The following is a 59,758-nucleotide window of genomic DNA, read 5'->3' as shown; positions in this document are numbered from 1 at the left end:
AATAAAGATGGAGGAAATACAACAAAGGCAAGGCATGACAATGTGTTGTATCACATTAACAAAAAGACAATCATAATATAGAATATTAAAAAAACATTAAAAATACACAAAAATCAAAACAAATTACATCACGGCAGATACAGAGACCCACCTACCCATATGAAATACATGTTACCGAAATGAACAAGTAGGCCTAATCGTTATTTAAGTCACAGTATTGCCATGAAGTTAACTTGCATTAAGAGATTGGATGTGCTTAGAAATCTGTGTTTTAAAATGATTGACACTGTAAGAGTTTTTAACTCTTTCTGGCAAATTCTTCCAAAATTTAGGTCCAGTAGAAAATACAGATTCAATCTTATGAATATCTAGTCGATAGTTATTTTGATTCCTAGTATTGTACCCAAGAATACTTTTATGATCAGTAAAGATATTGTTAAAGGATGTGGGTAACATTCCATTGTTGTATTTAAACATAAATATACCTAGTTCCTTCTTATATAGATCAAAAACATTCAATAGATTTAGTTTTTCAAATAAAGGCTTCGTATGACATAAATATGGACAATTGGTAATTATTCTTAAAGCTGTCTTTTGCAATTATAATATTTTATTCACATAACCTTTGTTTGCTTTACCCCATAGCATAATCCCATAGTTAATGTGTGACAAAATAAGGGAATAGTACAGTAATAGTAAAGATTTCTCTGGTAGGAAATGCTTCACTTTATTTAACACACCAATATTTTTAGAACACTTCTTCTGAATGTTATTGATATGCCGTTTCCAAGTAAGATTTTGATCTAAAACTACACCAAGAAATGACGCCTCTGGTACCCGGGTTAATTTACAACCATCCAAATGAATACAACAAGTTGAGTTTATATTTTTGGTTTGGTGCGGTGTTCCCAGAAACATAAGATTTGTTTTATCTGTATTGAGCGACAATTTGTTACATTTAAACAAATTAGAGATTTCGGAAAGCTCATTATTCATTACATTTAACATGTTGTCGATATTACAATCCGAATCGAAGAAAGTTGTGTCATCTGCAAATAATATAAATGAGAGTAGTTTAGAAGTATTACATATATCATTTATATATAATAAGGAACAATAAGGGCCCTAGTATTGAACCTTGTGGAACTCCACACTTAACGCTCTCATATAATGAATTTAAATGATTGTAGGACACATACTACTTTCTATTTGATAAATAATTTTGGAACCAATTATATGATACACCACGGAATCGTAATTATATAGTTTGTCTAACAGAATGCGGTGATCGATCGTATCGAAAGCCATCGATAAATCCATAACAATGCCTAAAGTATACATGATATTGTTTATTGCTTTACAGTAGTTACATTATTTACCAAACCCAGTATAGCCATATGTGTAGCATGATTCTTTCTGAATCCATATTGATTGCTATATAAAATATTTTAAAAAAAACTAAAAAAACTGTAACATCAGTTATGCATCAAACGTTCTAAAATCTTGGAAAAACATGGAAGCACAGTTATTGTCTGCATCTAGCCTGTGGACCATCGGGTGATGCGATTCAATTAATACTGATTTGTGTCAGTGTTTATGTCGAACTATACTGTACAAACTGTATATTATTTATAATAATTATGTAGTCATAGTTGTGTATCTAGTTTAACTGGACTCTATTCCATTTTAACAGGTTTGCTTGTGATGAAAAGAGATGAACAGATGAAGAAACTAAACTGTGGTTCACACTGAAAGAGGTATATATGTTATCTTGCCCACATGACATTCCAGAGTGAAATGGTAAAAAAGAATGTTCAATCTTACTACATAAAATAAAATATAAAAGACACACAATTCATTCTCTTAGGACTCAATATTTTATATTAAAATTCATATATAACTTATAATATATTAAAAGAACAACAAGATAACCTGAAATTACAAACCCTCAATTGTTGCGCCATACTGTATCTACAGTATGTACTGAAGATATAATGGCAATTATATAAGAAAAAATCATTCAAAATTCAAAAAATGTTGTGATAGAACTAGCTTTCAAAAATGCTGAAAAGAAAACTTTGCTGTTGCAGGTGATGAAATTATTCCAGAGCCCTCCTCTTCCAGAGCAGAATTATTTTTCTGTCATCAGACTGAATTCCATCGCCATCTTCTGCACAGGTCATACAATTGCTTGTCATTTATTTATTCTGTTGATACTTCTATTTTTTCATTTGTTGTTGACATTCCTGCTCCCTGTATTTTTTACTTTGTGTACAGTATTTAAAATAATGTTGTCTACATATCAGCTGTTGAATATGTTTTAAATTAATTGGTAGTTAACTTACAATATATTCAAAAATTTACTCAATAGAGTGCTAAATAGCAATAAATAGCAAATTCACTTGTTGACTTGTTGCATGGGTACAGTACCGTAACAAAGCCAGGACTTTTTCATTAGACTCGCTAGCCCATCGGGTCCATGTTCCGATGTTGTATGTTTGTTTCTGTACATAAATGAACAGTATTTACTGAATCATCGAATGATTCTTTTTCTCAAAACAATAAAAAAATGTATTATACAAGTACTGTATAATAAACAAGTTATCAGATGCTAAAATCACAGACATTACAAACGTGCATGTTTTTATTTATAAAACAATGGGTTAATTTTTAAAATTTGTAAATATTTATTCTTTCTTTATACTGTAAGCACTTTCAGTATTATTTCATTGATTTGCAAAGTGGTACAGTTTAAACATAACAAAAATATATACAATATAAAGAAATGTTTAACAAAAATAAAAAGAATATGCGCATCACTACTGCAGGTGTTGTTATATTTTATACGTTAATCTTAGATGGGCACCACTAATGCAGTTATGGGCACCGCTGCTGCAGGTGTTGTTATATTTTATATATTAAATCCTTAGATGGGCACCGCTACAGCATTATGAGCACCACTACTGCATTATGGGCAACACTACTGCAGGTGTTGTTATATGTTATACATTAATCCTTAGATGGGCACTGCTACTGCATTATGGGCACCGCTACTGCAGGTTTTGTTATATTTTATATATTAAATCCTTAGATGGGCACCGTTACTGCATTATGGGCACCGCTATTGCAGGTGTTGTTATATTTTATATATTAATCCTTAGATGGGCACCACTACTGCAGGTGTTGTTATATTTTATATATTAATCCTTAGATGGGCACTGCTATTGCATTATGGGCATCGCTACTGCAGGTGTTGCTATATTTTATATATTAATCCTTAGATGGGCACTGCTATTGCATTATGGGCACCACTACTGCAGGTGTTGTTATATTTTATATATTAATCCTTAGATGGGTCCTGCTACTGCATTATGGGCACCGCTACTGCAGGTGTTGTTATATTTTATACAGTACATTAATCATTAGATGGGCACCGCTACTGCAGGTGTTGTTATATTTTATATATTAATCCTTAAATTTATTATTTATTTATTCTTTCTTTATACTCTAGGCACTTTCAGTATTATTTCATTGATTTTCAAAGTGGTACAGTTTAAACATAACAAAAATATATACAATATAAAGAAATGTTTAACAAAAAATAAAAAGAATATGGGCACCACTACTGCAGGTGTTGTTATATTTTATACGTTAATCTAAGATGGGCACCACTATTGCAGTTATGGGCACCGCTGCTGCAGGTGTTGTTTATTTTATACGTTAATCTAAGATAGGCACCACTATTGCAGTTATGGGCACCGCTACTGCAGGTGTTGTTATTTCCTTAGATGGGCACCGCTATTGCATTATGAGCACCACTGCTGCATTACACTGATTTTCAAAGTGGTACAGTTTAAACATAACACTGGAAATATATACAATATAAAGAATTGTTTAACAAAAAATAAAAAGAACAAAAGGCACAACTACTGCAGGTGTTGTTATAAACACCCTAAAATTAATAAGGATATGAACAATATGAAATAATTGAGACAGGGCCGGTACTAATGTGTGTTTGTAGAATAATAATTGGTTCGTAGCCAAAGCGTCCTAGGCCTCTCTAGGGGCCAGACCTACATCACGATATAAATTATAATAAAACTCTTACCTAGACTTACTAGGCCTAGCCTATGCCCTACAGTAGAGCGGCAATGCGAGGTAATTTATTAATATTAGGTATTAAGGAATACCTTAGGCTTTGGACTAGTACCCGCCTTCATCCAGTGGTAGCCTAGCATTGACATGGCATGGGCCTGGCGCGGCTACATAGGCCATTGTTTATTAGGGCTACTGCCGCTGGTGGTAGCTTTTTGTTTATATTCTTTTGTACTACTTACAAGGTACAGTAGGCCTACATACAAAAAAAATAGGCCTAGGCTAGGCCTATATAATTTCACTTTGTTACTTTACACAAGCAGAAAAAAAAGTTCGTGTGTAGGGTAGGACAGCAGAAGTGCGTGTTCACTGGACCTTGTCGACATATTAACATACAGAGCTAAGTGAAATGAATATTCAATTTCTATTGCTACTAAATTATTCATGAACCTGCAGTAGTGTCGGGCGCCATAACGCTTACCCAATTCAACAACCTGAAACAGCGCCCTCAATTATTCCTACTTTCGATTATTGTTTTTCTCTCGGACCTGCAAGCACAGAACTAGCCTAGTAGGCCTGGAGGAGCATAAATTGTTTGATCATAAAAAGTCATTCATTTTGACATGTTGTCCTAAACAACATGGATGAGGATGAGGCAGGGTGCAGGCTGTGGATCGGCAATCTGGATCCTCGTTTGACTGAGTAAGTATAATGTGTATGTTGGTCTTTTAATTCCTATCTGGCTAGGCCTAGCCCAGTCTAGATAGAGAGGACACCACCACTAGACCAGAACCTGTGCAAGGCATAAGAAAGAATACTGTAGCTAGGCTAGCCTAGGTATATGCTTACACTAGGCCAGCAATTATGAAATCAGACCGTGGTATTTCTTCCGAATGTAGGAGTGAGAGCTAACACTTCCAAATCAAACATCATCTTAGAGGCTCGGAGGGTAGGTCATTAATTGCTGGCTTTTGTTAGCTGGTGGTTGGGGTTATTAAATTTGGGACCTACTGTAGGCAAGTACATTCCAGTTTTATTTTGGAGAAATATATAAATTTGTTTAAAGGGTATTTGAAATGTTGAAATTGAAACAAATCTATATAAATATTTATTATTACATTAATCATTATTAAGTTAACCTCATACCTATGAGGCCTCATCAATTTTTTTTTTCATTTAATTTAATATATTCAGATTCAATTTGCTGAAAATTCTGAAACGTTACGGAGTTGTAAAGAAATTTGATTTCCTGTTCCACAAGACTGGTCCAAATCAAGGCAAACCACGAGGATACTGCTTCACAAGTTATAGCACAAAAGAGGTACCATAGATTTAATATATTATAATGTGTACAATAGATATTGATGGCGGTTTGGTGCTGTGGGAATGGTTGCCAACCTTGAGATCAGGGTTTCCATCCTTCGCTGTGAATTTTGCTTGTATCCTTCAGCAAGGCACTTTATCTGCATTGCTTTAGTCTACCCAACTGTATCAATGGATACTAGAAAATTGCATGGAGTAACCTGTGGTGGACCAGCATCCCACCCAGGGGGAGTATTACACTCTTATCCGCTTCACGTTACAGAAACTGGGAATAAGATCTACCCCTATGATCCCAAGAGGTTCTGCAAGGATTTACTTTTTTACTATTCAAACAGATCACAAGTTAAAATTTCTGAGATAGAATGCTTAGCATTTAACCACAGGTTTTCTCATTTAATTGTCTACATTTTAATGTAGCAAATCATTCATCAAATTGTTTACATTGTTTAAACATCTGTTTTTTTTCATTTTAGGAAGCTAGTAATGCCATTCTACTACTAGATGGGAAATCAGCCCTTGGGAAGCGTTTGGTTGTGAAGAGGGCGCACTCTCAACCAGCTGTAAGTTCACCATAGAAAGTTTTCTGTATTTTAATGAGAGGGTGGTCAATTCAGTATAACTGATCATTTGAAATTGTTGGTGATCTATAAGACCTTATAGCTAAAGCTTGGTTTCCATATGACAGCTTTTGGTGATGCTGATTGGTCGGTTGAATTGGGGAGCCTTCCTGATTGCGTAGGACTGCTACTCAGTCCAACAATTGCAGTGAAAACACTGTAGCGACTTAAAAAAAACCAGGTTTAAGTCTATAAAGGTTGGTGAGTGGAGAGCTGTTACTTAGTGCCTCGATTTAAAAGGCCTGTGGAATGTAGAGATGCATTGGGGCTCTTGGTGCTTAATAACCAAGCCTCAGAAATAATAGTAGATATTCAATGCATGCATTGCTCCATGAGTGGAAAACTTTTTTATGACAAAAACCTTAGAAAATAATAAATTGTCACAAATACTTTTATTCTTCTTTCTATTTAAAGAGAGAGGATCTGGTTGCTAAGCAGCAGCCCAGCTGCATTGCAGCAGAAAAACTTCCAGCTAGTTTTGGAGGTCATAGTTCAACAGCTACAAATGTGAAACAGATAAGGTAAATATGGTTATGTTACATTGTTGTTGGGAGTTCAAACGCTACGCTGTTGATTGGCTTGTGTCCTTAGGCAAGACACTTTATCCACATTGTCTCTGTGTGTATAAGTGGGTACCTGGTAGGCATTGTGTCAAATATGCACCTACTCATCAGCGGCAGTTGTGGAGTATGTTCCACAGGCATCAATTCTGATGACGGGGGGTAAAAATGTGCAGTGCATAGGTACATAGTGATATGCGCTATATAAGAATACATTTATAATTTTAGAATGTATTGAAAGTTTTTTTAGCACTTCAATATTATGGTTTATCAATTGATTTTGTGCATAAAACACCCTGAGAAAAACAAGCTTTCATTTGTGGGAAAACCTAAGGTAGTTTACCACTTGGCATCATAGCTGAATTAGCAGAAATAGTAATCAGAAATTCTTGTGTTTAAATCCTGATAGGAAACTTTCCTCAACAGAACAATTGACATTATTTTATAATCATTTTTATTTCAATATTTATATTTTATTCCAGTCTTCAAACCAAGATACGAGCTCTGGAAGCCAAGTTGATGATAATGGATGGTGCTAAAGATGATTTCAAAGTTGGAGCGATGCCGAAGTTGAACAAAGCGACTGATAATCATGATTTAAAAAAACATTCACAAACCTCGTTTAAATCTAAAAAACCTTATGATAAAAGGTAACACACGGTGTGCAATGAAACGTTTTTGTTCTTTGTTGTTTGGTATTTATATAGCACCTATTCTTTTAGGTTTTACAAAGCGCTTTGTTTTCCCTGGTCATTGGGTCTGCATGCTTAAGTGTTGCTGCTATATTGTTGCAGTAGCAGGCAACCCCACCAGGGTGGGGAGAAGCAATGCAGATATTGCCTTGCTCAAGAGCACAAGCTAAATGCACAGCAAGGGATTTAAAAAACCTGATGATAAAAGGTAAAACACAATGTGCAATGAAATGGATTATTTCATACAGGTCTCCCTCCAATTAAAAGAGCACTATTCTGTGGTCCCAAATTAACAAATTTGTTTTATCGTTATTATTCTAATGAGAGATCAAAGCTGCTAAAGACTTAACAATTCTATATCAATTAAAAATATATAGTGTATTGGTAAAATAATAATAGTAATGATGATGCACAAGTACAGGCTAATTAACTTCAATTATAGTTACACCAGCAAAATATCACACGATTTCTACGAATTTGGGGCCACTGATTATCTCTATTGCCATAAGAATAACTGAATTTGATTTAATTTATATATTTTGGGTCAAGGAATGCCAATAGCGAATACAGTGCTACATTACTCACTTGCATATAAGCAGTAATCTATTGACACTACGCATACATTTGTACATGCAAACCAGGGGCGGATCTAGAGATGTCCGAACGGGGCATGCCCCCGTGTTTTTTAGACGCCCGAAAATAACCTCCAAGAAGTTTTGGGTGATCGATTTTTTCTTTTTTTTAGATGCTCGAAAATAACCCCCAAGAAGTTTTGGGTGATCGATTTTTTCTTTTTCTTTTTTTTTTTCTTTCCAAAAGGGGCTCAAATCTATATATTGATACTCTTTTCTAACTAGAGCATGTTTTTTTTGTACACATTGTGAACATAAGTTTTATATTTTTATACCGTTAAAGGTTTGGTGAGAATTCTGATAATGCTTAGTTAATTTTAAAAGGAATTTGTGGCCAAAATTCCCCATAGAATATATGTGCCGTTATCTATAATCACATAATCCTAGATGAGGAATAGTTTTCTATTTTGGGCAAAGCAATTTCCTGTAAAAATCCACTTTCATTGATTAAGGTTGTATTTCAGTTTCAAAATCCATGATTTAATGACAGTTATCATTAAAAAGGTATAAAATTGTTTCTTTTCATGTATTGTACATTATTTGTAAAAGCTGTTATGTATATTATTATTATTTTACTGTATTTGAGCTTATTGGTGTATCTATTTATTTATTTCAACTTTATTTCACGAGGGTAGCTCTAACAGCTGCACTACAGTAGTACAGCTGACTTGAAGAGGCCCTCTAAACTAATATCTTCTTGATTGAAAACAACTCTAGGCCCTAAGCACCATAATGATATTTATTGTAGTATGAGGTGTATGTAGGGAGTTTAGTTGAAAAAATATTTTGTTTGAATCCAAGATTTGAACCAAGGAAGGCAAGCATCTTAACTGCCAAATCATAACTCCACTCAGAGCATAATTTAATATGTTATCCTGTAAGCAGTTGGCTGTTGGATGAAAAAGTTATTGGGAAAGTTGTAGCACTTTGAAATTCTCCAGAATTCTCCAAAGTTCACTTTTTCATTGACTGTTATTCTATCTGAACTTCTGTATCCTTTCCAAGGTTACTTTTAATTTGAGTGTCTTAATTGGTTTTAAATTGTCTGTCATTAGGTCTTTATCAGATTTCACTTTCGATCAAGGAATTGTTTGTAAACAAGCCCTTTTACTATGACAGCTGCATTACTTATACATACAAAGTTTTCAATTTTCTGAAGAGTTATCAGGGCTGGCTCATGCATCGATGATTGTGATTGGCTGCCATGTAGTACATTGCAGGCATTAATCAAGTCAAATGGACCAATCAGCAAGTTAAGGAATAATTGCATGCCCTACAAACAAAAGTACTGTAGTCACTATAGAGTATTTGGTTGTAATAAAGGTCTATTCTTACATAACTATTACCGGTAACTGTTTTAAAAATGTGTATCTTGGAATGTAACTTAAACTACAATAAAGTACGACCCTATATATATTCTTATGTATGTTTTTGTTTTGACTTTCATTATAACCGTGCCCTATAAATTCAACTATTAATTAAAAATAATATAGGCCTAAATAATTGTATTTTCTAAGATAACACAGAGTAGCCTATGTTTGAATGCACAAGATTTTCTTAGTTTTTTTTTTGTTTCAAACAAGCATGCAATGAAATTTGTGAATATACACAATACCACTGACAGGTGCTGGTGCATGATCCATCATAGTGGCACTTATCATAGTGGCACTCTTGTGAAAGTGTGTAGTCATTTTGGAGGCAAAAAGAATATGGGCTCTATATATATATATATATATATATATAATTTCCCTACAAAAATAATGGTATGGTCGGTTAATTTAAAGATGAGTTTTGTAGTTCTAGACAGCTGAGGTTTGAGGTCTTAGTTTCCTAGATCCGTGTTTGCTCTAGATACCCAAGAAAATGCTCATTCATTGTCCTAGAAAAAAATTAATTTGATAATTTGCATGTCACATTCATTTTGAGTTTAAAATCCATCTTGAAAAACATGGGGAGATTCTAACTTTTTTCCTATAACTTATTTATAGAAATATGTGTAGGTAAAATTTGCTACGCCTACTGTATTCAAAGACTTGCTTTATCAGTGTACATCACTCGCAGAAAAACATGCTATTCTGTAGCTGAAGTCGAAGTTCTAATTATTCAAGGTCGAATTAAAATAATTAAATTTGAACCCCTTAAAGAACAAAATCACTTAGAAAGGAGATAAACACATTTACTTCAGGGGTGGCGCCAGCAAGGGGGCCCCCGTCGGGGAGAAAAACCACAATTTGTCGGGGAGAAAAAAAAATTACATGTATTGCGTACATACAGTAGTTCAATTTTTTTTTTTGCATTCTTATTTTATATTGTATTACTTTATTGTATGGAAAATAAAAGTATATTTGATTTGATTTATTGGTTTGATTAGTAGACTCTAAAATCGATTGAATAAGCCTTTGAAACCCCTAAATTGTCAAAATTTTTCAGGGGCTTCGCTCTCTAGACCACTTCGAATTATTTTAAGCGACGCTAAACCACAGCCACTTTGCTCTCGTTGGGGGAAATCTTCTCCCTCGTCTGGGGCATCGGCCCGCCCGTCAGGACCCAGGACCCCACGTTGGGGTAATCCTAGCGCCACCCCTGATTTACTTGGCCTTTTCTCCTGCATGTTGGGTTTACTGGTGAATCAAGTTGAGCTTATTAAAAGATGACCTTATTTATATGTAATAACCTCTAACAAAACAGACAAAACCTAAGTTTGTTTTTAACGTGCATTTTTATTAAACCTAGAACACCTACTACAGTAAATATATTAGGAATTCATCTGGACCACTATTAAAGATAAACATTTAAGAATATATGCATTTGTTGTAATTGAATTATTTAAATGAATACTATGAAATTTGTCCTTAATGACATTAAATCAAGGATGCTTAGTAGAATAAAAATCTGAATATACAAATTTAGGTGTCTAGTGACAGCGGTGGCGCCAGAAATTTGCCGACAAGGGGTCCGACTTGTCCGACGGAGGGGTCCGGACCAAGACGATGACGAAGCCTCGGTCAAAGGCCCGGAATAAATAAAATACCAGTTAGGGTTTATGGGGAGAGTTTTTATGCTTAATTTGGTCCTAAATGTGCTTTTAGACCACAATATTTGGGATTGGCAATCAAAATAGCGTTATGTATTTGGATAGGCAAATTATTTTTTTAAATTTTTGGTCCGACGAAGCAGTCGTTCCTCGGACGACAAGGGGTCCAGGCCTGTCTGACGGGTGGGCAAATGTCCACCCCCCCCCCTGTCCCCCCCCCCCCCCCGCTGGCGCCACCACTGTCTGGTGAGCCCTATACCATTAAAAATATGTAAACAGTACTGCTAACACCAATCATTAAAAAAAAAAAACACATTAATACAACATTGCAAGTATTGAAATTGCTTGTAGTAGGCCTAGCTCAAGAGGTTTTAATCCTCTGTTCTTTGCAGGCATTCCAAACATTTGTAAGAATTATGCATGTAAAATATGAAAAAAAAACAACTTTTAATATATGAATGTTCAAAGAATTATGCAAATAACATAAATATTCAAATAGGTACACTAATAAGATATCTGAAAATAGATTGCACATCAACATTTTCATTTCAAGATGATTATATAAAAATATATAAAAGAAAATATAGAGAATTTATGGTAGACAATGTGTACATAAAATTGAATGAAATATACAGTTTATTAAGGTATTACAAAAGTATTTACTGTAAATGTAATTCTCAAAGTAGAATACCGGTACATACGATAGAGACATAAAATACAATATACTAATAAATAATATTACTAAAAGAATTATAATAAGATAAATTTTTGGCCTACTGTATGTACAGTATAATAAAATCTTTGCAATTGGAAAACTTACTGAAACTGGTAAAAAACACTTGATTAAATTTATAGGAATAAACAAATGTCATACAGTATGTGCTAGAATTCTTTGGTTAAGGAATTTGCTTCAAAATTAAAGTAAATTTGACAAACTCTAATACAATTAATCGCTTATTACAAGTATTGTAGTAATACCAACAGTTCAAAGGAACTGAAATACTCCTCTTTGCATTATGGTATAAACTACCCTATGCAAAAACCATCAAAAACAATATACATACTTTGATCCAGTATATTCTGGAATGTATAAAATTGATAACAATATAAAACTGAATACTGTACTAGAATTATTTGTGTCATTAGGTTTGCAAGAATTTTCATTTACAGTTCAGTATTTCTCCCTACCCAGGAGGTAATTCTACCTTATACAGTTTTCTGAATACTAGGTTGCTGATTGCCAGATCACTCTGAAGGTCAGTTTGTACAGACCCTATAATCCTGAATGCATGATAAAGTAATTTTTTTTTAAAAACATGCAATTTATTGCTAATTTGGTGACCTGTGGTTATTTTCAAATTACAGCACACAAAGTGAGTTACACCACAGTTCGAACAATAGATGAAATTCATATACTGTATAGCCAAGATATTTGTATAGCAATTAATTGTACATTCAGTAATCATGTAAATTCTGGTATATATTTTGTTGTCAGTGTTTTTTTCCAATGATACACATTCATGATGTGTTCTGAAATGTGATTCAGCTAAGTTTTGTCCAATTCCACATCATCTCTTCTATTGGTAACACAGAAACATTTTCTTTAAATTCAACTTTCATCTTGTGAATTTTGATATTCTGTTACCTTGTTTGTGCTAATTCTTGTCTAGGGGTGTTCTGATGTTACGTGTTTGACCTAATTCTGAAGTATCAACCTTGTCAAGAGTCATGCTGATCTCCATCCTCTTGTGGCTGGTAATCAGGAAGTGCTTCTTCAGGTTCCTTGTCTTTCTCACTAACATCTTCTGTTTGTTGTTCACATTCTGTCTGTTCAGCTACCTTCTGGTTTGTGTTACTATCATCAGTTGATGGATCTTGCATTCCTCTGCTATCTTTAGTACCAGGAACACTAATCTGTGCTTTGCCACCTTTGACAATTGCATCTTTTTGATCCTCTTTGGGGTCAACACCAATTGATTTTCCACTGTCACTGGTAGATATTCCCAGAGTTCCTTCATCATTAGTAGGAACACTATGAGTTGAGGCACCATTCTGATTTGCAAATTCCTTCCATCGACAGCCACAATCTACTTCCTTTTGATCTTCAGACACTACTGCACAATTTTCTTTCAAGTGGTTGCCTCTGGTGCCTTGTGCAGAGTTTGTGATTACTTCTTTCGGCATATCAACCTCCCCAGAGGTTGGCATTGCTGGTATAGCAACATGAATGCTACTGCCTGACCTATCACTACTTGACTCACTGTCTGACCTTCCAGTTATTGATCCATTATGTGTTGATGCTGGTCGGCTTGGGTGGTTGTTGTTCATGTTATTATGTGGCCTGACTGTTTTCTTGTTCTGCCGATAAAGTGTGGATGACATAGAATAATGAAGATGACTGCTTCTCGGTGCAGATGGTTTAGTACTGTGAAAGCCAACTCTCGTTCCTAAAAAACAGTTTCAACACAGTTATATGTGTGCTGAACAGAGAAGATGGGCAAGAAACAATTTTAGATGTACTACTTATTAGTTTTAATGGGTCGACAAATGAACTTACCGGTTATATTTAAATGATAGTTTTGCTCCAAGATGTTTACATAAGATTTCTTCCAGTGATCATCCTGGTTCAAATGATCAGCACATTCCTGTTCATCTTTATTCCTTACTGTGTTTTGCTTCTTTGATGCCACTGCATGCTTTGGCACTCCACCGTGACACATTACACAGTATGGTTCTTTGTGCTCGTCAGATTTTACTTCTTTCTCCATCTTCTTGGAACCATAGCTTGAAGTCGTAACTGCTCCTCCAAAATTATCTTGGTTAATGTGAGAGGTAGGCATCAGTGCGGTAGTAGGTCGACTGAGTGCTGTTACAGGATCATTCTTCTCCCACGCTGACTTCACATGCAATGAAAGAGATTTTGCGTCATCGTGTTGAAAAATACGTTCTGTGCTCTGTGGAAGACTGTTGCTTGCCAGGCTACTCTGAGGGGATTGGTAGTTAACGTCTTTACTAGCCCCTTGGGGAACCTGAAATGGCCGATGGAGGAAACATCGTAATGGTTCATCCCTGGAGACATACAAGCCTAACTTTGACATGGAGGTTGCATCTGCACAATAAGACCTGCAAATATAAAGAAAACAATATTTTAAAAATTTATTTCAATTGATTTCTATAAAGAAACAGGTAAATTAAGTGAGGACTATGGAGTAGATTTTCAATTATCTGTCATACTTTCCTGCTTCTTGTGGCCTTAGCATTAAATACCCGCTATCTGTAATTCTAAAGACAGTTGGATGGGCCGGGCATATTCTTATGCTTATTTGATTAAGTTCTTTTTGGTTCATTAATCACATATGATCCACATAATTTTTGTTTTACCAAGCAGTTGTCATGAGAATTTTCAGGAACTGACTCTGGGATTATAAGGCAGGCACGTTTGTCACTGTCACTCATTCACAGCACAAAATGAATACATTAATCAGCGCAGTATCAAAATCATAGTATCACAGAAACAATGCCATGGATTGATCAATCAATCAATCAATCAGTCGGTCAATCAATCAATCAATTGTTCCATTTATATGGCGCCATTCCAACAGTTGTTGCTTGTGGAACCCTAGTGACTTAATACTGTCAAGTGAAGGCGACTGTTTTATCAACATATCCCACTTCTATTAAAACATTTAACTACAGTAATTATAAATTATCTATATTTTAACCAAATCATTTTTAATTGATTTCAATTAATAATCTTTAAATAATCAGTCCTCACCTGTTATACCTGGCTCCAACAAGAAATTCATAGATAGTTTCACCATTATGGGTTATAGGTTGTAGGCTGCAAAGTAAAAAAATTAATTAAATTGTTGATTTAATAATCATAATGGGATCCAACAATAAACAATGCGGTCTTAATTTTACCCCTGGTGAATACATAAACCCCTCCACTCCTCTGTCTAAAGCTTCTCGACCTGACCCTTACAATCTTTCTGACCATTACAATCTATCCATGCTTAAACAATCACACTTCTCATCAACAAATATATACTTCAAAATCAAATCTCACTTACTCCTTTGGAACATCTGCGGTCTTGTACTTGTCTTCTTTTTCTGAAAAAAACCAAAAAAACATTCCACCTGATTATTCATATTACAATAAAAATAATGAATTGTTCATATTATGGACATTACAGTAGTTGCTTGGCAATTAATAATAATTAATAAATTAATGATGATGATGATGATAATAGTAGTACTACTAGAATAATTACATTAGCAGCAGCAGCATACATTATACAACTTACTCATTGCCATCTTTTGCTGTCGATGTAAGAATGTCTTATTCTCCAAGGGCGCCCTCACCTGAGGTGCAGACTGTGATCGATGGTGTACACGCAGCAAACTAAATGAAAACAAAAAAGTTTATTAAAATAAAATTAAAATAACAGTAGGTTGTAAAATAGCTTTAATACATCATGGTATCTGCTACCTTTAGCAGATTACTAAAGTATGATTAGAGTATGTTTAATAAGGCATAAATTACATTGAAGTTACCAAGGAACAACAGTGCAAGTATGATGTTTGTGACTAATAGTGTCCCCTCTTTTATGAATATTGGAGAAACTCCATACACAGTTTTGTGAGTAGACTTTGTGCTAGCTCCAATGGTTTCATCAAAACTATTGTTTCCTCACTCACACCTTCATCAGAGATGGTGTAAACTAATTTGTAATTTGTAAATATTTTTGGTTTTGAGGAATATACTGTATACATTTTTCGCTTGCCTTTATATGTGCTTTTATTTTTTATATGGGTATTTATATCTGAAATAAAGAAATGACTGAATGAATGAATGAATGTACCTCGCGCGTGTTGGTCGTCCAAGTGAGATATCTACCAATTCTGCTGACTCTCCATATCTATCGGTCGATGTCAAAAACTGATGTGTGCTGTTGGTTTTTACAAGCATTTTGTCTGGGTCACTGGGGGCGCTGTTACACCTGTTTTGCATTCTTTCAGTATACGATGAAAGCACACCTTTAACTTGTTCATCCTGTGAATTTAAACAGATATTATAACTTGGTATGGGTGGGAGTTATATAAAACGTTATAAATAATGTTGGAAAAAAATGTTCACTACTCTACGTTGACTAATAGCATAACAGTATTGAGTGCAGTTGAATAGCTTGGTGACTTCCAATCTCAAGGTCCTGGGTTTAATTCCTGTCATGGTAACATGATTTTTTTCACATCCAAAACAACTCCAATCCCTAAGCCTCGTAATGAGACTTAATTTATGTAGAGTATCTCATGTTTGTGTTTGTCTTGTGAAGGGATATGTGATTTCGAATAGGGACATAGTTCACTGCTTAACAATCCATGGCCTTTGGCCTAAAACCACAAATAATAATTAAAAAAAAACAAAAAAAACAGTGATAACAATTTATATCTCAAACTTCATCGAGGTTCTTCAATTTGTATGTTGATATAATTACAACAAAATTACAAAAAAATAATTGATCAGATAATTAAATTCAGGCTAAAGAATTAGATAAAAACAGCAATAATACTTGGCAAGCAAATTGATTAAATTTATTAATTTCTTAAGAACAAAATAATTATGAATATCCTTAATTCAATTAATTTTCACAATTGACACAGCAAATAAAAAATAAAAATCTTTTCTAAAAGGTATTATTGCACTGTACAAATTTATGTTGACGTAGTGTGGATATCGTAGGACATATTCTATTACGTTATCAACTGTATAAATCTATGCTTCCTGGAAGGCTAGATCTACCAGCCTAGCATGAAATTAGTGCATTTATTGATGATATGCATTAAGTCAATTTACAGCCAACAGAGCTGTGAAGAGAGTATGCAGATGAAGGAGCTACCATGGGACACTTGAGAAGGCTAGCAAGTGTGACGCTTCTAGCTCCTTAACCTTTAAGTCGCTTCACGTTGCACACTTACAGATAATATAAGACACACAGGTGTTTATATATAGTGCGAGTGTCTTATATATGATATGATTTGACAATATTTCAGTGTGAAGCCATTGACTTGGATCAGAAGACATCATGATTCCCCTGTGGTGATTAAGACCCCTATAAGCAAATTGTTAACTTGTGAACTTTACTCTAGGGGTATTTCAAGGATCTCATCGGAGAGGACAGTTATATTAGAAGGCAGCTAGGGGTTAACACATTGGTGTTTCAAGGATCTTCACCCAGGATGGGTGGGGGAGTGCGGGAAAAGCTTCCCTCTCATTGCCAGGTATTTTAAGGTTATGCATCAAGTATGGGGTTAGGTAAGGGTATTTCTCTCTCAGGTGGGGTTTAAAGAATCCGAAGAATGAGGGGTGACTGTTTGCTTTTAATCTTAATGACTTGTTGAGAAAAATAAAGAGGGGAGGGGAGGAAGAGAGGGGGAATGTACATCAGACTTAAAATAGTATCATTCAGTGATGTGAGAAGTTAAACTTTTACTATTCAGCCAAGTAGTAGGAGTACCTCTAAATCCACTACAAGCTTCTACACCCTTGACAAAGCTGTTAACAATGCTTCAAATGTTGGTAATGTAGGCTTAAGTTACCTTATTACTAGCCAGATATTTCTGCACCATCAGTGCCTGCTCTCCTGTGTGGTTCTTCATCTTGTTAGCCCAGCTCATCCATGCAGGGGCATTTAGCCTTCGCTGCTTTTCTTCTTCATAGTCATCTGCAACACATTTTCTCACGTTTTTTAGGTACTCCGCCGGCTTATCAAATGCCAGAACCGACAGGGGGTACTGCTTAGAAAGACCTGCAATGCAATATATAAAGTAATCAACATTAATATGTCTGGGTGGGATAGAGGGTTGAGATGCAATATTCAGAAATTTACTTTTTTTTTTTCAATTTACTAATTCATAACGAATATATATACAAAAAATCATAGGAAGTAAGATGTAAAACAACTGACTTAAATAGCTTTTATCTTTCATTACTTTGGTACTAGGCCTGAAAATTCATATTTCTGGAAATGTTTAATGAATGTTTTAAAAATTGAATAATATTTCATAAGAAGGAACTGCCAAAAAAAACAAAATAAAAAAAAACCAGTCCACCATTTTTACCCAACATTAGACAATGAACAAACATTGGTTCACTAAATAATTAAGTTTAGTGTACCGGTATTGGCGATGTATAGTTTGTAGTTCTTTAGACGACTGTCACAATACAAATGGCCTTGGAAGGAATACAGAAACAATACTGTATATGGATAGGCCAGTCAAATCAATTGATTTTTTACCTTTGATTTAGCAGATATTACTACTACTGCTGGTTAATACCTGTAGCACTAAGTCACTATTTAGACTAGTCTGTAGGCCTACATTAAAATTGGTTCCTTAAAAATACTTACAGTAGCCACCTGTATTGCAGAACTACACCTTTTTATTAGTGCTGTATATAGGCTTATGAATCCACGATTTTTACACGATTGTTACGCAGGGAATTAATTTAATTTACATTAATTTGGTAGTCAATAAATCATAATCAAATGAGACTGTCAGCTAAACAAACTTCAGTCTCATATTTATTAGGCTAATAGGCCTAGTATCGCATGACATTACCACCTCATGACAACAGTTTTAAACATTTTATTTGACGACAAATGATACTAGGCCTAGACACTTTTTTTTTTTTATATTAAAGAACCAGTAAAATTTTTCCCATGCTCAGTGTTCATATTTTCTTACGATTTCTTTTTATTTTGTTCTTATTTTTAAACACTTTTTAAACATAGAATTATTACTGTATAGCAGTATGTTATTGTACTGTATTTTAGAATGTATTATTACACTGTCTTGCCTACTGCAAATAAGGTACAGATAACCAGGGAGTTGTTATAACAACTCTCCCTGAGATAACTGTATTTGTTGGTTTTTCTGTTTTTTTGTTTTTTCAAAAAAAAATCTCATTGACATTTTACCTCAGCCTCAATTTGTTCTTATTTTGTGTATTAGGCATATATTCTGATTTATTGAGTGATCATTTAAGTTTCAATTAATATCTGCAAAGAATGTGCTATCGTTTTTATTAAACTAGGCCTAGAAGTAGCCTTAGGCAAGGCCGGTTACGGCTCAGCACATCAGGCCAGGGGATAAAAGCCGACGGGCACTTGCAACTCAGTCCCGCAACGCACGATCATCCCGGCCCACTATTTAGAAAATCACCAACCTTTGTATCCTCCATGGGGACGTTCTTCTATTGTATAACCCCTCTCTTTACAAGACAGACTCAAAAATCTCAAATTCCGGTTAGTCAATCGACCACTTTTAGGACGATTTGTCATACTTCTCAGAAAATACCATCTCTTTACAACAACAGCGTAAACACCACCTCTTTATTTTTGCTAAACAAAACTTCGAAGACGTTCTGTTTGCAAATCACCAAGACGTCTCAAGTTTAATAGCGCCACCATGTGGTCAAGCACCACTGATTTAAAACAGTAATTTTGTAGAACAATCCAAAGTTGAAAATCATATGAAAATACAATTGAAAAAGATATACTCTTAGAAAATTATTTAAAATAATATCTAGAACACCTTCTGTTAAATACTGTTGTTTCAAAGAGTGAATTAAATGGTTCCCGTGACTGCATAGGCCGGCTGGCCATTTAACTGCCTAGCAACTAGAACTCAATTCTTAGTTGCTTCTTAGACCGTTTGCCTTTATCATAACAGTGCTTTCATCGCCTTTCAGAGTATTTATCTTCTGTCTACAATACCAATCAAAGGCCTAGATTTCGTGAACAAAGCATTTTAGCGACCACATTAACTAGACAAAAAACGAAACGGTGCGTAACCACAACTCTTCACGTTGTCACCCCTCCGCAAACATAGACACATTAAAAAAGAACACAACAATGCTGCCGTACATATAGCTGTAGAATGTCTCCTATTTCCGTATTTTAAATGCGCATTCGAGAGGGGCATCAATCACTTCACGTCCATATTGGTGGTTGTCATTATGCTTTTCAGAGTGTGTGATTTTGTTTGTTTTGCTTTAATATATTGTAGTATTGTTTTATTAAGTTATATTAGCCTCGAATTTGTAGGCCTACTGTTAAAGTACAGGACAGTATGTTTAATGTTAAATTTAGCTTAATTTTAGGCTTATACCTAATTTAATTCCAACCATATACCAAGCCCGTAAAACTGGTCTTTCTTTCATTCTATGTACCATATTTACGATTTCTTCATTTGTGTATGCTTCAATGAGCGAAAATGGAAAGGTTAGGGAGCTTATATATTTTTTTTTAATGCGGCTCGAATTTTTTTAATCTGCTCGAATTTGTAGGCCTACTGTTGAAGTACAGGACAGTATGTTTAATGTTCACTTTAGCTTAATTTTAGGCTTATACCTAAGACCTCGTGGTTTGAATTTAATTCCAACCATATACCAAGCCCGTAAAACTGGTCTTTCTTTCATTCCATGTACCATATTTACGATTTCTTCATTTGTGTATGCTTCAATGAGCGAAAATGGAAAGGTTAGGGGGGCTTATATATATATTTTTTAATGCAGCTCGAATTAAGTTTAAATTGTTACGTTTTCATCAAAGTTGACATCAAAATCAACATTTGGACCCAGTGACTTCGGAATGAATGATAGGTTCACGCTGAATTGCGCATGTGCGTACAGCCGACACGATTGATAAATATTATTTGCGGTGAAAAATAATTGTTGTAGGCCTAGCATAATTATACTTCTTGTTTATCTTATTTAGGCCTAAATGGCTGAACCAACAAAGAACATTGCTAAACTGCTTGATGTCTATCGCAGCAAGAACTACGCCAAGCAATGAGTCGTCCGTGGACAAAAGCTAAAAATGCGTGTACAACGCGTACGCCGCATCGCGATATTATAATTTATAGGCCTACACAGAAAAAACAGGAGCAAGAAATATTTCGTGAAAATAAATTTATTCTTAACTGCTGTACAAACTGCATAAATCTCAACGGCTTTTCTTATCTTTTCAAGTTGACAAACACGAACGACAATTGGCCTGTTTGAAAACTAAGTGGCCAAAAACACAAAACAACTCATAATTATAGACCTAATCCCACATAGTACTTCTCGGGATCTTGGAACGAATTAACACGTACGTAATTTATTAATATGATTATGCTGAACAGTGGTTTTAAAAATGGTAAACAGGCCTTAGCCACAAGTATAAAAAACAGTGCAAACGAACGTATCCAAACTCGGTTTGTATTAAAACAAAAAATTAAAACTAAATTTGAAAACAACACCGGATAAAAAAATCAATGAATGATAAAACCAAACAAATTGATGAAGAATGAACAGAATGAACTCCTTATAAAGCATCTAATGACGTTAATCTGATATTTATGAATGAATTAATCGGTCTATACAATGTTTACAACGGGTACCTTACTGGCCCGCATACGGTCTAGTTAAAAATTTAAGTAAATACTGTAATAAGCAATAAACATGGCGTACTGTAATTAGAAGGAGCTGAGTTTGAATGTTATGAATAAATTTTGTTTAAAACGCAAGTGAATGATATTGGTATTTAGCCAAAAGAGTAGAGTTGAAATTCCGGTAGATATTATGACGAAAGGACGTTTTGCATAAATCAGGAAGAGCTATTGAGGAAATATACAATTTTACAGTACCCGTCGTCTATTGTTTTTACTTAGAAATTTGACAAATGAAGTCATCTGCCCGTGGGCGGGTCTCTATGTACTAATATTGTCTGTATACTTCAGATTCAACAGACAACTAAATAAGAAATTATTACGGGCAAGGCGTTTTGGGTATTTGATGAGTAAGCGTCAAATAGATTGAATTTGGTGATTAGACGTCCTATACGTCCGTAATTGTATTGTTAAAAAATTCTTTAACTTGATGGGCTGTGATACGTATTTGGTTTTTCATCATGACTAGGTCTTTTCCTTTCTACAAAATTTGAACCCTTCAGAAAAATCATACAAAATATTTTAACAAACATAACTGAATATAAAAAGAAAATGTTTCTTTTCATTAACGTAATGAAGATTGATAAACTTTTTAAACAAAGCATTAAAAAAGTTGCCCGTTTGCAGTTGCGCATTGCGGTATCAGTCAGTACAGTATGCGGAAACGGCACCATTCGTACATGGTTTGATAGCGCGTGCGCAGATGAAAGCTGTCAAATGCACTCTGTTTACTGATGAGTAAAACTAAACTCCCGTATTTCATCCATTTCTCTGAGTATCAACATAGGTACAGATTCACATAAAAAACAATGCGTCCTACAGTATATATCCAATATTAATGATCCATGTTCCATAAATCTGAGTTGTATCTCTGTATTCCATACCGTTTTTAAAGTGAACATAGTTTTTAATACAGATTTCCTTTCATTCATTTACTGTTTCAAGAAGACGAAATTCAAATCTAAATTGTTTCGATGTCGAATTATCGTCCACGCACTCCCAAAACATTTTCTTCGATCTTTGGAATGTAAGTATATATACGAATACAGTATACATGTATAATTGTTTCCTGAGCAGCAAGGGTTCGTAAATTCCTTGTAACTGTACAATCTAGATCCTGAGCCGCAAAGGTTCGTAAATTCCTTATCTTAACACACTATCTCCATCCTGAGCGTAAAAATACTTATTTTATACACAATATCTCCACACCCAGCAGCTGTCTTACGTCATCATTAAGCTCAACTAGTTCAAATTTGTTGTTTACGTCCACGTCATCAACACATGACGCCACCTGACTTTCACATAGGGATTTTTTAAGTTCTTCTCCACATACGCGCACGATGGGTATTGTGGGATGCATAACTTCGAATTTGTCACGGGACATGCCGACAGTTTTGCTGACATCCGAAAACAGGCACCAGTTTCGGGGTCTGTGGGTTTAAACATAATGAATGCTAAGTAATGATATTGAATCCCAATTACACAATACAAAAATAAATTATCGAAAACAGGATTGTTATTCCACCAGATTAGAGGGAAATCTTTCTATCCACATCTGAAATTACATAACGGTGTGTTCCCGGTACCAGTGGTTTATGACTCTCAGAATTCGGTCCCCTGAGCATAAATCCATAATGAAGTCAGCCCCAGGCAGGAAATTCCATCCAGGGCAAAATCACTAGTGAATTCAATAGGCATCTATTTATCATGATAACTTTAGCATGTTAGAGAAAACCGTTCACATAGAAACCATCATCATGATCTATTTATGCTAATGTGTGCAGTGTTGCATGAAAACTACCAGAAGCACAACCAATGAGCTTGGGACCTACCAGAAGCACAACCAATGAAGTTGGGAACTGTTTAATAAACTGAAGGCTGATTGGTTGAATTTGATCTCATGAATTAATTTATCACGTTAACCAAAATGATGAATCAACACGCTCCACTAGATCACAATAAGGTGATCAAGCTGATCACGTTATTTGATTTAGGTTGGTTTACATATAAAGTGACACACCAGACGCGCACTACCGCACCACACGCGCGCCGCCAAGAAAGTTTACAGCCTCCACTAGATCACAATAAGGTGATCAAGTTGATCACATTATTTGATTTAGGTTGGTTTACATATAAAGTGACACACCACACGCGCACTACCGCACCACACGCGCACTACCGCACCACACGCGCGCCGCCAAGAAAGTTTACTTACCCTTTGGTTTCATCCACCTGCATGTTGAAAGTCTGTAGGTGAGGAGAGTCACTGAGCTCCATCTCAAGTTCAAAGTTATCTTCGCCATCACTGTCGGGTCCTGGAATGTCTTCGAAGATGTTATAACCACTGTCTCTTGTGTCATCTATAAGGTAATTCATAAACAGAAGTCAGATGAGTGTCAACGGATTTTTTTTTTCAGAACATTTTCAATGTATATATGAAGTTCAACAGGGTTGCATTAACGACGACACGCCACGATTGTAAACTTTTAAAATACTGATGACAGCGTAACGTTGGCTGGTTTATGACCCCCAATACATTTCGAATACTGTAAACTGTGGTTTGGTATTGAGTTAGGAAAGAACCTAACATGGTAGAAAATAAACTGTCTATGCACCCTCAAGAGGACGTCGTTTGAATAAAAAAAAAATGTTAAAAGCTTCATTATTAACTACAGTTCTGTATAATCAGTACCGTAGTCAAAATCTCATTAAATACCTTGGTGTATTATTTATAATTATATGTTAACATACTGTAATTGAAAAGGCCGCATCCAGTAGGTTATACTAATATGTATAGATTTGTTGACAAATATAACATATAATCAAATTATCGTAATCATATCATGTCGTTGCGTAAGCGCACTCGACTTTGTTAGAAATGAGAGGTTGAGAGTGAGAGAATGAGAGTTCCTTTCGACAGACAATGGGACAATAATGCACAGCGCCCTCATCACTCATATTAAACCATAGAGATATAATAGCTCTATGTATTAAACACAGGGCAGTCGCATGATGGCAGTATACCACATTCATAAGAACTGGTCATCAATATCGCGAGTCGTGCGACGGATGTACGGCAGATACGTTATACGGACGAGTATTTGGGTGATAATAAAATAGTAATAATTTACAAAGCTAACTTCCGAAATATTATACATCATCTTCATGGAAATCAGGAAATAACATTAGGCCTACATATGGCCTTAATGACGAACATAACATTATAGGCCTGTCTCCAAAAGAAACCCACCTAAAAACAGAACACACCAACCTGCCATAAAGCCGGAAAGGTTCATAACAAAAATTAATACTCATTAAAGTACAGTATGTATGATTAACAGACACCAGTCGTACAACGGCAGTAAGACTAACACGCACGCACTATACGCGCTAAATTAAAACTCTCGTTCATGGGATTGCGACAATGTTTTATTGTGTTGAGCAAGTAACATTTTATTATGATTACAAGACGTACCGAAAAAAGTCCCACTGAACTGCCACTTAAGGTCTTTGGCTGTCAGAGGTTCCTCGTCTTCTCCCATTTCCCACGTTCCATTGACATCAACTAGGAAACCTTTAAAAAAACACACATATATTGATTAAATTCAACTAAAGTACGTAGATTATCAAAGTACCGTATTTCTATAATTCAATATGGTATGATCTTTTCTACATCCGATTACAATAAAACACGAAGGCCATCATCGTTATCCGATATCCGGGAGGGATTAAATCTGCTCACTATACGAGTAAAAATTCATATGCGATTCTTTTGATAGCAAGGTTTAAATTATGAAAGATAAATACAAATGCTGCACCTACCTAAAAGGAGAGAGCGGACGTCCTTGCTACGTGCCAGCTTTAAAGTTGTTCGTCCCGAATAAGTCGCCAGCAGCGGATCGGCACCAAACGATAATAGTAGGCGAACCACCTCCAAATGGTCGTTATCTACGGCATCGTGGATTGGCCTAGAATCATAAAATATTTAAGCTAATTAACACTAGAAAATGACACACGAATACCTTACGTGCGGCTGAAACTAGACCTATTCAGAAAAAAACAAACATAATAACCCAGGAAGGTTTCAAGAAAATGATGCAGGCCGCATTTTATAGTCGATATGGCAAATCCCTGCTTGAACTTGATTTGTATAATTTAGATTATGAACTCACAAAAAATAATACGATACCGTAACATGGCGTGGGTATGTTCACGATGTCGGACTATACCGTATAACCTCGAATTGAAGTTTTATTTATTTTTTAATTCATGTACAGTGTGTATGTGCATTCTGTGCCTTGAGCACCATTGGTGGTGGTGTGCGCATTATAAATTATTATTATTATTATTATTATTATTATTATTATTATTATTATTATTATTATTATTATTATTATTATTATTATTATTATTATTGAAGTCCAATGGGCTTAATCTCGAGAAGGAGCCCATCTCGAATTGAAGCCCCCTCTTTAGTTTGCAATATTAGCCTCTAAAAGAAGCCCATGGGCTTCTTTGCAAAATAACATGGGCTTCTTTTTGGGCTTTTTTTGTATGTACATACACTGTACATGAATTTAAAAAAACAAAATAAATTAAAAACACGCTTGGTTCATACAGTAGTTCAGTGGCCTTATTTATCGTTTTATAGTAGGGCCTACAAATTTCCAAAATTTAAAGCATTCATTTTAAAAGATGCCCCCACTCACCCCCTCCCACACACAAAAGTAGCCCAGAGCTTCAATTCAAGGTTTTACGGTTTTCTGTGGTAAGGCCTAGGCCTATAGTAGTAGCTAGATACACGACTCTTTAAAGAAATCGTTTCAATTACTACATAGACGTTACAATAATGGGTCTATAATTCAAATATGTCTACCGATGTCACATGAATTTCTATAGAACCGTGAATTCGATTCCCTTGGGCCGAATTCACTGACTTTTAAACCCTTGTTTAAGGAAATTCAGTCCGAATTATGAATTATGAACGTTAAGTACAGAATGAAATCCCCGAGATTAGTACAAAGTTTGTTACATGGTTATACCACAATAAATAAATAAATAAATAGATGCGTCATACCTAGTCCCATCGACAGCGCCTGCGTTGACGTCAGCGCCGTGGGACAGTAGTTTGTGAGCAATCTTAAGGCGACCATGTACACAACATTCGTGCAGTGCCGTGTATCCGGCGTTGTCTTTGGCGTTTATGTCCAGTATACAGTAATCCACACAATAAATGGCAACATCCTGAAATAGATATAGAACCAAATTTTCAAATAATATATAATTATTATTATCCTTATAGTTCAAAATAGAACAGAATACCGAACAATTAAAAAATACAGCATTAAGCTATCAGCAAGTTCCAAACGCAAGAAAAAAATATTTCATTGTATTTTTTAAAGCCGATTCGATTAAAAGCCTTTAAATTTTTTAAGTCGGAGCTTCCGGGGATTCGTCACCTGGACTACCTCGGGGTTCAAGTCGGCACCTTATCCAGCCTAATACGCTCTCGTTAGAAACATTGCACTACACAACTCCCAAATCCTGCGTCAGGAAGATCCTCCAATACTGCATCATTCCAATATTGCAAAAAAAAGGTTGGCTACGTCAGGACCGTGCGTACGCCAACCTTGTGTGTATAGTACGCCACACGCGTCTGAATTTTTTTTAAGTGGCTCTGAATGTAGTGTGGTGGCTGCTAGTTCCTTGTGTGTGCTTCAAACCGCACCTAAATTGCTCCAGCGTGTGAACCAAGTTTATACAGAGTAAGCCCACACAAAAAATATAATCCTCTTGGTATTCATTTGATTAAAACCAGCAGTGAATGTGAACGAACCCAATGTACTTACGTCATAGCCTAGTCTGGCAGCTCGATGTAAAATTGTCTCACCCAACTTCTTATTGGCAAGAATTTTACGGAAATCTGGAAAAAAACAAAATGTTTATAATATAATTGATTGATCATTTTCAATTAGGCCTACTGTAATTTGACCCAAGTCTAACTGTACTGTATTCTATAGTCAAATAATCGTAGAGAACTTTCCAACCACAAATCAATTAAAACACATTCAATATAATTGACTGTTCATGAGTGTCAATCAAACTAACGAATGACCAATCAAAACACAGCCAGAAACACGCGCTTTTCCCACAAACACACGTTTTGTTTCTCAAACACTCGTGTTTGCGTACTTTTACGCAGTCCTTTTGACCTTCAACAATAACCATGGGCGCGGCTTATTAGAGGAAAGGTCTATTGTTATCCTACCTGGTGGTGGTTCGGGGCGCTGGAATTCGAGCGTTTCTTCCTCGCTTTTGATGACGACATTTTCTTCGTCGAAATCCTGTGAACAAATTAGAATTGAAAATAGTTACGATACGAATAAAATAAAATGGTGAATTATAGACTAGACCTTATCAACGATGGAGGATGCATAATTGTATTTCATTTATTATTGTTGGTTAAAAAAAAAAAAAAAAAAAAAAAACTACCACAGACCAGGAGAGGAAAAATAGCAAACAATAGGTATGGTGAATGTCTCCCCAACAATACAATCTCGACGCCGGACGAGATTACGAAACCTGTTATTAAAACGGAAGACGGAATCATGTTATTGGGAAGGCTGTTCCATTGGCCTATGGCAGATGGGAAAAATATTGATTGATTTGTTTGAGGTCTGCGTTTTCATTCATCTAGTAACTACATGAATTCATCGACTTGTATAATTATCGGCATTGTATAATACCAGATTAGGTGTGCTCAAAATGCGCATAATCTCATGAAAACGCGCTGCGATAATTTAATTATTGCCGTTATAAGTCAATTATGACGTCATCACTGTAACTCCCAATGTTATTTTCTATCCAAAAAACCATGCATTAATTTTTCGTTAGTGAACGGTTTGCATGACCTTTTTTCGGTTCCTGTGCAAAAGATCAAAACAACATGTACACTACAATAGTGACATGCACAGTGTAAAAATAGGCCTACGCCTATATATCCCATTACACAGCTGCAATTTCCAGACTCGATCAAGCCTGTAAAATCACTCAGACATTACGTACGTGGGCTATAACGAGATTTTCATATTATTTTTCATATTGTTGTTTGAAACAGTTATTGTGCAGTGGAGTTGTTCCTTATAAACAAAAAAAGGGGGTTGCGTTTATGGTTAGACAAGTTTTCTTCCTGATGAATGGCGTCATCACTAGTTGGTCTGACGGTTTCATCACCACTGAACCAAACGGTTTCATAATTCCTCACTCTGTTTACCATTGTTATTGTTTTATGGGCAAGATAATGTAAGCCGTTTGTAAACCATTTACTGTATTCGTATAAAAATAAATCTTAATAAAGTATTAGGTTAAGCCTACATTTTATTAGCAAGAGCAGAGAGTATATAGAATTTCTATACTTTTTGGTAAGAACTCCTAATTACAGTAAAGCCGGGCATGCATTCGTCGGACGATGCAATTCCATGGAAAACGCAACGTCGCGAAGAAGCGCGCGCAACGGATAGTGTTTAATAACGATACACTCAGAGTGCCACCGACAATCAGAAGACGATATCGCTTCGCCAAAATTTTACAGAGTGTGTAGATCATCGACCGACGGTCGTACGTGGCTGTGCGTTACCACAAAGTACAACGTAGGAAAGCCGATATTCTGTATGTAGACTATTTTCCTAAACCCATTGGCAATGCGAGAAAGGTTTTATTCCAGAAAAAATGTTATATTATTTACCCTGTGTTCAGCTACATCTCCCCCATCCTGGTCAGGCCATTCCAACATGTCACCGAGATGTTTGGTTTTTATCTTTCGTTTACGACCTGGTGTTCTCGCTGGTGGTTTCTCAGCTTTCACTCCGTCGGGTGAGATGGCCACGAATTTGATTTTGTTGTGGTTACTCGGATCGACTACGCACCGCATCGAACGTCTCCCGGCAGACGACGTGGACGACTTTCGGCGTTCTCCTATCGCCATTGGGGCATCTTCTGTAATAGTATCTGCTTCATATTCATCCGAAATTGTCTTAGTGTGGATATTACTCTGAACATCTTTGTCAATGCTTTTTCTCGAATCTACCGAAATCCTTCGAACGCGTGGATACTTGCCACGGCCGCACCCTTTGTATTTCATTTTGATTTTCTCGCTCAAGATCTGTGCGGTGCTATTGCTATTTGTGCTGGCTTTACGTTCGTTTTCCTTCTTCGGGGGGCGTCCAGGTCGACGTTTAGCTGGAGGTGCTTCCTCCTCGACATCTTCACTAACGCTCATTGAAGTTGACCGCTGGCGACGTCTTTCCCAGTACTTGACTCTCTCCTTTTCTATCTCCAGTTCGTAGCGGGCGTTTTTGTTGTAAGGTTTTTGCGCACTCCCAAGACCTGAACGTGAAAAGTAAATTATTATTCCCAAGATAATTCTAATTATCATTGCTGTGGCAGGTATTAAATTCTGAATAGGCCTATATATTGTTCCCAGCGTCTTAAACTGAGGTGGTGGCCCTTTCCTATTATTCGACACTATTTCTACCCCTCCTGTTTTACTCCTACACTTTTAGAGTCCTTTGGAGGTCGATCTTTCACCACCAGAACCAGAACCAGAATAATTGCGATTCGAAAATAATTTTAGGCCTTGGGTTCGAACAACTCCTGATAGGGACGTTGGGTGCTGAGTTTTAAACTTCATGTTGGGGACAATTATGGCCTAGGCCTACAGTATTAATCAATTTTTAACCAGAAACGGTAGATAGCAACAAAAGAAATACTCACGTGCGCCTGCATTGCGCGTGCGCCGTCTGAGCACCAATGGAGCGAATTCCTTGTCATGATGATGTCCGTTTACAATCTCTTCATCATTAGCGGGGAACACGTTGTCGTAATTGTCTACGAAAAATAAAACAAAGTGTTGCTTATGTGCTAACCTACATATAGGCATAGGCCTTGTTCGCAAAAACATGGTAGAGAATTACAAACGATATTCAGCAAATATATTGAGCTATATAAATTGTACTGGGCCTAGGCCTGTCTATTCGTTTTGAAGAACATGTTAGGACTGATCAAATATACTGATGGACTGATTCACAACGCGTGAACCAAATGCCAAACTAGTTACAGATCATGCGTGTGTGCGTTCACGCAACTGACGAAAAGAATGTAGGCCTATACGCTCTCTAAATTGCTGCGTATTTTCTATATCACGTCACAGACGCCCAACAAAACGTTTTTTATTACACATTGAAATAAACATAGGCCTATGACGTAGTTTAGGCCGAATCTACGTTTTATTTAGAACGCAAGACGGCCACGAACGAGTGAATACCAGGGACACTTTGCATTTCCGATCGAAAGTTCACATTTACGTGTGCGCAGCTGTATCATAAACAGCAAATAAATTGCGCGTGATTTTTGTCAAAGTTCAATGCAGTCTTTGTATCTTTTTAAAGCGTTATTACTGTACTTTAATCTCTTCATCATTACAGTATACGGTATAGGTCTAATAATGTGATAATTTGTTTCTTCTAATGATACTATAGGCCTATGCCTTGGTCTTCGACATTGACATACGCACATACAAAACTACGAGATGGCATCTAGACTACAGAGCGCATGCTGTAAGTGTACGCGCGCGTGCGTCTTAATTTAAATTCACAAAACCAACCGTCTGTTGATCCAATCAATTGTTGTTGGTCATCTTCTTTGTATGGGCCTACGTCATCTTCATTGCACTCGATATCATTCTCGTGCCTCCTAGTCAGTTCTTTTTCTTTGGCTTCCATCTGATTAAACTGCAATATAGCACGCTATGAACAGAAACAGAAATTGAAACATAAAGCTAATTATCATAGAAAAAAACCCTTTAAGATGCATAGACGCATATTAATGACCAATATCATTTGTCACTTGCCGGGATAAATTTGATGGCTACAACTACGTCAATAACTGTGCACTCGTTAAAGCGTGATCCATGTTACCGGAAATGCGTTCGAAGATTTAAATGCAAATTAATCCGAATGCATAGGCCTATCATCGTTTTAAAGTTTTTATTTAAACCAACAACAAACGGTTTCATATCACACTTACCGCACTACAAAGTTTATGTTAAATGTAACATCCGTAAAATAATTTATGCACGATAAAGTGCATAAGAAATCCAGTTAGACCCGGATATGATTTTAAACAAAATTAGTAGGCATGTTCATAATATTTTTTCATTTATGCAAATGTAAAACAATAGGTAATTGGTCTACCATCAAAGCAACAGTTTTTAAAAAGGCATTTTTAGCTTAGTGTTAGGAATGTTAATATAGCAAAATTAGAATGAAATTAGAAAATTTCAAATATTGGCAGTGTAGTCCTGTGGGTGTGGTAGGCATATAAGTATCGCAATACTATAGAATACGTCAAGCACCGACGTTAGGGCTTCAGCAATGTAAATTCCGAAACCCTAAAAGCTCAAGAAGATGAGAGATACCGAAGGTTATAGCACCGATGATTGAGAGAGTGACAGAAGGACTTGATTAAATGGTTAATTTATAACTTGGGTTGGTGAAAAAGGCCCACATTTATTGGCCTAGGTCACAAAAGAAGTTGACACAGGGGGTGAACTCAAAGATTAAGCGATTTAAACCAATTTTAATTCACCACATATACCAGGTTTAAGATTTATTGGTGGAAAGTACGGAGGCCTACATTGGAAGACGTCATAATGTAAAGGTTAACAACAGTTAACAGTAATGATGTCATAATTATTATATAATAATTGTTATTTTTACTAGCGTTTCTATGAGCCAATTCGAGTAACCCATTTCTACTTACTCGATTCAGAGGAACATGCTTAGAAGTGGTATCTACTCCTGGCCAATCATGGTCACGTTCCTAAAGTTAGCGTAGTGAAATGACACAATACATGAATGAACATGGTGAAGAATGAATAATGAACAAGAAGCTGAAAGGGCATACGAATATACAAAGAGGACCTTAAATGAAAGGTCTGTATGGGGGTCTCTATGGGCTTTCATAGATTTGAACCGAGAAAGTCTTTAGTTTGCGTTGTACAGTAAACTCACTACGGTATGTAATACAAGTTACCGTTCTCCAAGGTATAACTAAATCGAATACAAACCGCAAATTTAATAAAACTATAAAACCAAAACGTGACGTGGAAGAAATATAATATACACGATGATAAAACTATTATTTATTTGAAACGAGGTCTGATCACCTTTTAAAACTTTGATCGTGTACTTCAAACGATAATATTAGTGTTAGTGAATTAACATAGGCCTACGTAAGACTAAACATATAGGCACATTTCTGCGTTTCATGTTTATGAATATTTTTATTGAAATGGAAAAAAATACAGTCGAAACTGAACATCTCAATCAGTAAAAATCAAGGTATAACTGTTCTGATAATGTTAGTACTGTACATAGTATTAGCGGAGGAATTTTGACATGCGTAGAATGTTCTGAAAAAAGAAAACAAACATAACTCACCTTCAAAGCACGTTCTTCACGGTCGAGGTGTCCAGAATCTGTCAACAAATCCTCGTGTTTTTCTCCCTTTACCTCGGCAACATACCCTTCAGAGTTGGCCAAACGACAAACCTCTAACGGTCGCTTCCTCGGCGGTTTTATGATTGTTTCACCTGTCAAAGTGGTCACAGTTGGACTGATGTTCTTCAGACGCTGTTCCATTAGATTTATATCAGCATCTAACATCTGAATTCCATCTCGTCTGGGCGACACTGAAGGAGACCTAGAATGTTTCACTGGGTCTATTTGATCCACCATGTCTTCAGACTGTGGAAACCGTATGGCAGGAATCTTGACATCTTCCAACTGCTCTGGCCCACTCCTTCCAAAATAATCCACAGCATCATCGGTATCACGCACTTCATTTACGTTTGTAAATGACAAACGTTCCGGTTCAGGGGATGTTGGCCAAACAGTTTTAGCGACAACCACACTTTGTTTAGATACTGGTACCTCTTTTGAGAGCCTGAGAACATTAGGATCCGAGAATCGTGCAGTAAATTTTTCTTGAGCAAGAGGAGAGGGCAGTTTTTGGTAATTACTTGCCATAACTCTTTGCTTCATTCCACGGTAGACTTTTCTAAATGGAGAATCATGTGGCAATCGTTGTGATCCATTTTCTTCCTGATGCGAATCTGTTTGACATTGTTCTTTAGAATCATTCCCATTGCTTTCGCTACATTCAGGAGTTGCTTTTGCAGAAATAATTTCTCTGGGTTCTTCTACTGGTGGATGTTGTAATTTTCCTGGTAAGATAGAAGATATGTTTCTGTTCGTTGATTGATTGCTATAAACTGGAGAAGGTGATGCTTCACGAGAGTCTGTCAAATCAATTACCTCCATTGCATTTCGTTTAGAACCAGGATTTCCAGAAGGAGAGATGTCTTCGCGGAGATTTCCTAATCGTGAAAAGATATTATGATCTTGTTCATTAAAATTGAGTCTCATCTTCTGTTTGTATTTCTGGAAATTGACGACCTGGTCGTTGGCTTCTCGGAAAATTTGTTGCAGTGCTGCCTTAGTGGCTTGCGAGACAGATTCCCCATAGTTGACTTTCCCTGTAGTATAAACATTATCTGGCGGGGTATTGTTAAGGCTTACCCTGTAATCGGGTGTTGTGTTCCTTGTAGGTAATGATGCTGCACAAGGTTTTAACATTTCAAATCTGCGTTGAAAATTGTTGCGCAAAAGTTCTTCATCTAAAGAGCTATGTATGGATCTAAACTCGTGCCGTGAAGGACTAAGCGGCATCGATGGATCGGGCCCTTCATGCCTCGCGTCTTTTAGAACAGGTATAGGAGAATCACCGCTGCGAACAGGTTCTTCGTCTGGATGTACTACACGTTGGGGTGTCAGAACAGGCATCGGTGGAGAAGGCTGATCAGCAATAGGGGATGTAAGGGGTGAAGAGTTTATAGTCGGGAACTTAGATGGATTATGGAGCACTTCACGGTCTTTGCCTCTCAATAATTCCTCTTGCATACGACGATTATTCATCTTTATCTTTTCTGCACACCTCTCTTCTTGAACTGTTGACTTTGTACCCTTTGTATCTACACAACTTAACTTGAACTGTTTTTTCAACATATCTCTCCTTGCAAGTTCCGATAATGTCATATTCATACGTCCAAAATTACGCATGTTATCGTATTTATCCCGAGTGCTGCGATTCAAATCTTTCTCCGTAGTTGGGAAGAGACCTCTGCTAAATGACGATTCAGATTTTGGGACGCTCTTTCGTGCAATTTCAGCGCGAATCATGTCCCCCAATGGGTCAATGTCCGATGTTCTACTGCTTCGGAAATGCATACTTTGGAAATGATAGTCATGAAGTACACCCGGTAGAGTCCCGGATTTTGGCGAGTGTGCATACTCAGGGGATGAGGTTGGAAAAACTCTCTTTGTATCATCGCGGTGCCTGTTATGTACACCATGCCTCATCCTTTTTTCTGCCATTCGTTTCGGTATTATAGACGCAGGTGCGGGTTGGATACTTTGAGGTAACTTTCCCGTTGATATGTTTAAATTCTTTGCACTCACAGTTTTTGTCGGGGTTTGATAGGATACTGGTGGAGTCACACTCAATTTGATTGGCTGATGTTTTTTGTTAATAACCACTTGATACCTGTTTTCTCCAGTTCTAGATTCCTCTGATCTCTTGGTAGACGTAATCACATTCCCACTTCTCTGTTGAACCTCTGGTAATACTCCCGGATTCAGCGTTTGCGCACGACGTCGTTCCTTATGTGATCGCTGTTGCGTTAATTGGCTGAAACTAGTTGGATTAGAAATAGATGTCAACGCAGCATGATTTGCTTCTGCCTGAGAAGCTCTGGGTGTGATTTTTCCTAGACTGTTCAACTCTAACTGATCATTCAAACTATCACTATCGCGCATGCGTGTTCTTCTGAGCTCTTCCATCTGCTGTCGACGTATGCCCTTTAAACCTCCACGCGATGCGACACAGAATTTAGCAGATTCGGATCGCTTGGATTTTTCATTGTCCAGCGATTTCAGAAGTTTATTAATCTTTCTACCTGCAATCATAGAATTATGAATCAGACCAATTGCAGATGGATCTGTGGCATATCTCACCCTGGCGTACATGCTTTGAAGGAGTGCATTCTGCGTCTGTGCAGAAGTTGCATGATAACTATCTGGTAGTAGGTTGGCCATTTCAGCCACCGACATCACAGGAGGAAAAAATGTACGGCCACGGACCATATCAGCTTGGACCATACTTTTGATTCGAGAGTCATCACACATTTCTTGTGAGCTTCTCTCATTGTGTAAACTATCTTTCTTTCGTGGAACTACGTAAGCCACTCTTGGACTAAATTCATTAATTTTTGCATTTTCTCGAGGCTCATTCGCCTGATACGAGCGTTTAACGCCATGTGGACGCTGTTGCTCCAGTCGATGTGTTTTATTGATATCATACTTTGAAACGTCTCCTTTGTACATTGTTTTATTAAGAGAGATCACACCAGACGAAGACGCATTTGATGCCGTTTCACCTAGTTCACGATTGGCTTGAGCGTCGAACGTACGCTGCTGATTAACTTTCCCGATTATTGCATTCCTTATCATATCACGTTCGAGGCGTCTTGCGCATTCCGATTGTTGGTCACGTTGTCGATGTTTCACCATTGCAGCCCACGCTCTCTGCGCTTCAATAGTTTCCGAGTCTTTCGGAATGATTTCCTTACGATTGTCACGTGAATTAGGCCTACTTATGGAATGCCTTCCTGGTAGCTGATCCCGTGAATTGAAGTGGTGCAAAAGCTCTTGTTCGTTGACATAGTGCAGAAGTTGTGAATTCTTGTTTGCCAACCTTGGTCGTTTAACTGACAGATCCAATGGCTGTTCATGGCGTACGTAGATGCGAGGGTCGTGAACATCCGACGTAGACGTCTCCTGATTGGGCACCTCACGCTGGGCAAGACTTCTGGTATCCGAGATCTTGATTGAACTTAGTGCGTCCGTTTTATGCATTGTTTGTTCATAAACTGGTCGTCTGCACGCATCAGGAGAGAACTGATACCGTAATTGAAGTGCGGACGGACCCTGTGTTTGAATATGTGTCCCGTACATCTGCGAAAAAAAGAAAGAAAAAAAAGAAAGAAAACATTAGAAATGTCAACAAATATAATTAAGAAATAAGGATAAGTTTATTGATTGATTGAATTTATTCGGTGTAAACACCAAGGATAGCCCACGAAAGTCTAGAAGAAGACTTATTTCCAGTGGGGTTATTCTGGTGGTGATTGGGCAGTACACCGGGAGACAATCCCCTACTCTTTTCCAAAGAATGTACTGCGTTCTTTAACGTGCACATGAGCCATAATGCACACGGGACCAACGGCTTAAACGTCTCATCCGAAAGACGGTGCGCTATTGTAACTTGTATTTCAGCCCTCTAGCTGAAACACAAGGAGAGGCAGCGATGGGAATTGAAACGGGGACCTAGAGATCTCCACGGTTCAGCGCACACACAGTGGCTACCACCAGATTAGCCGACTGAGCTAAGCTGCTCTCGTACCGTGTTGAATTAAACCATTGATTTCATCTTCTATTGAGATTGGGTGGCTTAGTAAACAATGCTTTGAATTCTATTTAATTACAGCAGACATGACGTCATCCTTATTTTGACACCAGCCCAGAGTCATGTATGTTATGTCGTTTACAAGTCAGTTTTAAAGAGTTCCGGATAATTAGAGACTAATTCATCGTACCAACCTTAGCAGTCCCATCCGTAGACAGACCTAATAATACGAACTCGGAAAGTTGACATTAGTATCTATGGTAGTGACTGAACAATGCGTGTAGAATGTACCGTAATTAGCAATGATCGATAGTAAAAATATTCAGGATCTAGATGGAATCAGTACGGTACGGCTCGGTAATAATGTGCAGTATAACATTGCGACGACATACAATTTCGAAACTAAAGAATTTCATTTATAATATTTTAGTAGGCCAACTAATTCTACGCGCGCACCTCAACAGTAATAATTATTTTAAACTTCCGGGTGATTTCTTAACCTTGATTGTCTGTAGATTGAGTTTGATGTCTGGTGTCAGCGCTCTGGTGTAGCGCAATCCAGAGTCTGAAGCAGGTGGTGTCCATGGCCTCAAAGCCCCGATAAATTGTAAGACAAGACACTCCAATAATGCAACCCAATGCGATGCTACGACTATAGAATACCTCTTTGATCTCACCTCATACACGGAATAAAACAGGATCGAATTCATGTGAACCGACCAACACTGGAAAAAATATACTATTATTAGTTAGCTGAAATGGAACACCGTCGCTGTCACAGTGACGTGTGGTGTCCATGGTAACCTTATTCGATCGGAAGACATGTCTGTTATCATATACCGTAACTTGTTGCCCAAGCAACGGCATCGTCATGATAATGGTCGAGTGGAGGAAACATAACCTGGATAATATGTCTTTTAAAATTTAAAAAATCTCACATTCCAATCACGTGAGTAGAGACGTGTGTGTACCATGGGTTATCTTAGTAGGCCTACCGATAGAGGAAGAGAAGGAGGGTAAAAAAAAAACGGTGAAGAAAAATTATCACCCATGGACGACTACCCTCTACCATATAAAAGGCCGTAGCCCATACAGCATTCTGTTTTTTTTTTGTCCCAGACCCCCTCCACGATAATTTGGCTTTTATCAACGTACCCTTATGCGGCTTTTACCTCGAGACATTGGGCCCGGCAGCTGCGCGCCTGGTGCCCAACGCCGCTGTCAATAATCATGCTTGTATTCTCACATAGGCCTATAGTACGGTATCTGAGTGACAATCGCGTTATATTGCGATAATTCACTCATATCGTTGTCAACGTATTAATAATTATTATTAATAATCGAAACAGATACTGTAATATACAAAGGCCTACAGTATCGAAAGTTCGAAGCATTAATAATGCAACTCTATTACACTTTACCGATATTACGTGGTAGCACACCAGCGAAACTGAAATCTGAATTCACACAAAGGATGCGCGCATAGGAAAATAAGCGTCTTACGGTCACATCCAAATAATGTAACAGTGACTTACGAAATTCTAAAACCAGTGGTGGATAATAATAATAATAATAATAATAATAATAATAATAATAATAATAATAATAATTACTATTATGACTATGGTAGGTATACGATACAATAAAGATAAGGCCCTATAAAAAATATTATTATTTTATCACCATATCTCGGCAGGAAAAGTGATGAGGGAGTGAGGCTTTTTTTAAAATTTTTTATTTTGCTAGTGTATTGGTTGTCAAGCAATTTTGTATTCTTTACCACACAAAAGTCCTTAACAACAACAGCGCGTATTTTGACGCGCTATCTTGATTTCACGAACTAACACAATCTACTTTGATTGTGTTAGTTCGTGATGTGAGCGACGATTTATATATGTATACATAATTATTAATGCGTTGGTACAGTCACTATGCTGTAGTTTCACAAGAGTGGGAATGCAAAAATACCCTAAGTAGCAAAAACATTTTTATGCCTATGACTTTTTAAATTATTCTTTTTGTACACTGAAATAATTAAAATAAAAGGGGTGGGTGGCAGTGATCCCATTTAGTTATCATCACGTTACTTTGTCACATTATTATTAATTTATTTGCTCTCTTTTTGCCTGGTGATTCGGTAGCTAGGCTGTTCGTCGTGACACCGACATTTTAGGCCGTCTGGGAACACGAAGTAAACGTAGAACAATAAAAAGCTTTGAACAAAAGCAGAATGGAAATTGGCGACAATAATAGCGTTTGATTATTATGCTATTCGAACACAGTACAATCGAAGGCGTCCTGTTTGTATGGCTCTTAAATTGATGATTATGATTGCGTATCGGGCCTACTGTACACGGCATTTCGTAATACTTGGCCATACCTTTTTAAAATTTGTAAACAAGATTCTAAATTATTTATGCCGAACTATCATTGCGTGGCACAAAATTGTAATGGTCCCCAGACTCGATCGGTAAACTGCTTACACTGGCTCGCACGATTGGTTCGTTTTAGGCCTAGAGTAGGCCTCTTTGAATAATAATTAAATATCACGTGCTATATGACTTCTAGGGCACAAAAGATACGAATCACTGTAGTTTTAATGTGTGGGATAACCCCCGCTGTACAAATACTTCTTTGTGGCCTCGCCTCCTCACTCGATGATTGCTTACTCACTCAAGTAAATCCTGCTGCAGTCGTACGAAACAAAATCGAAAGGAATGAAAGAGACAAACGTACCAGTATAAAAACAACCTATATAAATCCTGAATCTCTCAGCAGTTCCATTGTGCGAATTTGATCAATATCTACATCAATATTACAAGTTACAATCTAGGTAGCAAAAGACACGCTAATAACAACTCTTGAACTAACAAGTACATTAACTAACGATGGATAACATTAAACACATGGTGCGTATAATGAAAACTAACAAATATAAATAATGCAAAATTCGTACTCCTGGGCGTTATCGATTATTGATTCAGTTAATCACGGGTACGAAAGTGGGCACACACGCGGCACCATATACCCTGGTAACTAAAAAGAATAAATATGCTAAAATATTTCCACAGAATAACTGATTCTGAATAGGAAATGGGCAGACGAAGACAAGTTGCGATAATATTCGGTTCACGTACGGCGAATTCAAGTTTTACAAGCAGAAAAAAAAAACAAAAAAAAAAAAAAACTCGTGGATTTATGACTTTCTATGTAAGCCCGCATGTATTTTATTCTCACTTAATGAGACGCTTTCTACGCCGAACCATCTTTAACCAACCCATCGATAATAATAACCATGCCGCAATAAAACCGTGCATGCGAATTTTCGATCGTCGCCGGGAAAGACGAACGTTTTTCGAATTTAGGCCAAACCACATCCCATGCGGTCAAACAAAGGCAACGGCCATAAGCAACGACTTTTATACCTCAGTATATAAATTTGCTGTAAAACTGTTCAAAGGCACAATAATGCTGTGTTATCAAATACCATGAGAATTAAAATAATTTGATTGTATATAATAATTACATTTTGATACGATGCCGAATTACGTCGATTGAATATATTCACAAAGCTCTCATTTCCCTTGAGTCGGTGTAGTTTATTACGTGGTTTTGAAGACAAATGCAACTGTAAATAAATAGCATAAATTAATTTAGCACTTCAGTGAACCACGGAGGAATTAGTTTAAACTAATTACTCCATGAGTGAACATGCCTAAATTATCAGCTAGGGCCTAAGATAACAGACTAGGCCTACGATCGGTGACCGAAAATAAAATCATACATAAGATATTTCCTTGTAACCGATGCTGCTATTGCAAAATCAAGACTTATGCCTGTGGTAGCATTTCAGTTGCTGAGGTTCATGTACAAGGCCCAATATTCGATCAAGAAAGCAAACTCATCATAGGCTTCCCAGTGGCATAATATAACGACGTATGCCGAACTATTCCTCCATGTCCGAAATATATAAATAAAAAGATCAGTTGAGCCTAAAAAATATCCTTAGGCCTAGGCCTATATGTAATAATATATTATACGAGCATAATGTAGCCAACACAAGTCCAGCCGAATTAAATATCGTTACACATTATTAAAAAAAAAATCCAACGAGTGATTATTAACAAAATACATGAAACGATATTAAACATTATTAAAAACACAAAAACAGCATTGTATTGATCCACATTGTAGGTTATCTACTGTCTTCATCAACATATAAATATTCCACGCAAATTGTTGGCGTGGGTTGTACTAATTCGTTGTGTGCGATAAGTTTGTCTCCTTAACGCAATATATTTAATAATTATTATGACAGAAACGATGGTAAAATTAAACAACGTATCACACATTACTAATTGCTATTTACATATCGTGGGGAATGTCGTCATACATGTTGAGAAAATATTGCATAGCATTCAGAATTTAAGCACATGTCTACAAATAGTTACGCTAGATTACTCGTTTCAGCTGCGTAAATACCACTGTTTATTTCACATTTCAGTGTTTTTAAAACCTTTGTAATGTAAATAACATTTCAATTCAGCAAATTCTGCTATTTTTGAAACCAAAATTTCTGATTAAAATTTTCTGAAAAAAAAACAACAAAACAAAACAAAGAAAAAGCAACACACAATTAACGATCTGTTAAATTTAAATCATATACGGTAAACATTCGATATAGAAAGATTGACGTTTATGCAAGACGTCACACTTGCCGCGGAATACGCACATGACTAACATTTTTTACCATCACCGGCGATAAACCAGTTAACAACTGATATCCGTTTCGATATGAATAAAACAATCGGTTTCCTATAATCGATTCACTGACCTTATTCGATTGATTATGACTCGGACCAATCATACGCAACTGTCTTCCTTTTCCAGCATCACTACCTTGGATTAACGCACCAGCAGTCGGATGCTTCCTATTCAATATCGGCGTGTTCTGTCTGAAATGATAAGTCAACTTCCGCTATAAAGAGGATAAACAATCGATAGCCCGAAATATAACTATTAATATAAGTAGTATGCAAATGTTCCCGATCGTACACAAGTGAACATTTACCCACCACGTGTTTTAATCATCACTACATCGATATAGATCGATAGCGCGACAATAGATTGACATTAACAATACGGAGAGAATCGCGTGCTTCATCGCGATACAACCATCCTTTATTATGACGTGATAACGCCAAAAAATTCACGAAACACACCAGTTTCAGTTTCGATACGCGGACTGACCTCAAATCTACGATACAGCTTCTCTCGAGGCAACCAAGGCGGATCAATAGATTGAGTAAACAAACGTGTTACACGAGTACAAACAAGTCGGCCATGTTTTGTGAAATTGGCTCGAATGTGCCGTTTTCACAAAACGCTATACAACACCTCAATATAACAAATACAACTATTTAATTTTTATACCTAGGCGCCGGAGTTTTCAAGGCGATCCCTGATCACCGCACTCCGGAACACATCAAAGGTTGATACTAATCCGACCCAGCAATAGCAGCAGTTCGTAATAGCCGTTCAAATCATCTGGTAGAGCATCAAAAGACCTTACACTATTAACTAAACCGCGATCCAATTGCATAAGACATCGCGTTCAACTCAAGACATTCTCCATACAATCGCATCTGATTGGTCAATCCATCGTGTACGCGCGGTCGGCTCTCTTCTATATACGGTCCAATTTGTATAATACGTACGATTGTCTTTATAAAACAAAGCTTGCAGACAACATAAAAGGAAATATTAACTCATATAATGCAAATATGGTAACACTATCTAGTTGATAAAATATTATATATCGTATGCATTATTTGTGTTTTGATTATTTTATTGTGACTTAATAGCAATATACATGTTGTTAGTTTAACAATCCAAAAACAATCCTACGTATGCCTTTTACGGTGGGCGAATGCGACATTTTCTGTGCATTGTTCGTACGGTATGTTTTGCATACACCCTGACGCTATCTACTGCTCCCCGAATCGGAAATACGAACTTCCAATCGAAAACAAAACCATTCAATAACTTACCGAGTTTCTTCCGCGTCTGCTTTTGTTCGATATTGTTGAATGATATTTTAATCAATATAACATAAGAACATCTCAACAGAAAGTCAATCACAGGCGGTACTACTAGTTAACTAGATCAAAAAACGAAACATTAGCAACATCCAACCAAACTCGATCGCCTCAATTATTGTCACTGCGCTACATAACACCGACATTAAAGGAATAAAAGACAACCAGATGGCAGGCCTACCTACCGTACGTGTGAGACGAAATAAAAAATATGAGTGAATTTATGAAGGCCTATTTGAATATCTACCATATATCTCTCACACGACACGTTTTACATTGTGATCTGGTTAGCGTAGCGAGGGCGGGTTACCGTTCATTCAATAACTTACCGAGTTTCTTCCGCGTCTGCTTTTGTTCGATATTGTTGAATGATATTTTAATCAATATAACATAAGAACATCTCAACAGAAAGTCAATCACAGGCGGTACTACTAGTTAACTAGATCAAAAAACGAAACATTAGCAACATCCAACCAAACTCGATCGCCTCAATTATTGTCACTGCGCTACATAACACCGACATTAAAGGAATAAAAGACAACCAGATGGCAGGCCTACCTACCGTACGTGTGAGACGAAATAAAAAATATGAGTGAATTTATGAAGGCCTATTTGAATATCTACCATATATCTCTCACACGACACGTTTTACATTGTGATCTGGTTAGCGTAGCGAGGGCGGGTTACCGTTCATTTTAGTATTTATGCAGTTTGAAGATCATTATAAATGGGTGGTGAAGGTCCGTTAGGAGAGGGAGTTTGTGAAAGCCCTTGGGGAATCGATTTTTTTTTATTGGTGCTTTATTTTTAAATAGTATGTCCCGTATATAGGCCATAATAAGAAATGTGTCTAAGACGGAGAGGTCAGTTCTCACGGACGGAGAAGTCAGCTCTCCCCGCGGGACAGGCCATCTCACCTCGAACCCCAGTGACACTACTAATGTTTGAATTACTTACGTTGCATTAGGCCAAATAAAATTAATTGTTAGTTTCACGTTCAATTATTTTTTGATGAGGATATTTTGCTATTTGCTATCCTATCTATTAGGCTGATAAATAATAAAAATGTCTTAAAACGAATCTAATATACCGGTAATACATTCTAACATTTGCGTTTCCACATCTTCTTTGGCTTTCACATCAATCTTTCAAGTCACTATTATATTTTCCATGGAAAAATGATAGTAAATGTCTTAATGAGGGACCAGAATTTGATGATAACGGAACGTGAAACTAGCAAATTAAATAAATTTGGCCTTAATATTTATTTAACTATAGCTTGAAATGAGTACCTGTACACAAGTCTATCAATTATTTTTCTCACAAATTTCCAGACGCATCTATGTTCATATGTCCTTCGCGAAGACTTTTAAATTACCTCGTACAATACTTTTCATAGTAGAAAGTCAACAATTCAGCGTAAATGAATTATTTTCGATAGGGCTTACCGGTATGTCTTAATACACAAGAAATTACATGCTCTAGCCGATGTTCATTTAATTTCTATATTTTATAAGGCAGTGGGTCTATAATATTAATATATACCTATTTTTGAGGATCGGAGCCAAAGAAAATGGTATGCACTGGACTACCATTTATTGAAATTTGAGACATATATATAAATTAGGTCTATATTTTAAAATATGTGCATATGGGCGCGCGCGGGAATGCTGACATGACTGTGAATCTACGAAGTAAGTTATGCTTAGGCCTAATAGCGAATTATCATTTTGCGGCAACGTTAGTTTACTTGATATAAAAGCCCATCCCTATCTTCCTACCAAATATTTAGCTATATAACACACAATAGCCTGCTCGAATTGAAGAACATTTAGACCTAAGAATATGAACACTTGATTCAGGAAGTCACGTGACCACGATCAGACAATTAAAATGGCGAGTCAATAGAATACTGTAATTTGAAATACAAAACGTATTGTCGGTGTATATGTTGTCGTTTACCTACACACGCAATACAAAATTAATCATAATGCACGGCGACATACGGATTGCGGATTGCGCTAAAAACACACAAACGTATGCGAAAATAAGAAACATGTGTCGGCAATGATCGTTTATTTAGGAGTGGGGCGGTGGCGCTTTGGGTTCTGTTTGTCAGAGGGCTTGGCAGATAAAATGGGCTTCGGCATTGCAGGCTTGCGGTAGCCAATAGGATACAGGTCTGAGTCTAGTAAAGTAGGCCTAAGTGATCAAGAAGAAGACTCGTAACCGTTTATTAACTAAATTGGGTTGACGCCATGAACGAACACACGCTGCTCATCCAGTGTTTAGAGGATGTTACGCTCAATAAAATAATTTAAACCATAGGCCTAACGAGTTGTAGAAAAAAAAAAGATGAAATCATTTCTGTCAGCAGTTAAACAACAGCCCAATCGACTCATCGTCACGTATATTTCTACAGTAACACAGGTCAAAGCTTTATATGATACTACTACTATAAAGGCTTACTATAACAATACTACTAATAATAATAATTATAATTATATACAGTTATAAAAAAAATACTAATAATAATAACAATTCAAACAATCACCTACTACAAATAAGTACAGTATTTATAAAGTCTATCGTGAAGTCATCACTGTAAATCCCAATTAATAACCACAAATAATAATTTATACGTTTTTACTATTGAAGAATACTGATATGCCTTTAATACTAGTAATAATGGTGCCGTACAAATAATTATAATAAAATTGTTTGCTCACTTCGAAAATGGAGTAGGCCTAAAGTACACGGAATTGGGAAAAAATATGTCAAAACGACGCATGTCATCGTTAACGTGTTTATGGTACCGTTTCAATAGAAGGGTAACAGAAAAAAAAATAGAGTATAGTGTACTTACAAAATAATGAAAATGTGGATAACATCAAACAAAGAATAGTAACATATGTCTATTTTAACAGATAGACCTAACCATAATTGAATATTTCACAGAGCTGTAAACTCTACTCATACAGTCAAAAAATACAATTATAATAGGCTATATAATTATTGTATAAACATGGTAGTCTTTGTGTAAGGTGATATAATCGATATACAATTCCCATCACTCTAATCACTGGAAATGTAGGCCTACCGTATATCTAAAAAAAAAAAACTCAGACAGAGCGATCGTTGATGCGCGAGTGCTTGCGTAAAACAATCATAAAAGGGCATGTCAACCGCACACACTGTCCTGATGCATGTCCCTGCACCATGCCATGCGCCACGCGTGAATTAAAATGTGGTTGCGTGATTCCGACGGATTCGCTTAAGGCCAACTCAGACAGCGTCAACGTCTATCAGCAGATTACGTAGTGTCGTCAAGCGTTCGTGAATGCGAAGATGGATTCGGCGGGTGACTGTTTTACGCCACGTCGCCGTTACTTCCATCTTCGTTATCATATTTTATTATCACATCATATACAAGAAAATATAAACAAAATTACAATCACAAATAAAACTTAAAACAATGTATGTGGCGTGGGAGTACAAATAGATTAGCAAATAATATATTGAATAATGTTTCTCTGTTGGATTCCATTTTGAGTTAAATTTGATGCTTAATGTTTTAATAAAGTAGCCTATCAAATGCAATGTACGGTAGGTATTTACAGAACTGCATCAACCATCCTCTTATTAATCATAGCTTACTACTAGTAGGCCTACTAAGGTTCAACGAAAAATTGGGATTTTGAAAAACACAATAGTTATCATTATCATCATCATTTTCATAATCATCATTACCGTCATCATCATCATCATCATAACCATTCCACATCACCATAACGATTATATCAACATTAACGGTGATGTTAATGTTGATATAACAATTATATCAACATTAACATCGCCATTAGCATTTCATCATTATCGCCATCGTCACTGTCATCATCACCATCGACATTATTATAATCACCATCACCATTATCGTCGTCGTCTTATGACTTCGTATAATGTCTAGATCGCGTGTTTCCAATGACGTGTTAAAACTTTTTAGTTCCTAATTAGCCAACGAACCCCCAATCATGCGAATAATTACAAGAGCAAAGCGTGTGTTGTAAAATGCTACGCGTCTGCCAAATTCTAAATGATTCGATTTGTGCGAGTGTTGTCAGTACTAAGTACAGTACAGTATAAGAATACTAATAATACCCTTCACAATTACAGTTAAATAAAACCATTTTACAGAGTTCGTTTGAGTCCCCAAACGGAGGCCTATTTTTCTATGCAAACGTGTACTTGGGAAACCAAGTAAAGTCTCGAAAGAAATGCATGCTTGAGTTAATTATGAATCCGAAACTATGTTAGCCCCCATAATGAGCAATTATTCCATGATGAAAATATGGATTTTTAGACTACAAGACTAGGCAGCTTGGCTACCGTATAATAATTTCACCATAATCATCAAAATAAAGCTAGTATGGCGTCGCGTTACGTATCATCACAGTTCAATACAACGTTTGAATTTCGATGTTGGTTGATGAATAGGGCCTATTCATATTTCGTCACAAATACAACTAAGTCTATATTCCATTTTCTGATATAAACAAAGGATAAAAAATATTAACAAAATTTCAATTTTCCAAAATTCTTTCAAAGAAATGTGCTGTAATGATTTCAGTACGTAGGCTACGCGCAGTAATAACTCGGAAGACTTTCCATATTAACAGGTCCGGGGGCGAGAGAAGGTTACGAGATTTCGTCAAGTTATCTCGGGAAATTTTCACGGGCTCATGGTTTACAACGGCCAAAAACGGTAAAAACTTTTTATAAGACCGTACGGTAACGATGAATGTTCATACCGAAGTACTGTATTAGACCTACGATTAAGCCTACCATCCAAAATCGAAAGTGGACGCATGTCGCGAATGGCCGAAGGCCTACTATCGGCGTCAAGTACATTGTCTGCATATAAGTGTGAATTTCAAGTTCGAACATTCGAATTATAACACTTAGGCCTATGATCACACAATTATTGTAAAGGCCTTTGCAGGATTTGAAGTAGGCCTATAAGGTAAACGGTTTGATTCGTAGAACCTACTAAATTCATTTTTATAATTAGACCTAGGCCTATCTTGTCTATATACGAATATGGTGTGGCGAGACACCATGGTACGGTGGCCCATAAGTGTACTATGGCAAAGTATTTCCGTAAACCATCATACCATTTACAGAAGCAACCAATAACCAGTACGTATTCCGAACCAAGTATTTTAATATTTACTTTACCGTACGGTAGTAATTGGAGAAACGCAGACGGGCAGATACATGAATATTTAAGATGAAAATTAATTAACCGGCAGGCGCTATCGAAACGATAGATAAATGAGTTGTATTGAGTTACAAGACCATTATTATACCTCACAAGTTCATTTAGCCCAATTCAATTTATTGATGCCGATTGGAAATTTAAACATTTTGTGCTTTCAATTCGTTGACTGGTTGTGCATCCTCGGGAGTCGAGACGCACTCAGCGATTTGCATGAAATTGTCACTTAAATTTGTTTCACACTAGCATACAGAGCGTTTCGACGCAAACACAAAAAGAAACGCTACGTGCACCTATACGCAAGCCACCACGTCGATTTTCAGTGTGAACTGGTTGAAATTAGACGCGTACTGACACACAAACGCAAAAGCCTGACGAGCGCAAGACTCCTAACAGCGTCAATTCTATTCCTAAGCGTGAGTGAATCCGACATGATTTAATCGGAAGTCAGCAGGGCTATAAGTGCATTTGCGCGACGTGTGGTTTAACTCTGAACTGAGGATCGGACACTAACGCTTTCGGTAGATGCCTTACCTTTCGATCTGCTTGGCTGCCGGGGAGGAATCGTTGCAGTCCAACCGCAACATGACCCAGTTTACCGACACCAGATACTCAGTTGTGATTATTCAGCCTGTAAAATGAGCCAAAAAAATTGTTCGGTATATCATAATAAATACGGCCAAGTTACTAAGCAGGATTGTCTGTGCTTTTGATACTCAATACGCACATTGTTTTAGAATGTAAAAAGTAGGCCTATTATTCGATAAGAAAAATGCAACGGTCATAACTAGACTAAACACTGAGGTTTTAAGACACAGGGACGAGCAGAATTTCAAGACAAGCTGGCATATAGGGGATAAAAATAACAGTGCGCAGGGCCGGATGCAGAATTTTTTCAAACGGGGGAGGGGGGAACAAAATATTCAGAATAGATAAGTGAGTAGCGCTTATTTCAATATGTGTACTGAAATTTTTAATTTAGTGGCAAAACGGGAGGGGGGGGGGAGGCACATTCCCCGTGCCACATACTGGATCCACCCCCGGTGCGATTCATTCAAACATGCCCGGCCCGGGGCCTGGCCTGTGTTCCGGGTAAATCTTAACTTGCCAATTCTATTAGTACGACATAGGTCAACCAACCGTAATGTAAGAGACTAAATATAATTAGATAAACCATCCGAATAAGTCGGTTCTCGCACGCATTATGCTTGTTTAAATTAGTGTACCCTATCGAAGTAGGTTATGCCATTTTATACCTTGAATTCCAATAGGCCTAGTTTATGACGCCTCACTTCTTCCCAAAATAGTTGGCGAGACTATGTAATTAACGGTGCGTGACCAAAATAACAAAAAGTAGGCCTATATGAATGTGAATTCGTGTACATTATAATATAAAAACCGAAAGTACACTGATACATAGGCCTACTCCAAGTATTGAAATGTACGCCATCGTGTCGGGATTTAAGACACGATGGCGTGCATTTCGATACTTAGAGTAGGCCTATGTATTATACTACTGTATCTTATTTATAGGCCCCTACAGTATATACAACTATTTGGCAGCTCAGAAAAATCCGAATGGCTTTTACGTTAATCAATCTGTTAACGTTATCGCAAACCATCAATGGCAGGGTTAGGCTACGAGTGTGTGGCGGTTTACTGTCTGATTGACACGACGTGTCTGATGAACGATTATGATATGCTAATATTGTCTGATATCACATACATAGGTAAGATGGCGTCGAAATGCCTTTAAGCCTTTCCGATTAAATCGTCCGATAATCACAAAGATCTTACAATACACACAAATTTTTCTGAAACTTTTGCTCCGTTGCTGATGCTATATTTTCCGCATTTAGTAGGCCTACAGCCTCAACCGTACTCCTGATCGACTTTGTGCTAATTATTGCACGGACGGTTTAAATCCCCACTGTGTGCACAACATATTTATGGCGAACCAGAATCGAAAAGATTACATTCAAAACTTCATATTAATTAAGTTCGATATACATGTTAATTATTAATTGTTTGTGCGTATGAAGAGTTAAAACGTATGGGCAGTTGAGCATGCGCAGGATGTGCGACTGATTCGAATTACAGGTTCAATATCGTTTAATTTCCTGGGTAAATCGAAACAGATGGATATACCATGCGTACTGATCCCCGCAGATCGAAAAGCGAGTGAATTCAAATCCGAAATGAGATAAAATTCCGTGTTTGTTAATTCAATTCATTGGCTGCGAATTATCTCTCCCCTTCCGTGGTTTGTGAAAGGCCTACAATTATGGTATCATAAATAATAACTATAATAACTCGATCGCATCAAATAATGTCTGTGGATTCGTGGAAATCCCAATGTGTCACTGCCACCTTCCCGGCTGACCAGTGGTGGTATAACTTTGAATTTATCGAGCAAATAACAGTATTTATACAACTGCATATCATCCAATATCATAATCAAATAGAAATTTATACAGCTCGCTATGATGCAAACAAAGTGCTTAACGACTCGCAATTAATTGGCGCCTTATCATAATAAGAGTGGTAAATTTCATAACGCGTACCGGTATATTATGTTAAGATTTCATGCGCTTATCACATTTATTATATTATCCTGGTCATTAGAAGAAAAAGGAACATATAGTAAAACCTCTAATAGAAGCCCAATGAATGGGTTTAATCTCGAGAAGCCCATCTAGAAACGAATTCCCTCTCTTTACGTTGCTTGCAAAAATTAATCTTCAAAAAGAAGCCCCTCTCAAAAAGAAGCAAATGGGCTTCCAATCAAGATGGAGTTTTTTTTTGAGATATTATATTTTAAGCCTACATTCCGACGACAGTATCTTTGATGATTATAATATAGCGTGTCAGTATAAAAAATTATTTTATTAAAATAATTTAAAAAAAAACCCGCACATACCGGTAATGGAAATGGTACTTGGTTTTGGTCAAGTCCAGGAGTGGAAACTGGATTTGCCCGACGGGGCCCCGAGGTCTCAGAAGAGGGTGGGGGGAGATGTCCCTGAACAGAGCAAAGTGGGTAGGCCTATGGTCGGGCGTCGCTCAAAATCTTTCTAAAGTGAACCAGGGAAGCCGAAAAATATGACAATTTCGGGGTTTCAAAGATTTATTTAACAGATTTTGGAATGATAGTATGTAGAAAATATTTTTTTTTTCTCCCCGACGAATTGTTTTTTTCTCTCCCCGACTGAGGCGACGGTGCCCCCACCCCCTACCCCCGAAAAGAAGCCTATCTCAAGAAGCCCATCCAAATGGTCCCATAAAAAGAAGCCCGGGCTTCTATTCGAGGTTTTACGGTACCATAATATTGCAGCAGTAATTGCCACACTGGTAACTACAGGTACCCACTTACACCTCTGGATGGAGAGATACAACTTTCCAAGGGCAAGGGAAACTCCCATCATATAGGATCGAACCAAACCTTCCACTGAGAAAGGTGCCTCAGATGGTGTAGTTCCTATTAAGATACATTATTATTGAAGTGTAAAAAACTACTGTTGCTTTTATAGTCCTCGCTTAAGAAAAATGAAACTTTTTTTTCGCTCTCTTTAAGTTAATGAATGTTTTTGTTTTCTTTTCCCTTAATAAATTACTGTACCATATTGTCTTAGTAGTTTAGGCCTACGTGAAATTATAGCTATCTCCGTAAAAGACCTCTCACATAAACAATTGCGTTAAATTTGTTTTTTAATTCGATGTAAGAGACAAAAACATGATGAAACGTTAGCGTGCATGCGATGTCTGTGCCTTGACCCACTTATATTCATGATGGTTTAATAATGCATTCATATGTTCAATCGGCCTAGAGGCTGTCTCTTATACACATCTAGATGTGTATAAGAGACAGATATATATATATATATATATATTAATCATCAAAGAAATATATATACACACGTGGTGCCAAGGGGCGAAGGCCCAGAAACCGGAGCTTTTTTTGCACTTTCAAATGGCATAGGCCTATATTTAAATAAATGAAATACATTTTTGTAATTATCCAATGCAAAGGAGTAAGAGTTATAGTATGCAGGGCCTCTAAAGTAATGATGATCACTTCTTTTCAACAAAGGATTTCAAGACAGTTGTCAGCAACGCACAGTAAAAACACTGAAATTAAGTAAATTTTAACATAAATTTTGTAAAAAAACAACAAAGTAGAATTGTTTTTTTTTTCTGCTAGAAGTCAATCTTACAAATAGTCTACTACTATACAATAATAGTAATGTAATTGCTTAAATCACAAGGGGTTCGCTTGTCAAAGGGGTTTACTCAGGGGAGTTCGGGCGAACCCACAGGAGACACAACCGTTTCAGAATAGATAAATGAGTACGGTACGGTAGCACATAACATTGATTTGCATTGAAATTTTTTAAAATGTAGTGGCAAAACAGTGCTAACACACACGCACGCACAACCCCCACACATACACCACGATCCTTAATACTATCAGTTCCCGGATGATATCAATATTTAAAGCGATGAATAATAACGTCATGTATGTACATTCACAAACGAAATTTTGTCCTGAACATTCTCAGGAATTCGAAGTATTAGGCCTAATGTATCTAAATAGTCACAGTAAAGTTAGCCAGTGTTTGTTCGAGGAAAATGACCGCGAACCTCGAAATACGGTACGAAAAACAGAGAAGACAAAGCGTTATACGGGCTTCCGAAAGCCAGGCAACTGTATAGCAAAGAGGAAACGTATATGAATGGGTTGCGCGAAATGCCGACAACCATCGTATACAGGACAATTTGTATGGTTACCCTGATCAGTTAATTTACGATTACCATATTTTTATACCTTCTTGCGATCACGATAGCGGGTTCTCTTCTCTAGTCGTAGCTGGACCAAACGAAGCTAGCCAAACTGATTCTACTTACAGTATACTGTACTTTGATTGCGCATGTATCGATGCCGTGTACTGGTAGACGCCACCATATTCATATCACAAACGGGTATCAGCTAATGGTTCATGCAAAAAGTATACCCTCAGAGTGACCTTCCGGGTCGATTTGTCTTTTTTAAGAGGCCGGTAGAGCCAGGTAATCATTTACTGTATCCGAAAAGCGGACAAGTTTTCGATTTTGTTGCAGCGATAAATACAACAAAAATGTATACACCTAATTCCCCGGAGATTTTAAATAGTCATTACTTTGTATACACGTGTCAATAAAATCGAAAACATCACACGGTCAACTTCTATATTATATTAAATACGGTTACGCCAATTCACTGTAGGGGGTGGAAAACGTATTACACATTTAAAAGTTTATTAATGGTCAAAGGTAGAATAAAATTCTTACAAAATATTAAATAAAGACTGCAATATTGTTTCAACAAAGCGCACAGACGAATTCTTGCGACAGATTCGAGGCAGAGACAGCTGGTCGTTAATTGAGAACAATTACCTCGTATGGGCCTGTAGGCCTATATACCGTGGATTGAACATCACGGTGCGACTACTGCTGAATCATACGGACGGTACGCCGTCTGTCCGCCTGTCTACCCGCATAGCTGCCAGTCAATATACCACATCCAAGAAAGATTTAAAATAATATAAATACGTCTCAATATTTAAATGCGTGGTGGTACCTCCAAAGGTTGCAAAATGAATTTATGGTTGTGCGTATTTTTTAATAATGCGATGTATTTACTCCACTCATAAATCATGGACATTTTTATGCACATTATAGCTGAAATTGATTGATTTATATTATATTTCATTCAAGGAACCTGTTTATTAGACATTGCAGTCTTACAAGGCCCATTATGTTATACATTTTTAAGTCTGCTTCGTTGAGCCATTATTCTTTCCTCCATGGTTGAGCGAATCAGCAGGGTTTTTTTTACACATTCCAAGAGCCCTGGTACTAAAAGGACAGCATAATACAGTCCTGTATCGGTACACCCATGCCACAGCCCTATTGCAGGCCTACTTGCCACAATTATCTTGTATGGCGCGCACTGAGCACTATAAAAGGATTCTATTTCATAGATAAAACCAAATTAGGAGCCACGTTCTTATTGCATGATTTGAACTCAGCACCATGGAATTGGAAGGCAATTAATTAAGAATCGGACGATCGTACCATCAAGCTTTATAAACAAAAAATTAAAATAGAATAAATGTAACATAGCTAACTAACTGACTTTTGTGAAAAATGATTTAGGCCTAATTTAATAATATGTATTCGATTAAGTAATCAATAATTACAAATGAAATGAGTATAGGCCTAATAGCACCTTCTTTAGACTAACGAATTATTGATAAGACATATCAATATTAAAACAATTATCAATAAGATATTGAAATATGCCTATGGGTATTTTTGTATTTTTGTACAGGTTCGTATTATTTATTCAAACACTGTTGAAAATAAATGTGTTTCTTTTTTTAAGTGCTGGTAGTTTAACATTTGATTGACTAGTATTCAAACAAGTTGGTCTTTTGGTATTGTTACTTCAATGCAAGCTCAAAATACACGTAAAGACGACGTACAGTACATACCAGTGATGTATATATTAAAAACTTACGCAAATTGTTGATAAAGAATATTGTATGTAGGCCTACTTGGAATTTAATTAGCTCAAAGCAAAATGAATTAAAATAATTTTTTTTAAATATTAAAACGAAAACGACTGCCGTTAATCGCATAAACACTGTTTATTTCCACGCCGACGAACCACGAGGTAACGATGACTCCCATATGCAGGGACCGTCTCATAAGTTCCGATAAATACAGAAACCTGGGGAAAAACGATATCTGTTTGCACACGCGACCAAAACGAATCGTCACCATTATAGAATAATCATGACAGGATCCATTACATATGAAGCATTAACGTTAAGAGTTACAATTCGCAGTACTTGGCAAATAATGTTTAATTTTCATTAACCTTAAACTACGTTTTACGTCCCAGTAGAAGTCGGATCCATTGTTTGCAGTGGCCGACGTTTCATTGTTCGTGTGTGAAAGATTGTGTTTTTCCGGACAAAGATTAATTTCTATGCTCGAAGCCATCCCTTCCCAAAACCTGTCTCTTATACACATCTATATATAACCACTCGTCTGGTTCTAGTTAAAGAAAAAGTCAATTTTGATCATAATAATTATGTATATATTAAACATTTTTAGATTAAAATTAAAATAGAATTACAAAATTATATCCAAAAGCATAAGCAAACTTGTTTTCAAAGTAAAAAATAACAGTAATATAAAGTTACATGAAAAACTAAATAGGCCTATATACAGTAATACACAGAATGATAAACCACAACAATTTACTTAGACTATAAAGACTTAGGCCTACGTGAAAGTACATACAGCTTTAATACTTATAAGTCGTAAACATAAGATGAACACACACATGCGCGCGCACACAGTCGTATCCGTCCGGGCTTGGTCAGGCACACATGGATACCATGGAGAAAATATATATTCTAGGAGTTCGATGGTAACATCTAAAACGTAATATGTTATGCGCATGTGAGAACTTACAGTTGTCGTCTGAATCAATATAATCTAGGACGCAGTGAGGCCCGAAATACGCGCATGTCCCATAAACAAACATGCAGGGGCACGTACGCTTACGCTCTAACAAATCTTTTCACTAATTTGTTTTAAAACTATGGTTCTGATATACATATTTCGGAAATGTATAAGTCATACAGTTATGTTTATTCGCTTTCAGAAAAACAAAACATCTACATTTTAAAATGAATTTTATTAATTAGGCCTAGGCATATCCCGTAAATTCACTACCATAATCCATCATGTCGCTCGCCTTCATAAGAAGTCGGGAGTGCCACGTAAAAACGAAAGCCTGGAAATCAATTATCGTGATACGTTTTTTAACAGATAACATCAGGAGAAAATGCAAATGCGCATTGCTTTAAATATACTTCAGTTATTGTTTTTGAGTAGAAGTAGGTGTTCCATTGTCATAGTGTTAATAGTTTCTTTTTCTTTGTTCTAGGCATGCCCTTGTGAAGAAAATACCTCTTCTCAATGAGAAAGTGACGTTTAGGCCTCTCCAAAAAGAAATAAGGATTTTAGTGTTGCTCTCAAAACATTCTTTGTTCAAAAATATTCACAAAATAATATAGGTCTATAATAATAATACAAAGTCCAGGTCACATCCTGAAGAAAAATTCTAGGAAGAAGTTATATAGAGCGAGAAAAATTAGCATATGGAAGCGCGAATGTCCCACTAAAAAGATTTATAGGAATGATGTATTTGTTCTACAGTACTCGCAGGGTATTTGGGTGGGAATCGAACCGACGACCTCCTACTAATCACTTGACGCAAATCATCATCGGAATAAGCAACTGTTCCCAAATTAAACTTTCATTTCTAACATCCGTATCTAATTTCTAACCGTATTAACACTATTCCGCATTTTCCGCTCTTGTGACACACCTCTCCACCCCGTTTATTGACCATTATTGAGGGTTTACTACAAGACACCTTAGATCGATTACTGATCTTATTATAACTATTATGATGGCCTATAATTAGCCTACACAATTATTATATTAAAGATTTAATGGTTTTAAATTGATAAAGCATAAAATGCGCTGTAAAAAAAAGCATGGCGGTATAGAACTACGAAAGATAAAAGAAATAACATAATAAAGATGAAAGTTTCCAATAGCCAAAAACCGGAGTATGAGGATACGCCCTCGTCGCTAACCAGGTATTACTTTTCGAAGTATCAGTATTATTATAGGCCTAACTGTATAATTATTAATACAGTATAGGCCTATTGTTATTAATATTGCTGTAAACATTATTATTATTGAGTTAACTGTATAATTTATATTTTTTATAGTTTTATATTTATAGTTGTCTTGTAATTTTATCTGTGTGTATATTTTTGTGTATTTCTCGCTCTGGAAAGCAAATTTCATGTACTTATGCTTGTATGTGACAATAAATGGAATCTTGAATCTTGAATCTTAACTTCTTATAATTAGGCTATTCATGCTTAATTCTGGATTTTATCTATTTACTAAATAAATATGAATTTAAATTTGAACATAAATTATTATCAATATTAATTATTATTTATCTTATTATTATTATTATCCTTATCCCTATCAATTATCATTTTTTACTTGGATGTGCCGTTGAAATGCATTGAGCACCAAATCAATTAGTTATTTCGTCTGGAGAAAACATCGAGTCATGAATAAAAGTACAGCCAGCGCAATTTAGTACTTAGTTATACGATACCCCCGTGTTGTTGCTATTGCGACACGTGGTACTAAGTTATATCCCATACTTCTATCATGGCCCGACAGGACGTTCCCCCTACTGCGTTTCAACAATTTCAGATATAGTCAGATGGTTTTACGATCAGTCTCTTCAATCCATCAATCCATCCTCAATTTTGCGTCTTAAATCATTCATAGCCCATAATATTATTGTACAGCGGACATTGAGGAGTGACGTCACAGACAAACGAATAGAGGAAAAAACCCAGAAGGTTAGAAGTTACCGTGTAAATCCCAGAGGAAAAGAAAACTTGGTCGGCGGACCACCTCGAAAGTTCCGATACATTTCCAGTAATAGTATTTTTTTTAAATAATACTGCATTCGTCGATAATCATACACAGAATACAATGTAGTACTTTATAAGTTTTTCACACAAGCTTTCGCCAACAGTTTGAATATCAGACGAAGTTGTAGATGTTGCATTTAACCCCATAACATTATTATTAATTATAGATTCAACGAAAAGACAAAACTTACTTTGGTTGTAACCATGGGAGTTTTTCCATGAAGTTATAAAAGCTAACGAATGTTATGAGCGAGTCAACACGATACTCACTCGGTTCATGAAGGTATAATGCTCGGATGGTGTCAACATAAAAGCTTCAACTGTTACGCTTTTCTGTAGTACAATAATGATCAGTCAACCAGCCAGCTAGACGAGTATTGGCTAGCAACTGTTATCATGAATCTAAAACGAAAACGACTGCCGTTAATCGCATAAACACTGTTTATTTCCACGCCGACGAACCACGAGGTAACGATGACTCCCATATGCAGGGACCGTCTCATAAGTTCCGATAAATACAGAAACCTGGGGAAAAACGATATCTGTTTGCACACGCGACCAAAACGAATCGTCACCATTATAGAATAATCATGACAGGATCCATTACATATGAAGCATTAACGTTAAGAGTTACAATTCGCAGTACTTGGCAAATAATGTTTAATTTTCATTAACCTTAAACTACGTTTTACGTCCCAGTAGAAGTCGGATCCATTGTTTGCAGTGGCCGACGTTTCATTGTTCGTGTGTGAAAGATTGTGTTTTTCCGGACAAAGATTAATTTCTATGCTCGAAGCCATCCCTTCCCAAAACTCTTTATCAGATCGTTTTTTGTTTTGTTTCTCGATAAATGGAATGCACTAACCGAGGTGCGGTTGTGCATTTTTAGCGATCGAAATATATTGAAATACAAATACCAGTAATCATATTGTATCAATCATTAATTAGCAGTCCGTAAAAAATAATCGCTCATGTCTAAACAAAGTACACGCCTGTATGTCGAGAAGGCGGCGGCCGAGGACATTCTGGTTTATAAAGGGCTATTCTAACACATTATGTAGGCCAGAAATGTCGAGTAAATTAACCGATGGATGTTATGTTAGGCCCATAAAATGAGTTGCTCGTACAGCGTAATTGAACAGTGATTCATTGAGTATCAGATCAAATGAGGCCAAGTATAATATACAGCTCACTATTGGAGAGGTTCTCAAAATGAAGGACTCGTACTTCGTGATTCTTTATACCAACTTTTACTTCATTAAAATCCATTGTGTATTACAAACCGTGATAGTCTATCGGAGTCACAACAATATTAGACCTCAATGTATAGCCTCCTAAATTTTACGCCAAGGTAACGATAAAGGTAGCACTTTTCATTCTGCCGTCTTTTTTATAATTTATTATTTCCTGTATATTCATAGCACAATACAATTGATGTTGTTCGGTTATATTCTGCTGTGAGACTTAAATAAATCGCTTTATAGTTAACTTGATACGGTATAGAAAAATCAGTAATATTTACAGGCTAAAGATACACAATTTTAATTCTTAAATATAATCTTATCCGATGTTTTAGGATGATAATCATGAATATTCCAGCAACTGTTCAATAATAAAAATCTGCGAAACTATTGTTCAATAGTAAACAAGAGTGCTATAGACTGATTAATACTCATTATTATTATTATTTGTATTGCCCTTAATATGGTTTACGGTAAAGCCTGGCTCCGGAGGGGAAAAACAATGATATCAGTGGCGGATTCAGG

At 36.6% G+C, this 59,758-nt stretch overlaps 3 protein-coding genes across 14 annotated transcripts; 1 reads left to right on the top strand and 2 right to left on the bottom strand.

The window, feature by feature from the left end:
- Positions 1-4,555: 4,555 nt before the first annotated feature.
- On the top strand, positions 4,556-8,525 carry LOC117121499 (probable RNA-binding protein 18). The gene is made up of 5 exons (XM_033266704.1): positions 4,556-4,797; positions 5,290-5,416; positions 5,892-5,978; positions 6,450-6,556; positions 7,078-8,525. Exons 1-5 carry the CDS (start codon positions 4,736-4,738, stop codon positions 7,247-7,249), a joined length of 555 nt encoding a protein of 184 aa, XP_033122595.1. The 5' UTR covers positions 4,556-4,735; the 3' UTR covers positions 7,250-8,525.
- A 2,090-nt stretch (positions 8,526-10,615) lies between these two features.
- LOC117121489 lies at positions 10,616-19,741 on the bottom strand. The gene is made up of 8 exons (XM_033266687.1): positions 19,181-19,741; positions 17,554-17,762; positions 15,819-16,009; positions 15,261-15,358; positions 15,027-15,066; positions 14,729-14,794; positions 13,511-14,076; positions 10,616-13,400 (listed from the first exon to the last, which is right to left on the bottom strand). Exons 1-8 carry the CDS (start codon positions 19,293-19,295, stop codon positions 12,673-12,675), a joined length of 2,013 nt encoding a protein of 670 aa, XP_033122578.1. The 5' UTR covers positions 19,296-19,741; the 3' UTR covers positions 10,616-12,672.
- Positions 19,742-20,909: 1,168 nt separating this feature from the next.
- Positions 20,910-58,388, bottom strand: LOC117121504. 12 transcript variants are annotated; one of them, XM_033266711.1, is made up of 16 exons: positions 58,184-58,388; positions 48,937-49,033; positions 41,864-41,984; positions 40,556-40,657; positions 32,946-36,578; positions 32,266-32,325; positions 31,109-31,250; positions 30,220-30,333; positions 29,192-29,832; positions 27,716-27,791; positions 27,297-27,370; positions 26,525-26,691; positions 25,270-25,415; positions 24,923-25,021; positions 23,663-23,807; positions 20,910-22,877 (listed from the first exon to the last, which is right to left on the bottom strand). In XM_033266711.1, the coding sequence occupies exons 2-16, from the start codon at positions 48,987-48,989 to the stop codon at positions 22,631-22,633; spliced, it is 5,820 nt and encodes a 1,939-aa protein (XP_033122602.1). In that variant the 5' UTR covers positions 48,990-49,033; positions 58,184-58,388; the 3' UTR covers positions 20,910-22,630. The 12 variants fall into 12 exon arrangements, with proteins under 12 accessions (XP_033122602.1, XP_033122604.1, XP_033122603.1 ...); XM_033266713.1 differs by lacking the exon at positions 58,184-58,388 and adding an exon at positions 53,308-53,488; XM_033266712.1 differs by lacking the exon at positions 58,184-58,388 and adding an exon at positions 53,228-53,362.
- Between the last annotated feature and the right edge of the window lie 1,370 nt (positions 58,389-59,758).

The sequence above is a fragment of the Anneissia japonica genome, unplaced genomic scaffold (genome assembly GCF_011630105.1).
Source record: "Anneissia japonica isolate Jap-2015-1 unplaced genomic scaffold, ASM1163010v1 scaffold287963_len587249_cov193, whole genome shotgun sequence".
NCBI lineage: Eukaryota > Metazoa > Echinodermata > Crinoidea > Comatulida > Comatulidae > Anneissia > Anneissia japonica.
This window is presented reverse-complemented; position numbering and strand designations above follow the sequence as displayed.

Excerpts from the sequence above, each read along its gene's own strand:
- LOC117121499 (XM_033266704.1), top strand. The coding sequence starts at position 4,736 with ATGGATGAGGATGAGGCAGGGTGCAGGCTGTGGATCGGCAATCTGGAT. Across the intron at positions 5,979-6,449 it reads GGGCGCACTCTCAACCAGCT|AGAGAGGATCTGGTTGCTAA; the intron begins GTAAGTTCACCA and ends TTCTATTTAAAG. Across the intron at positions 6,557-7,077 it reads ACAAATGTGAAACAGATAAG|TCTTCAAACCAAGATACGAG; the intron begins GTAAATATGGTT and ends ATTTTATTCCAG.
- LOC117121489 (XM_033266687.1), bottom strand. The coding sequence starts at position 19,295 with ATGACAAATCGTCCTAAAAGTGGTCGATTGACTAACCGGAATTTGAGA. Across the intron at positions 16,010-17,553 it reads AATATCTGGCTAGTAATAAG|GATGAACAAGTTAAAGGTGT; the intron begins GTAACTTAAGCC and ends TTAAATTCACAG. Across the intron at positions 14,795-15,026 it reads ACCGCAGATGTTCCAAAGGA|CCTACAACCTATAACCCATA; the intron begins GTAAGTGAGATT and ends TTTACTTTGCAG.
- LOC117121504 (XM_033266711.1), bottom strand. The coding sequence starts at position 48,989 with ATGTTGCGGTTGGACTGCAACGATTCCTCCCCGGCAGCCAAGCAGATC. Across the intron at positions 26,692-27,296 it reads CTGCCAGACTAGGCTATGAC|GATGTTGCCATTTATTGTGT; the intron begins GTAAGTACATTG and ends TATCTATTTCAG. Across the intron at positions 25,416-26,524 it reads GGCGCTGTCGATGGGACTAG|GCCAATCCACGATGCCGTAG; the intron begins GTATGACGCATC and ends TTATGATTCTAG.